General features: G+C 47.5%; 2 protein-coding genes and 1 pseudogene across 6 annotated transcripts; 2 read left to right on the forward strand and 1 right to left on the reverse strand.

Annotated features, from left to right (window-relative positions):
• LOC118833047 overlaps window positions 1-7,723 on the forward strand; it is a 25,858-nt pseudogene extending 18,135 nt beyond the window's left edge.
• Window positions 7,724-16,183: 8,460 nt separating this feature from the next.
• Window positions 16,184-25,767, reverse strand: TMEM187 (transmembrane protein 187). 3 transcript variants are annotated; one of them, XM_036740497.1, is made up of 3 exons: window positions 25,662-25,767; window positions 21,795-21,857; window positions 16,184-17,151 (listed from the first exon to the last, which is right to left on the reverse strand). In XM_036740497.1, the coding sequence occupies exon 3, from the start codon at window positions 17,149-17,151 to the stop codon at window positions 16,351-16,353; it is 801 nt and encodes a 266-aa protein (XP_036596392.1). In that variant the 5' UTR covers window positions 21,795-21,857; window positions 25,662-25,767; the 3' UTR covers window positions 16,184-16,350. The 3 variants fall into 3 exon arrangements, with proteins under 3 accessions (XP_036596392.1, XP_036596390.1, XP_036596391.1); XM_036740495.1 differs by lacking the exon at window positions 25,662-25,767 and adding an exon at window positions 23,837-23,918; XM_036740496.1 differs by lacking the exon at window positions 25,662-25,767 and adding an exon at window positions 23,505-23,566.
• Window positions 25,768-25,913: 146 nt separating this feature from the next.
• Window positions 25,914-55,394, forward strand: HCFC1 (host cell factor C1). Of its 3 annotated transcripts, none has more exons than XM_036740494.1 (26): window positions 25,914-27,256; window positions 35,038-35,186; window positions 35,512-35,672; window positions 36,371-36,579; window positions 37,446-37,530; window positions 38,606-38,712; window positions 38,901-39,080; window positions 39,196-39,558; window positions 39,963-40,123; window positions 40,605-40,802; window positions 41,299-41,523; window positions 41,819-41,923; window positions 42,609-42,828; window positions 43,247-43,389; window positions 43,542-43,680; window positions 44,244-44,464; window positions 45,046-46,768; window positions 47,149-47,312; window positions 48,366-48,918; window positions 49,499-49,834; window positions 50,382-50,497; window positions 50,584-50,718; window positions 51,144-51,329; window positions 51,938-52,235; window positions 52,867-52,930; window positions 53,128-55,394. In XM_036740494.1, exons 1-26 carry the CDS (start codon window positions 26,989-26,991, stop codon window positions 53,165-53,167), a joined length of 6,549 nt encoding a protein of 2,182 aa, XP_036596389.1. In that variant the 5' UTR covers window positions 25,914-26,988; the 3' UTR covers window positions 53,168-55,394. The 3 variants fall into 3 exon arrangements, with proteins under 3 accessions (XP_036596389.1, XP_036596387.1, XP_036596388.1); XM_036740492.1 differs by having other exon boundaries at window positions 26,923-27,256; window positions 42,609-42,957; XM_036740493.1 differs by having other exon boundaries at window positions 26,923-27,256; window positions 42,609-42,957; window positions 50,382-50,467.
• Window positions 55,395-60,948: the final 5,554 nt, after the last annotated feature.

Consider the following 60,948-nt stretch of genomic DNA (forward strand, 5'->3'; position numbering starts at 1 on the left):
TTACTGTTTGTATCTCTGAGGTTTAGCACAGTGCTTGGCACATGCTGTTACTGTTGTGGATGAGTCCTGTCCAAATCTTTGTGACCCTATTTGGGGTTTTCTTGGCAAAGATACTGGAGTAGTTTGCCATTTCCTTCTCCATCTCATTTTACAGATGAGGAAATTGAGGCAAACAGGGTTAAGTGACTTGCCCAGGGTCACACTGCTAGTTAGTGTCTGAGGTCAGATTTGAACTCAGGTCTTCCTGACTTCAGGGCTGGTGCTCTATCCACTGCACCACCTAGATGCCCACCTGGCACCTAGTAATCGCTTAGTAAGTACTTTATTTGTGAATTCATTCTTTTGGGGAATTGCTCAACAAATTGTGATACATGAATGTGATAGAGTATTATTGTGCCATATGAAATGATGTATGTGAAGAATTCAGAGAAGACCACAAAGACAAATGAACAATGATACATATGTGAAATAAGTGGACCCAGAAAAACAATACGATGATGTTTTTTAAAAAAATAATGCTATTTTATTATAATGACTAGGCATGGCTCTAGAAAAGAAGTAAGAAATACCTCCCTTCCTTCATTGCAGAGATAAGATTTGGGAATATTGTGCATATAATCAATGTCCTGGTTAATTTTGCTCAATGGATTTTTTTCTTGTTTTGAGGGGTGTTGGTCTTTATTACAAGGGATGGCTCACTAAGACTGGAGAGGGATATATTGGGGGAAAGAAAGTGATATGAAAATAAAAGGAATGAACAAAAATAAGGTAACACTAAAAAACAAATCAAGTAGAAAAAAAACTGTTTTAGGAAGATTATTTTGGCAATATTGCATGAGATGACTTGGAAGCAGAATGTTAGAAAATGCATAAAAGCTCAGATATAAAGTGATAAAAGCCTGACTGGGCTGGGGTGGTAGCAGTGAGATTGGAGGAGCAGCAGAGTGGAAGAGTGCTGAATTTGCAATTGGAAATCTTGTGTTTGAATTCTGGCCCTATAAGTACTAATCATGTGACCAGGAGAAGGTTATTTAACTCAGGTCTTATGTACCTCACTTGTGAAATGGAAATCGGAATAAATATTTCTGATTTGTTGTGAAAATTGCTGTATAAAGGGACCCAGCTAATAAGGCAAGAGACCTGCTCCCAGTTCTCTGCCCCTCCCCCCACCTCTGCCCCACCTCCACCTGCCACTTCACTGCCCCCTGCTGTACCAATGCACCCATCAGTCACGCCTACAGGGCCTGTGCCACATCCTCTTATCTTGACATCTCTGGGGTAAAAAAGACTGGTAGATTCAGACACAGCTCCTCACTTGGCATCAAGGAAGTGGGTTCTCACCATAAGCAGGTTGCTGAACAATATGATAGGCAGAGGTATGAGTAAATAGTAGCTGCTATTGGAATGGCACTACTGGTGTTCCATGAGGTAAAGTAGGAGCCACAGACTGTGGCTGTGGAAGACCAGACTGGAGCAGAGATGGACTAAAGTAGGAGTGGAGAACCAGTAGCCTCAGGGCCATACTTGAGGACCTAGAAGGGATTTGTTCTGTGAGGTTTGGATTCAGTCAAAAGGCTGCACTTGAGGATCTAGAGGGGATTTGTTCTGTGAAGTTTGGATTCAGTCAAAGGGCTGAACTTGAGGATCTAGAGGGTCACATGTGGCCTCGAGGCCACAGGTTCCCCACTCTTGGACTAGAATATAATAACTATTACAACAATAACAATTATTGATAATAACAATAATAACTAGCTTCAAGGCTTACAAAATGCTTTACACATTGTCGTCTCATTTGATCCTCACAACCACTTTGTGAGGTAGGTAAGATTTTTATCCCCATTTTGTGGATGCAGAAACTGAGGCCTAAAAAGATCAAGTGACCGACTTGGGCTCACACAGCTAGGAAGTGTCTGAGGCAACATTCGAACTCGATCTTCCTGACTCCAAGTCCGGTACTATCTAGGAGTTATCTGCATTGGGACAGGAGTTGAAGCCATGGGAGCTGGTGAGAACCCCTAGGGAGAAGAGAGGGACCAAGACATCCATGGATAAGGTATAGAATAGAGATGATGATCCAGGAAAAGATACTAAGAAGTGGTTGGGAAAATAGAACTAGAAGAGAGGTCATGGAAACTCAGGAAGGAGCGAATGTCCAGGAGGAGACAGTACGAGACAAGTGTCGGAGGCTGCTGCGAAGTCAATAAAGGATGAGGGCTGAAGGAAAGGTCATGAGATCTGGAGATCAAGAGCTCACTGGTCACCCTGGAGAGCTCCATGGCAGTGGAGACCAGAAGCCAGGCTGCAGAGGATGGAGGAATGGGAGGAAAGGAAGTGGAGGGAAGGCTAGAAGCAGCTTTTTCTAGGCTTTTAGCTGAGAAATGGAGAAGAATGGGATGTTGAAGGACTTAGGACTTACTAGGACTTAAATGTAATAGGACATAAACCATGACTACTGTGATTGGTTTCATGGTATCCATGACTGCCATGACTTTTGAGCTCACTGCTTAGAATTTTGTAACTGTGAGTGCCCTCCCTCTGAAGGATGCAGCAAATAAATCCATCTCACTTCCCAGAGAACATAGACCTGTAGATGCCCATTCATACACAGCCATAGTCATCACTGAGGCCATAGCCCCCACATCACCCTCTTTGTGTACTGGATGTTTATTCTCCCTTCTCTATAGAATCTGAGTGAGCATTCCTATGTAGCAGAATCCCAAGAAGAAATAGCTACAGTCATCTCCATGGGAGGGCCCTTGATCCTGACTTCAGAGAGAAGCCCAAGGCCATCCTCTTGGCAATGGCCATGTGAGTTAGAGGCAGAACTCATACCTGTTACCAACGACCCTAGATAAGTAGATGATTTTAATTGCTTCTTAATTTCTTTTTCTTTACCTCCTAAAACCAACTGAGAAGATTTTTCCCGTCTCCCCACTTCTAACTTCTTACTTAAGTAAGGGTTCATCTGGGTCCAAATGGTTCCATTGCATCTGGGATCATAGATGAAATCCTCCTTATTCCCCTTATAAACTGACCTTGAACCTAATCCTAGGTGCCTTATCCCTCTCAACTATTTACTGAGCTCAAAGATCCTAAAGTGTAAATCTGGAAGCAAAGGTAACAGAGAACACTTTCCTCCCTACAGAAGACCAAGCTGGAATGTAGGAAAAGGCATCGCTGACACACAGCAGAGATGGGACTTTTCCTGTACAAAAAGGGAAAGCTGGGAAGCTGTCTTGGAAAGGTGCCACCCCCCCCCCACCATCTGGATACAGATTTGGAGGCCCAGAGCACCCATCTCCAGACCTTCTGAGGCCTTGATCAGATACTCAGAATGTGTTTTGATAAATCTCCTTTGGGCACAAAAGTATTGTGCACAGACTTTCTCCTTTTCCTTTCCCTAGTTCAGATGATGAGCTGAGCTACCACTTAATCAGTCCTTTGGAGAGGCTTTTGCAGCTATATATAGGAAGCAAAATGGGTGGAAGAAACTGATTAATTCTTCTCATTGAAAAATTCTTCAAAATCACATAGAGGGTCATTATTCAAATTGCTGCAATGAGTGGCCCTATTTTATAAGATGATAGCTTGAGGGGATAATGATAGGGTCAAGAGGGAAGTTTTTTTAAGGATGAGTGAGAACTGTGCATGCCTGAAGTCTAATAATAACTGGGACAGACATGGCTCTGCTATTGCGTAGGGCTGAAGACTAGGTTGACTTCTCTATTTTAAGGTCAGTATCTATGCTTCAAAATACTTCCCAAACACAGAGCAGCTGTCAACACCCCTATTAGTTTACACACTTTGGGACAGGGCAAAGGCTAAGTTTGCCAGGTACACTCCCATCTGCACTTGTACAGCTATGCTGCCTGACTGTGCCGCACACAGAGAAAGAAAGAGGCATTTGTCTCTGACTTGTACATCTTCAGAGAGAGGAAACCCATGCTCGGAGGCCAGAAGGGATCCCTGGAGACCCTGCCTTCAGATTTCAAGATCCAGACATTGAGCACCGTTTGCTCTGCTGCCGACGTTTCCAATTGTGCCGGTCCTTTGTCCCCACTTGTCTTCCGTAGGGATTTGCCCACAAGATAAAGTTGTGCATACTTTCCTCCTTCTTTTTGCCCAGGTCTGGCCACACAGCAGATGGCACTGCCATCACTGAGTCTGTCCCTTGATCCTGACCTTTTTTTCTGGGCTGCTAGTTTGCTATAATGTTGCCCACAGCAGTACTTCTCTTTGCTTCTGATAGTTTCCATGTTTTTGAACCCCTCTGAGAATTAGACCAAAAATCTAAATTGTAAATACCAAGTGAACGAAGGGAGAAGACCAAGCCACCCAATTCTCAGCTGCCGCCTGCAGCATTCAGCCCCACAGGGAGGAACACCTTAGACAAGAGATAAGGTTTAGAGCTGAAATCAAACAACAAACACTTTTTAAAAGCCTACTTTGTGCCAGGAACTAGGGATAAAGACACAAAATGAATTCTTCATGGCCTCTCAAATTCCTTCCAGTTCCAAATTCAACAACGCAATGTCGTGTATCACTCAACAACCTCACTTTCCCAGATATCCAAGCAATTGTTGTTTATGAGATTGGCAATCCAACTCGTTACAGTGCTCCAGAACAGAGTTCTGGCTATCATTGTGGGCTGGGAGTACTTGCAAATGCTTCCGCAATTCCCTCAAACAGCCCATAATGGATGTATTTTGTACTGTATCGACAGAAAGCTCCAGAACATCTCTGTCTTGGCTACTGACCTTGCCCCCTCACCAAATAAGAACAGCTTTCTCTTCTAAGGCCAATAATAGTTCTTCATCAGGCAGGTTTTTGAAGAAGTCTTAAGGTCCTAATGGGTAGCAGCTGTTCTGGGCTAAAGAAGGATGCTTCAGAAATCACTTAGGGGGATTAAAAGCACATCCGTCGCTCCTGTGTTTGCTACATACAGAAAGGGGCTGCTTTCAAGACCATTTGGGAGAAATTGCAATGGAAGGACCTCCCAACTGGAGAATGGTCTTTGAACCCCCTTGCACTTGCTAGGGAAAAGCTCTCCAGAGCACTTCTTTATGGACTAGACCCTCAAGCATCTCTTTCCCATCCTTTATTTCTATGGTCGGCTATTTTGATGTGAATCCGTCTGTCTCTGCCACTAGGGAGTGTCTATAACTCTTTAAACTTGTGTTTTGGGAGGTTCCTACATCAGCAGAGCTATCCAGATAACTATAAAGCTAAAGATTCGGCCTATGAGAGACTGTGAGTCCTTAATGGAGGCCATCTTTAACAAGAAAAGCAAAATGTCTGGTCTCTGTAGTATGGTTTTATGTACTTTTTCCTACTTTCAAAAAAAAAAAACAACTCTGTTCTGTTTGGATGTTGGCACACATTTCTTCACTGAGAAGAGTTATCATTGGGCTTGAAAAACACAGTCATGGAGGTTTGTTAATTGAGATTCAATGTAGGAAACATAAGGGTCCACAGGCTTTGGAGTGGACGGGCACTTAGAAATCACCTAATCCAACCCTCAGTGTATGGAGGAGGAGGCTACAGTGTGGTACAATGGAAGATGTGTTGGATTTGGAGTCAGGTGATCTGGCTTTGAATCCCATCTCTGTTACTCAATACCTGAGTGGTCTTGGACAAATCCCATGACCGCTTTGGGCCCTGGTTTCCTCATCTGTAAAATGTAGCAGAAATAGGATTTAAATCCAGTTCCTCTGATTCCAGAGTAATTGGGTTCATTCCACTGGAATCCTGGAGTATAAATGCAGAGGTAGCTGTTGGGATGGACAGGCTCTTGGAACTAGTAGGAACTTTAGCAATCACCCACTCCAAGCAAATCATTTTCTAGATTGGGAATATAGCCCAAAGGGGTCACTAGGTGGTGTTGCAATGGATAGAGTGCCAGGCCTGGCGTCAGGAAGACATGAGTTCAAATGTGACCTCAAATCTGACACTTTCTAGCTGTGTGACCCTGGGCAAGTCACTTAACCTCTTTTTGCCTTAACCCACTGGAGAAGGAAACGGCAAACCATTTTTGTATCTTTACCAAGAAAACCCCATGGACAGTTTTAGTGTGATGTAGTCCATGGGGTCATGAAGAATCGGACATTACTGAATGACTTAACAACAACAACAAAATAGCCCAAAGGGAGAAAATTACTTACCCAAAGTTATACAGCTAGCAAGTAATACAGCCTGAATTTGAACCCAAGTTCTTAAAACTCCAGATCTAGTCTTCTTCATACAATGACACTCTGCCTCTTGGTTTTTGTTTTTTCAAAAAATGTGAGAAGCAGCAGAGAATATCAGCTAGTGTACTAGACATGGAAAAAGCAAGACCTAGGTTCAAATCTCCCTTGGAACACTTATTAATTCTGTGACCATGAGGAAGGCACTGAGCCTCAGTTTCCCCATTTGTAAAAAGGATGATGGTAATACCTCTAGTACCCACTCACAAGGATGCTGTGAGGCTTAAAGGAAGTAATACATGTAAATTATTTTTCAAACCTTAAAGCACTATATAAATGTCAATTATTAATATGGAGAACACTTTGCATCTTATTCTGGCTGAAATCTTGTGTTTTTACAGAATTTTCATTTGCAAATATATCCCTTCCCCCAAACAAAGCATGATCCACATCTAGCAGTATATACAATATTTTACATAAAATATATGTAGTATGTTTTACAGTATATGCAATATTGCAATACACAATATTTTACAACCCCCCCAGTTCTGCAAAAAGGGAAGGGAGGTGAATTTTCTCAACTCTAGCTCTAGCAGCTGAGTGAGGTACTGAGCTGCTGTATCTCCATTTCTGGTCCCACAGGTGCAAGTGGTCAACACTCTCCAGCACATCCAGTGTTACACTGTCCAGCATGTGGTGAAGAATGACATGCCAACCCTATGGTTTCTGCTCTTCAAAATTATCCTGGGTGGGGAAGGGCTGTGCAGTGCAACTGCCAGCCAGCCAGATGCTTCCTGCCCCTGAAGCTTGGACTGCACCCCAAGGAAGAGGGCCTTATGCCCACCCAACACTGGTGCCTGTAGGCCCTGCCTCTGGCCCTTTGTGGAGGATGGCCTTGGCCACTGTATCTTCCAAAAAGATCAGCCTAGAGGTAAGATGTAGCCCTGGCCTAACCTGGAAGAAATAACTCTATTGGCTACCATGCTGGTCTGTCAGGCTACTGTCCCCTATCACCAGGACACAACCCCCTAGTACTTCTAACCTGCAGCCACCCTGGTGTCCCTCAGGGTACACAAATTCCCAGCTCAGAGCCTCCCACTCATCTTCGTGGCCTATGATGTGTGGCCTGTAGATCCCCCACACCCATCCAGTGACATCTTCATTCTCATGATGATCATGGGCTATGCCATGGCTAGGCTTTTGTAGCTGGTTGTAGCTGTGGTCTGCTGGTGCGGGTTACAAAAGAAAGTGTATTTGGCTCAGAGAACAGACTATTCCTCCTAGTCCCAGAAAGTATATGGCTCTTGGCCTAGGGCAGAAGTATGCCTGGGTCCAAGAAACTCACCAAGATGGACTCTGGGTCCTCTGAGAAAGAGAATGATGATGGTGACTTCACTGTGTATGAGTATTCTGGCTTGGCTCCTAGGAATGCCTTGACTGGAAAGATGGAAGTGAAGAACGCAATATTTGACAACTCTGCTCTGGTGGGTCCTAGTCCCGGTGCTGCCTCTGGCCCTCAAGCCACCACTGGCTCCTGACCTGGACCTTGCCCCATATCAACTTGGGCTCTTGTGCAGGTGGGTCTCTGACTGGTTCCTGCCAGCTCTCCAGCCCACCCTCCCTCCCACTAGGGGCCGCTAGATCTCACCAGGGACCAGCCCCCTGCATTCTCCTGACCAGTGGCTCCAGCCTGGTAAGGGGAGCTCTGGAGGTGCTGGGGATGACCAGGGATAGGGGTGCATAGGACGTTTCTCCCTATTATGAAGAAAAAAATGAAAAGCCCAAAAGCTCTAAAATCCCAAGCTTTGCTGTTTACAGCTAGTTCTGGCTTCCTCTCCCTGACTATGTCTGCAGCCTGTCCATTCCTACACCTGGTTCTCACTGTGAGACCTCTTCTCTTTTCCCCTCCCTCTGCTTGTGGCCAGGATTATATCCACATTCATTTTGAAGAAAAATAAATTTTATCAAAACAATGTTTCAAACAAAAAACCAATGCATGTTCAATTTCTTTCCTTTTGGGGGTGGGGGAGGGGGTGGGGGAGGGTGGTTCTTTCTATTTCCATCGATGTGGACATTGTGGCTGCTGTTTCCCCACTTCCAGTCTCTCCTGCTTCTCTGAATTCATCCTATTCACCATCTTTTATGGCACAATTGTATTCTATAATATCCATATGCCACAGGCTGTTTAGCCATTCCTCAATCAGTTCTTCCTGTGTGCCAACCAAGTTCTGGGGACACGAAGAAAGGCAGAGACAATCCTTGTCCTCGAGGAGGTCACAATCTAACAAAAAGAGTGGCCAAGTGGGAAATGAGATGGCCACTCTCTGCTGGGAGTAATGAGGAGTACCAGAGGTGTGAGTTGCAGAGTTAATGTGATCTTGCACAGTGAGTTTCTGGAGACCAAACCAAGAAGAAGTTCAGGAGAACAGCCAGGTAAGAAATGAGACGGCCACCCTCGGTGGCACCTTCCAGAAATGGAGGCTCAAAGAGAACCTTTTGATGGGCACCCACTTTGTTTTTAGATCTTTCCTATGACCGAAAAGTGCTGATATAAATATTTTGGTGGATATGGGAACTTGCTGTATTTGGTATCCTTGGGGTGTATAACTAGCAGCTTACTAGAGCTGGAGAAAAAAAATACAAAGTCTGGTGTTTCCTATGTAACAGCACTTCTGTCAAGGACCTCTCTGCTGGGTCCTCAGAGATCATCTAGGCCAACAGTTATCAAACATTTTGGTTTCAAGACAACTTTATACAAGTAAAAATTATGGAGGATGCCCAAAGAAGGTTAATATGGGTTATATCTATCAACATTTATCATATTAGAAATTAAAACATCTTAGTGTTGTTATGAAAGAGTTTTGACCTCACAGACCCCCCTGAAAGGGTCTTGAGAAGCCCCAGGAGTCCCCAGACTATATTTTGATCTAGGCCAAACCCCTCCTTTGACAGAGGAGGAAAGTAATGTCATGTGACCTGCCCAAGGTCACATAACCTCCATTGTGATGCTAGCCCTAGAGCAAGTCTAAGGCCCACCAAAGGCGAAGTCTAGTAAGCCCACCAATCAATTGATCAATGAGGAAACAAGCATTTCTTAAATGTCTACTATGTACCTGAAGGAACTATGGTAAACTGGCCAGTATCCACCCTCAGGGAGCTTACATTCCCTGGAGGGCAACAACAAGGACATATACAAGCATATGCAAAATATATACATAAATTCAAGATAACTGGGGAAGAGGAGGAAGGCAGTAGCAGCAGGGAGACCAGGAACAAACTCAACATCCCTTTATCTTTAATATTTTCTGTTCTATACATGCCATTCCCCAATTGATAAATGGTCAAAGGCAATGAACAGGCAATTTTCAGATGAAGAAATCAAAGTTGTCTATAGTCATATGAAAAAATGCTCTAAATTACTATTGATTAAAGAAAGGCAAATTAAAACAGTTCTGAGGTACCACCTCACACCTATCAGATCGGCTAATATGACAAAAAAGGAAAATGATAAATGTTGGAAAGGATGTGGGAAAATCGGGTCACTAATACACTGTTGGTGGAGTTGTGAACTGATCCAGCCATTCTGGAGAGCAATTTGAAAGTATGGTCAAAGGGGGATAAAACTGTACATACCCTTTGATCCAGCAATACCAGTACTAGGTCTGTATCCCAAAGAGATCATAAAAATGGGAAAAGGACCCATATGTACAAAAATATTTATAGCAGCTCTTTTTGTGGTGGCAAAGAATTGGAAATTGAGGGGATGCCCATCAATTGGGGAATGGCTGAACAAGCTGTGATATATGAATGTAATGGAATACTATTGTTCTATAAGAAATGATGAGCAGGCAGATTTCAGAAAAACCTAGAAGTATGAACTGATGCTAAGTGAAGTGAGCAGAGCCAGGAGAGCATTGTACACAGCTACAGCAACATTGTGCGATGACCAACTATGAATGACTTAGCTCTTCTCAGTAATGCAATGATCCAAGACAGTTCCAAAGGACTCATGATGGAAATGCTATCCACATCCAGAGAAAGAACTTATGGACCCTGAATGCAGATCGAAACATATTATTTTCACTTTTTTTTCATGATTTTTTTCCTTTTGGTCTGTTTCTTCTTTCACAACAAGACTAATATGGAAATATTTTTCACATCATTGCACATATATAATCTCTATCAAATTGCTTACCATTTTAGGAAAATGGGAGGGGAGAGAGGGAGGGAGAAAAATTTGGAACTCAAAATTTTGTAAAAATGAATGTTACAAATTATCTTTACATATAATTGGAAAAATAAAATACTATTAAAAAAGAAAAGAAAAGAAAATTTCCCATTCTACGTGAGGGTAGAGTTGACCAAAAAACAACAAACAAAACGGTACAGAAAAGCAAAACAAAATGTTTCTAAAACCAAACAAAAACTGCCTCACTTAAATACATTTCACACGAAAGTCAAGACATCTTCAAAAACAAAGGATGACCAACAACCTCACTCTCTATGCTTCCATTCAGGAGGGGAAAACATTCAAAGGTCAGCAATAGTGTTTAATGGGGAGTTGAGAAATTCATTATCATCTTGCTGCACATCATTACCAAACAACCCTGGAAATGGCAAGTTGAGTAAGACCATGTGCCAGTGTCATTAACATATCAAAGTAAAGAGATATTTTTTCCTCATAATAATAATAGTGCTTTACAAATATCATCTCATTTTATTCTCACAACAGCCCTATGCTATTATTATTACCATTTTAAGGATGAGGAAACTAAGACTGAGGGAGGTTAAGTGATTTGCGCAGGGTCACACAGCAAGTAAGTGTGGCATTCAAACTCAGCTCTTCCTGACACCAAGTGCAATACTGTATCCACTACACCACCTAGAGGACCTCAGGTCTCAGCACTAGCACTTACTGAGAATAACATTGGTGGTTTAGCAAGGCAGGGAGGACTATTTTCTCTTCTCCTCTTCCAGATATCCCCTGATATAGTCTCTGACTTGGAGTTGAGGTCCCAGACCCCTGCCTCCCCCCTTTCTCATTCTATACATGAGGTTTGAGAATTTTCTGGCCAAAGACCATCAAAAGAATGAGGGGAGCACTGGGGATGAGGTTTGGGGAGATGGCTAGGGGCAGATGGCTCCCTGTAAGAGCACTTAGTCTTTTTCCTTGCTTCCTATTTCACTATGGTCAATAAACTACGTAACCACAGTATGTTGAGAATCTCAGTCCAGATCTAGAGTGCAGGCTCTATTTCATATATACATATATATATATATATTAGCAATCTATTTTATCAAGTTTACTTCTAGCTAGATTCTAAACCCAGCCAGCATGAGTTTTGACCACTCAGTGATACTGCTTGAAGTAAAGAGTACTTTGGCTCTGGGGAAGTAACTTAGGCATTTGTGGGCTAAACTCCCTCTGGCAGCCAGGATCCTCTGATCCTGTGATCTTTTGGAAGCCTATACCATGCATGTGCCAGAGGGGAATTGAGGCAGCAACCTAGAAAGACCTAGGGAGCCACATGTGGCCTCAAAGCCGCAGGTTCCCCAACCCAGTCCCAATGCTTTTATGAAGTCTTCTCTTACTGCCCCAGGAAGAATTGATACAGAAGAAGCAAATGGGGGGGGAGGGTGGGAAGCGCTGGAACCTTACTCTCATCTGAAAAAGATTAAAGAGGAAACAACATATATGTCTAGAAGGGTATAAAAGTTTTCTAAATTAAAAAAGAAATAAGAAGGCAAGGGGATAGGGTTGAGGGAGAGGATAAGGGAGGGACTCTTAGAGGGATGGGGAAATTAAAGAATCAGAGTGAGTGAGGAGGGATAGGATAAAAAGGTCAAGAAGGATAGCGAGGAAAAATAGGATGGAGGGAAATACACAATAAGTAATTATAACAGAATGTAAATGGGATGATTTACTCATAAAACAGAAACAGATAGTAGAATGAATTAAAAATCTGAATTCAACAACATATTGCTTTTAGGAAACACAATAAAAATGAGAGATACAAACAGAGATAAAATAAAGGGCTGGAGTAGGATTTATTATGCAAAAAAAAAGCAGGAGTAGTAATCATGATCTCAGACAAAGTTAAAGCTAAAATAGATTTAATTAAAAGAGAAAAATAGGGAAACTACATTATGTGTCACCAATGTTACTCAATATTGTTTTTGGCTATTTAAAATAACTAAATAGTATGAAATAATTGAGAATATACTGGCCAAAACAGACACAGGAACTACATGAACACAAACATAAAACACTCTTTATAAAAATAAAGTCAGATTTAAATAATTGGAGAAATATTCATTGTTCATGGGTAGGTAAAGCTAATATAATAAAAAATGACAATTTTAACTAACTAATCTATTTACTTCCAATTAAATTACTAAAAATTATTTTACTGAGTTAGAAAACAAAAAACAAAATTCATTTGGAAGAACAAAGGGTCAAGAATTTCAAAGAAACTAAGGAAAAAAATGTAAAGGAAGAAGATTCAGTAGTACCAGAACTTAAATTATATAATAAGGCAAAAGCATTGTTGAAGTATAAAATGGATAATTTCAATTATTTTAAATTAAAAATTTTCTTTTATAAATAAAACTGATGTAGCCAAGGTTAGAAGGAAAGCAGAAAAGTGGGAAAGGATTTTCATAAGCAGATAGGATATGATTGTGATGGAATTCTGCTGTGATATAAGAAATGATAAGCTGGTTGATTAAGAAAAACAAGGAAAGACTTGGACCTATGAAGGAAGATGCTATCCACCTCCAGAGAAAGAGATGACAGGTAGATATATGCATAGTATGGTCTTACATATATGTATATATGCATGTTTATACATATGTATATATAGACATTTAATTGTAGCCTTCTTTAGGGCAGGGAGGAGAGAGGGGAGGGAGGGAAAAAATAACTAAAAAGTACACAGCAGAGAACAAAAGAAAACATAGAAGAAAGCACAGAAAAGCTGGGTTGCTTTGAAAACAATGTGTAACAAATATATGGATTCTGCGATGACTAACCCTGATACACTTCGCTCCTCTCAGCAATACAAGGTGCAAAGAGAACTCCAAAGGACTCATGATGGAGAGAGTTATCTACATCCAGAGAAAGAACTATGGAGTCTGAATGCAGATTGAGGCACACTTTATGCTTGCCTTTTCTTCCCTTTTTTATCTCTTTTGTTTTTGGTTTTGTTTCTTCTTTCTCATGATTCATTCCATTGGTTATAATTCTTCTTTACAACTGGACTATTGCGTAAATAAGTTCAGTGTGAAGTTATATGTAGAAGATATATCGGATTCCATGCTGTCTTTGGGGGGGGGGGCGGAGAAGAAAATCTGGAACTCAAAATTATGTGGAACTGAGTGTTGTAAACTAAAAATAAAAAATCTCAATTATAAAAAAATAAAAATATATATACATAAAAAAGAAAACAATGTGTAAGATTTGTTACATAGGTTTACAAGAAATGGAAATTTATGGTTTTATATTAAATCCTCTCATGTTCTAATGTGTACATGGAAATGTTCTTTTTTCTCTTCTTGTTTTGTATTTAAGCTTAAAATGAATAAAAATTAAAAAAAATAAAACCCTACAGCACTTTTTATCTATATCAATGGTCTCTAAACTTTGAGGATCATATACCCCTCTTGGTAAAAAAAATTTGAGTACATTTATAAGTTAAACATACACAATAATTTATAAAATATATACAAAATTTTAAAGGATGAAATAAGTGATTTTCCTAAAATAGTTTTTAATTTATTAATTAATGATGTTCAGTTGTTTTTAGTCATGTCTGACTCTTAGGGGGCTCATTTGGGGTTTTCTTGGCACAGATACTGGAGTGGTTTGCCAGTTCTTTCTCTAACTCATTTTACAGCTTCCTGAGGAAGACAGGGTGAAGTGGCTTGCACAGGGTCACACAACTAGTAAGTGTCTGAGGCTGGATTTGAACTCAGGTCTTCTTGAATCCAGACCAGGTGCTTTATACCCTGAACCAACTAGCTGCCCCAACTTTATGTATATATCTGCTTTTTCAACTCAAAGGGACTAACTTTGTGTCCCCAGCTGCTAGAACTCATAACGTGTACTCAACCATTCAATTAAACAATAAAACAGTCAGAAACATTGCAGCATAGTGGATACTCAGAGCAAGGAAGAACTGAATTCAAATCCCACCTCTTTAGTGGGATTTGAAGCAAGTCACTTTAGTTTCTCAGTCCCTAAAGCAACACTCCATGACGAGAAGTTTCAGAGGGGTGTAGGTCTGCATTAGTGGGGGAGGGGCCAACCCTTATCTTCCAACATTCGCCAATTCCCCCTGCTGTACAAGGTCATAGCTTCCCCCTGGGTGCTTACAGCCACTTCGTAGGAGTCATTAAGAAAATACCATCCCCTCCCCCCAAGACCCACTCTGACCTGGTTACCTTTTGGCTCAGTGACAGGCAAGAGGCCTGCCCCCTCAACACCTCCCCACCCCTTTCCATTTGGGTTAGCAGGCATGGAAGGGTTGCCACAGATCCTACATCTCATTACATTATCTTTTCCCTCAAATACGGCCCTCTCCCAAAGTGCCCTAGTATTGCCCAGAGTACCATGATCCTTCAGTCATCCAGAATCACAAGCTCAGTGTTGTCCTCCCTCCCACTGCACTCATACAGTCAATTTTCAAATCTTCTCCTTTCTGCCTCCACATCTTGCATCTGTACCTTCTTCTCAGTCACCCTCATCACCTCTCACCTGGTCCATCACAGGAGTCTTCTGATTGGTGTCCTTGCCTCAAGTCTCTCCCCACTGCAATCCAACCTCCACCAAAGTGATTTTTCCTAAAGTACACTTCTCAATATGTCACCCTACTTATCTGAACTCCAGTGGCTCTGTATTGATTCTAGGATCAACTAATGTTCATCTCAGCCATTTAAAACCGCTTTCATAGTGTACATAATTATTTTACAGTAGTACAGGTACATAGTTCCTAAGTATAGACATGCTGGGGGTGCCTGCTCAAAAAGGCTTGAAGACCATTCATCTATGCAGTGGAAGGGCCATGCTAAAATGTCTCCCTCATCTAAAGCCTATTTCAGAAATATAGGAGGCAGCTAGGTGGATTCAGTGGATAGAGCGCCAACCCTGGAGTCAGGAAGATGCTAGTTCAAATCCAGCCCCAGACACTTACTAGCTGGGTGGCTCTGGGAAAGTCACTTAATCCTGTTTGCCCTAATCCACTGGAAAAGGAAGTGGCAAACCATTCTAGTATTTTTGCCAGGAAAACCCCATGGACAATATGGTCCACGGAGTCACAAAGAACCAGACACGAGTGAATCAACTGAACAATTTCAGAAATATATTTAGCATCTGCCACGTACTTCTGCACTCAAGTGGATGGAATTTCTAGTTCTAGGCAACTGGAAATTGTTAAGCATCCCATCCAAAAATCCCAAACCACAACTACCTGCTCTATCTCCCCTCCCACTTCTGCTCTTACCTCTTCCCATGATTTTTACTGCCCCATGCTGTTGATTGAGCTTTTGTTTATTCATTCATCTTTGTAGCAGTTACTGGGTCCCTATCATGTGTCCAGTACCTTCTGTGAGCAGTAGATTAAAGAATGCATAATTCTTGCCTTCCCTAATTTATGGGTAGTTTTCAAGGAAGGTATATAACAAGATGGACTAAGAACCCCCTTACATCTCACGACTCACAAAACTTCCTGAGGGCAGCAATTACTTCATTTTTAACATCTAAAAATGTGTCCTGCACATAGTTGGCCCTTAATGTTTGTTGAGTTGAATAGCTTTGCATGAGCTATATATGAATCTATATACTTCTCATATAGGCAGAAAATTGTATATTTCCAATAAATGTGAAAGTTTAGTGATTCTGCTTTGTTATTCACTTGTCAAATACAACAATAGTGTAGATCAAGAAGATCCAAATGTCATCTTGGTGTTGTCTGTGGTAAGGAAGAGTCTTCATTTTTTTTAATCAACAAATTTCATTTTAATGGCCATGAAAAACACGGACAACAGAAATAGGAAAATCAGAAAGTGAACTGAGTGTAAACATGGAATGGATGTATATACTTGGCTGGAACACTGTTTTTCAAATGCATATATTAACTAAAACACTTTAGAAGCTTTTTTAGTTCACTTAAAAATTCTTTTCCTCAGCAATGCGTCTTTGGGGACTGCTGAAGTGTGTCAAGAACAAAAACGCAAAGTGGAACTGCATGATGTCACAAACTTTAGACCAGAAGTGGCCAGTCAGTTCCTTGAAGTAAGGCCACTGAGCAAGCCAGTGGTCAGCCAGCTTAAGTACAATAAAGCCCAGGCAAAATACCAAACCTAGGCTGATGTATGTGGCAGAGATAGAATCTCCGTATTCCTGGTGCAGGGTTATGATACTCCACACAGCAGCAAAAATGTGGCATGCTAGGGCTATATCAAAACCAAGCTTGTGGAACAGGGTAAGGCCATAACTGGCTACGGATATACACTCAATACACAGGAACAACCAGGGCTTCCAACCATCCTCTAGGTAGCGGCACCAGACCACTGACCAAGCAAAAATGGGCAAGGTAAACCACTGGTCCAGAATAGCAGAGCGGTGACTCTGGGTCCAGATGCGTACCCATTGAACAGGACCATATAGCAGGGCCATGCCCGCAAAGACATCTTTCAGGTAATGGGCCTGTCTCACATCTTCAGCATTTCCCACGATTTTCCTATTTTTCAGCAGCCAGTAGCATCCCAAAAGCAGGTAACCCAGATTAATGACAGAATTGAAAGGCATGGCTAGAAAATTTGGGAAAGACTGAATTGGAACCTCTGCATAATATTCATAACCAACTTCAGTGAAGGCATTATCAAACAGCCCGGTGAAGACGATGGCAGTGCATAAACAGGCTGCAAGAAACACGTGGATCAAGGCCAGGTAACAGTTTGGCTTCATCTGAAACAACAATCAGTACAAATCCTGATTACAGAGTCAAATAGAAACCTTTGTTAATTCTTTCTGAATTGAGATAAAAGGTTTGTTATAAGGTATGTTACCCTTACAATTAAATCTTCAGGAACAAAAAGACTTTAATAAACTGAACATTCTGAGTTTTCTCATAGACAGAAGCTGTGGCAGCTGGTTGGTACCAAGAGAGAAAACTTACTCTTCTTTCTCGGGTTATTATTATTGTTGTTATTAAAGTTTAGCTATCAAAACAAGAGCAAGTGTGGGTCCACACAGTGCCTTAGTAATTCCTCACTTTTTCGTAACTGAAAGAAAAACTCAAAAGTGAAACTAAACCTCCACCAAACATTTAGGTTTCATTTGTTTTGTTTTTTCCTCTCATGATACCTACTCTTCACTTTCTTGAAGCTTTACCAGGTTCTTTCCTATGACATCTAAATGTCTCCTTTTTTGCTTCCATCAAACTCATGGTCTTATTTTCTTATCTATGGAAGACTTTAAACTTTTCTAGCTATCTGTTCTGTTGCTAAAGTAATTAGATAGATAAATAGATAGGTGGACAGATGTATGTATCTAAGTGTGTATCACTGATATTCTGGGCAAGGAAAGCCCAGACTTGTGGTCTCTTCAAGTTTCTCCCTTTAAACATGCCAGCATAAGGCAGTCCCCCATTTACAAGCCAGTTATATTTTTTATGTTGTATAAAACTTGGAATTTCTTTTCTCATGGAAACATTACAAATAGTGGTAAAGCTCCCAGGGAGGCCCACAAAAGCTTATTAACCCATAATGCAGCTGATTTACAGTAGTAGCCTAAATCCTGGGTCTTAGGAGAAAGGTGTTTTTCTTCTTTTTTCTCTTTTTTTCTCCTTCTTTTCTGATCAAGGCCATAGTGAAAATTTTTAAATATTTATACTCATGGCACCCACTCTCTTCAAACCACTATCCAATGCCATCCTAATGTCCTAAGTCCAATGTTACAGCATCCCACTCAGACCAACTTCCCTTCACAAATGACTCTAAACTTCAAGATCACTGATCCTCCTTCCCCATCCCCCATCGATATTTCCATTTCCTCAATGTGAATATATCACCTCATTAATCTTACCAGAGTCATCAGGGGTTTTTTTGAAAGATTTTTTTTTTAACCCAACTGAATATCTGGTCAGTAGAATTTCAGGCAAAAAAACCAAACAAATGAAAAAAAAATCAGGTACTGGGAGCATGATGAAAAGAGATATTCTTTTGGGGGGGCAATCGCCCTAAGCAAGTGAACCCTACCTAGGAGTTGCTCTCCAGAATCAAATCCTCTGATGTATTTCTGAAATTTAGATTACTCCTGTGGAGGCTACAGTAAAGGCATGATGACTATCAGGAGAGCTGGTTGCTTAAGCAGTTTCCTGTACGTAAAAGCAGAAACTAGACCATGTGAGAGAAGCTTAGACTTCAGTGTACATGCAGCCGAAGTATATAAAATAGAATAAAATAAATATCAAGTTACTGTCTGCCTAATGGATGAAAAGGTCTGTGTGTACCTTGGTCTCCTAACATTCTACAAAGCAAACAGACACATTATCAGGAGGACCAATAGCCATGAGCCTAGGAAGCCTCTAGACGGTCTTGCCTTTATCCTGACTTCTCAAGTATATTAAGCACAAAACCAAAGCAAGACATGCTCAAGTTTGCTTCATGACAACTGGCTGGGTTTTTTTTTCCCCTTTCCAGGCTATAAATAGTTTTGGTATTGTCACTGGAGAACAGAACAGGAAACGCAAGCCTATCTTTCCTGGACAAAAATCCTAAAAGGTAGCATCAGAAATTTCTTAATACAGAAGTGGCTTGGGCCAGGAAAAAGACAGGTAATTCATCGTTGGAAATGAAAATATTTGTTGGAATCATCTCTGGAAGACTGTCAGGACTACAATATAAAAAAGGCTCAAGTTCTGATCTCAGGGCTAAGAGAAAGCACTCTGCTGAAGCTTCACAGTTGAGGATGGCATTTCTTCCAAACAAAATACTTTGCTTATCCAGAGACCGATCATCTAGCAACTACAAGCATACAGAATATTGCACAAATGGCCTCTGCTCAGCCAAAACAATGTCACAAAGTCCAAACACGAAATCTAATATACTTTACTCAAAAGAAAGTCCCTTGGAGTTAAGATTAATAAACTGTTGATTAGATGGAGTGAAAACTAGGTACTTGCAGCTGACAAGGAGGGAAGAAAGTGAAAATTTCCCAAAATAAGCCGGGAGCCCTAACCCCCTGCAGGCCCTGTAGCTATTGGTGTTATACACTGATATCTAACAACAGCAGCAGAAAAGGTCCCAGCCTTAGAAGTCAGGATGGCTTCTCATCACGGTTCTGCCCCCAACTAGCTGTGGGATTGGGGCAAGCCACTTGGTCTTTCTGGGTATCAGTTTGCTCATCTTCTCTTTTTTATAATAGATTTTTAACAATTTATTTATTTTATCCTGAACTTAAGAAATAAAACTAGCCTTTTCATAACAAAGTGGGATAGAAAAACAGAGGATTGCACCTGAAATCGCAGATTCGTTATATACAACTTGCTATTCCTTTCGAATATATAACAGTTATCATGTGACTTCCCTCCCTTCCCCCCCAACCCAAACTTTGAGATGGCTACCATTAGACACAAATCTGTATGTGTATACACACATGTACACATACATATACATATATGTACATGCATACATATATATACATATGTATATAACACATATATATGTCAGTTGTTTTTCTAGATTCAAACAGCATCTCCCTCCACAGGATCTTTGCAGTTAGTTGGGGTATTTATAAGTCAGAATGACTTGGTTGCTCAAAGTTGTTGTTAAAACAATACTGCACGGGCAGCTAGGTGGCGCAGTGAATAGAGCACTGGCCCTGGAGTCAGGAGGATCTGAGTTCAAATTTGACCTCAGACACTTGACACACTTAGTAGCTGTATGACCTTGGGCAAGTCACCTAACCCCAATTGCCCTGCTTTCCCCGCTCAAAAAAATGTAGTAAGCTTCAAAGGAGTAAGTTCCTATTCTCCTCAAAAGAGAAATGAAGAGACAACTCATCCCTTTCTTTGCAAAAGGGGAAGGCTAAGGGTGTGGAACGTGGCATGCCATGGAATGAATTGTTCCATGTGTTGGTTAGTTTTGTTAAACTTCTATCCCTTCCTTTTTATTCTTTCTTACAAGGAATGGCTCTCTGGGATGGATATACTGGGAAATACATGTGATGTAAAAACAAAAGATATTAACAAAAAGTTAAACAAAGAACCAAAAAAAAAAGGAATTGGCTTTAGTTATCTGGGAAACTGATTTAGTAACTCATAGGACTACCTAGGATTGTCAGGCATTAAGGAGTTCTATGATAGCTTTTCCTTCTGAATCCTATTGCTTGTGCTTCTTAGGTACTTGCATATTCTGCTTTGAACTATAATAATTTGTGTATTTGCCCCTCCCCTCATAAACTCCCTGAGGGCAAGGATTGTGTCTTATTCATTTTTATATCCTCTGAAACATTTCACAAAAGAGCTTTATTCGTGTAGGTACTCAATAAGAAGCTGTCATGGTGAACTGAATGGATGAGCTATTGCTCGTAAAAGACAGCATTGGCAGAGTGGAAAGAGGGCTAGATTGGGATTCAGGAAAGACTTATCTATAAAAACATACGTACTCAGAGTATCTACCTTGTGGGGCTGTAAAGATCAAATGAGATGAAATAATAGAAAATATTTTGTCAAAGTTCAAGTACTATATAAATTTTGATTATTGTTATTATCCTATGAAAGGAGGTCATGGCTTAGTGGATAAAAGAGCTGGCCTTGGAGCCAGGAAGACCTGTGTTCCAACCCTGCCTCTGACACATACTGGCTGGGTGTCCTTGGGAAAGTCACGTCATTGATCTTAGTCTCAGTTTCCTTTAAAATGGGAATAACACCACCTACCTCATGTTTGTTGTGAACATCAAGTAAGGGAACTTACATTAAAGCACTTTGCAAAACGTAAAGTGCTGAATATATGCTAGCTTTTATCATTATTATGCATTGGTTGGTTGTTGTCCTTCATTCTCGAAGAGGACCAAAATGACATCACTGTGTTAGAGTTGAGGTACAGTGTATTTGACTGTGGCTGATCAGACCAATACAAGCTCAGAAGGCTGTACCACAGGTCAGGTACGAATAGTCCATGTGAACATTTGGGGTGGATTCTCTAAATCTGTGAATCCTGCACTTCCTTTGAGCAGTTTTATTATTATGAGAGGCAGCCAAGGATTAGTGGATAGAAAGCTGGCCTTGGAGCCAGGGGGATTTATCCCCAGTCCCACCTCTGAGACCCTGGACAAGTCACTTAACCTTTCCCTGTCTTCCAGAACTAGAAGAGAATGGAATTGAATTCACAAGAAAACTGTATTGAAACTATTTTGGCTTCAACTAAAGTTTAAAGTATTTACAAATTGGTATCTATCTTTGTGTTTTAGTAATAATATATCTTGAACATTTTGTTTTAAGGATTCAAGATTTTGCAGGGTTTCAGTCATCATTGTCATCATCAATGATTACCATTGAAGATTGTAGCTATAGAGGATAAAGAAAATTGGGCTGGGCATGTACTGACCCTATAAGTTAGTCTGTTAAATCCCTGAAGAAAGATGGTTTTCTTTTCAGTTGCCTCTTTCCCCTAAAAGAAAAAAAATCCTCATTAAAGATTGTAGTAAAATGAATTTTCTACTGTATTATTAGTTGAAATTTTTTAAACATGAGGAATCTGAGGTAGAAGCAGTTGAAGCAATCCTTTCATTAGACTTTCTTCCTCAACATATTCAGTACAAATGCCCTTTGGGATTATCGTTTTCCATTTCTGCATGGCCTTTCCTCATCCTATCCCGGGCTGGACACTTTCAATTCTTCACTAGGGTTTGAATGAGCCTTCCTTTGGTGATCTGGTTCAGTTGGGCATCAAACCATCTCAAAGAGGTTTCCTCCAATTTTCTTCAGAAAAATTATCCCAGATTCCCCAGTTAAGACATATCACCCCTTTATTTCAGGTTCTGGGATTTCATTCCATCTTCACACTCCCCTTCCTGTAGCTTTCTATGTCTAAATATATGTCATTATTTCTGGATTACCAACTCTGTTTTCTAACTTCCCAGCGGTACTTAGTCTTGTATCCTCCTCCCATTTTAGCAGATGAAGGGACCTCAACCTGAAAATCTAGTTCTTACTAAACGTACAGTCGCTAGATCTATACACACCATACAAGGTGAGGATGGCTTTAGAGGCTGAGGACCAAACCAGGCTCCTGGGACAAATGAAGTGAAACCTGAAGTTCCAGGGTGGGGAGAATGGTAAGGATAATACCGGGCTGTCCCTGAGGCCCCCAACTGTTCACTCCCCAAACCCAAGCTTGCCTGCTAGAAATGAAACTTCATGAGGTACAGCTGAGAGCTGAACTCAGCCAGGTATGTAGTCTTTTTTGCTTCCTTTGCTGCTGAAGTAATCAAATGGGGCAACCTAAGACTCTAGGTGCAAGGAGAAAAGAGAAAAGTGAGAGAAAAGTTCTGACTTGGCAAATGTTGGTTATGGCAAATTTAGGAGGCAGGGGCATAGAGCCTGGATTACTGGGTGATGGATTTAGACCTTCTCTCAGGTAATCGAGTTCAACTCCCTCATTTTCCACAAGCACCAAACAGAAATCAAAGAACTGTTTATTTGCAACGTATGGGGCATCTGTGGAAGCAGCCTCCTGCCTCCTAGGTCAGTGCTCTTTCCACTAGTGCATCCTGTCTCCAAAACCTTATTCAAATTGAGGCCACTTCTAACCGGTCTCACTAGCACAGCCCTAGCCCAGACTCGTCCACTTCTCTCATGGATCACTGGAGTCTTCGAACGACTTTCTCAGCCTTTAATCTTTGATCCATTCTTCGACCAGCAGCCAAAATGGTCTTTTCTAAGGCGAGATTTAGTGACCGTTTTACTTCGAGGCTCAAAAGACCTCGTCTCCCTACTGGCTGGCAGTCAAGCCTTTTCCCAAACCATTGCCCCGTCAGGACCTCCCGGAGTCAGCGGAGCCTCCACTGGTACCCACAGGCCGGTTCGCAATCACTTTTCTCCCGGGGACTGAGCCTCCCCCAGGCCCGGTGGACCGCACCCCCGGACCGGGGAGAGGGGTGGGGAGGAGTTACCTCAGGCGATCGGGGTGTGGGGGGTGTGTGGGGGGGAGTGGAAGGAGCTCAAGTTCACTGGATGGGGCGGGGCTAAGCCCAGAAGGGGGGCGGCTCCACCAAGGGGGCAGTGCTCGGACTCCACTTAACTGAAGGGGGCTTACGTCAGCGGGCCGGTGAGCTACTTCAAACACCCAAGTTTTTACCGAAGGACAAGGCACCTCAGTTAGTCGGCGGGCACTAGTCAATGGGGCGGAGCTTAGGTCAGGGGCGGGGCTTCCTAGGTCAGTGGGCGGGCTTCCGTTAAGCGGAGGGGGGATTACGTCAGTGGGTTAGCCGGTTGTAGCTAACTGGGGTGGGAGCCATGGTTTTTCTCTTCGCTGCGCCAGAGGACTCAGCGAGGCGACGAGGGTTAGGCCGGGAGAAGGGTGGTGTTCACTACAGCCTGGAAGGGGGGGTCCTCGAGGGCCAGGAGGCCGAGGCGGCCCAAGCTTACCTCAGCCGGGCTCCGGCTCTTTGGGCCCGCGGTGGGCGGGACCCACCTCAGTCCCGGGGAGGGGAGAGGAGGAGGAGGAGGAGGAGGCGGTGGCGGCCAAAGTACCCCCTCGGGTCCCCTTTCCCTTTCGTTTAACTTTTACACACCTGACAAAGATGAGGACAGGTCTCAGGTAGGGCAGCCCGGCAGTCCGGCGCCCGACCTGACCACCGTCCTCATCGAAAGTAATTCCAGTTTGAAGTTCGAATTCGAAAATTGTTACGTGTGAAGCCACCGTGCACGCATGCGCAGAACCCGAGTAGGGGGAGAAACACTGTTGCTAGGCAAAGTTGGCAGGGGGGAGGGTTGTTGCTAGGGGAACAGAAAATGGCGCCTGTGGCTGCAGGAGAACGGGAATTCGCTGAGGGGTTGTGAGGAGAAATTCCTGAGAATGCACCCCTCCACTCCCCAGCTCATGAAGGAGAGGGAGCAGCCCCACGGACATAGGGTAGCGTAGGAGCTAGGCTGCATCCTACTCTCTCTCTGTGCCCCTCCCTATCCGCCAACATCCGGGGCCCGCGCCGCCATTTTTGTTCCGGGGAAGGGAAGCGAGTTAGAGAAGATGGCGGCTAGCCACTTACTGCCTTCGCCCCTCCCCCTCCTTACCTCTCCCACCTCCCCGCCCCCCCGCCCCCCTCCCGGCGGCATTTAGTTGGCGTGCCGGAATTCAGCCAGTCAAGGCTGCCGCCTTCTCCCCAAGATTATACTCCTTCTTTCCCATGCCCTCGTATAGAAATAAATCTCCCTGACGTTCACTACTGGGGCTCGCAGTAAAATGGCCGATGGGCTGAGGGGGGCGGGAGAGAATGGACAGGACTCCGAGACCACCATTTTCTTCCCTAAAAGGGGAAATCCAGGGTTCCTAAGGCGTGGCGAAAAGGGAGGAGTAACGGGTGCGCAACCTTCGGCAGCCCCAATCTTTGTTGGCAGCGAAGGAAGGCGGGGGCAGGGGGGAAGGCCGGCCCTAGGGAGTGGCCAAGATGGCGGCTCCCTGTTAAGAGGCGTGAGAAGTAGCCAATAAACCGGACGCCCTTCCGGCCTCCGCCAAGTCTCCGCTTGTGGGGGACGAACTCTGTCGCCGAAATCTGGCGCAAGGACGGGCGGCGTGGCGTTCGCCTCGGCCGTCTTCAGCCGCAGTGGAGCTGAGGTGCTCCACATGGGCAGCTAGCCGCCATCTTTGTTTTGAAAAGCTAAAATGGCGGCTCCCAGGCAACTCAGGCTACATTCATATCAAATGGCAGCCCATTTCTTCGGCTCCACCCGCCCCCGATTCTGAATTTGGGTATAAAGTAATGAAGACCTTCTAACTGGGAAGGTGGTGACACGTATGTCTCAATAGCATGCCCAGCTCCATCTTGAGCAGCCTTGGCAACGGCAGCTAGGGATGCCACATCCTGGCACTTGCACCAGCGCAGCCATGTTTGTTTTCAAATGAACCCACATCACGCCCGCTTTCCTTCCCACAAACTTAACCACCCTCATCCGGGTATTTCCATCGCCGCCATGTTTGTTTTGAGGGGCGGAAAAAAAAATATGGCAGCTCCCAGCTACAAGGCATGACTCCAAATTCGCATTGCGTTTGACACTTTATTAACCCTGACCCCTTTGTTTCTAAGTCGCTTCCTCTACGCCCAGTGTCTTTGATCACATTTCATAAGCTGACTGCCCCGGTCGAAGTCTCTTGCTAAACTTTTCTACTAGTCTTCATCCGGGTACTCTAAAGAACACCCCCCCCCCCCCTCCGCCCATCGCCTTCTCTTTAGTGTTGATGGAGGAAACTACTTACTGTCGCTATGGGGGACAGGGGCGGGGCTAAAATGGCGGCTCCCAGGGAGGAGGCATGAAACGCCGCAGGATGACACGCGTTCAAAGGGGCCTTGAAGGGAAGGAGCGGATAAAACGCTGCTAGCTACGAAAAGTCCGCTGCGGAATTGCCTAAAGATTTGGGGTTGGCGGGCCCTTTAAGGGCCTTAGCAGGGAGGGAAGAACGAGGGCGGGGGGAGTGACGTTCCCCAAGCTCCGCCCTCCCGACCAGCCGCCGTCGCCATGTTTAGTTGTTGCTTCTCCACTCAAGATGGCGGCTCCCAGGGAGGAGGCATGAGCGCCCCGAGTCTACCGCTTTCTGTGCCGTACAGCTGCTACCTTCGGGCTTAACTTCAGCGCTCTGCAGGGCGCAGAGAGGGGAGCAGGGGATCCTCGCGAAGGAGGACGCGGCATTGCCGTTGTCTTTGTTTTGCTTTGCTGCTGGGGAAAGTGAGCCGGGAGGAGAGCAGGGGGAAAGGAGGAGCCGGTCCCAAGATGGCGGCTCCCAGGGCAGTGGCGGCGGCCTGAGCTGCAGGGCTGGGCTGGGCTAGGCTGGGGGTGCCGAGTGGCGGCTTCAGGCTCCGCGCGCACACGGACCAGGACGTCCGGAGAGCTCGTGGTTGCCCCAGCAGCCGCTCTCAGGCTTAGGTCAGAGCTATAGCGTAGGCGGTTGCGTCAGGGAGCCCGAAGCGGGCGCGGGGCCGGCGGCCAGGGGAACCGTCCCAAGATGGCGGCTCCCAGCAGCGCGCTCTGAGCGTCAGGACGCCCGCGGGAGCAGGGCTCGGCGCGTCCTGTCGGCTGCAGCGCCCGCCCGGGGAGCAGAGCAGCCAGTGCAGCTCAGGGGGAGGCGGGCGGGCTGCCGGGGCTCGGCCATTTCCGGCGGAGGAGGGCTCAGCCCGAGGAAGGGAGGCGAGAGCGCGGCTGCACAAGATGGCGGCTCCCAGGGCTGGCTTGTGAGGCGGAGTCGCCGGCCGGGCCACTGGCGCCTCGGAGCCGAAGCGGACGCACTCTTTGGGGGCCGGGGCTGTTGCTGCCGAGGTCTCTACTGCTGTTGCTGCCGCCACTTTTGCTGAGGGCGTTGCGACTGCTGGGAGAACGGGGAATCGGGCTTGATTACAGGGGGGTGAGTAAGATGGCGGCCTCCATAGAGGCGGCCGTTGCCGTGTGAGTGGGTTTCGCTGCACAGCCAGCGTTCCTTCTCGGAGCCCCGAGCTCCGCGGCGCCTGCCGGACTGAGACTGCTAACTTCTACATCGCCTCGGCCCGACTCGAGCACCCTCCCGTTCCCTGCTGGTGTGCCTGCCCCGGGCCATGGCTTCGGGTCTGCAGCCCGCGGCGGCATCCGCCGCCGCCGCCTCCGCCTCTGCCTCCTCCTCCTCTGCAGCCGCGGCCGCCAGCGCAGCCGCCGGTAGCTCAATGGCTCAGCTCCTGCAGCCGCGCTGGAAGCGCGTGGTGGGCTGGTCGGGACCCGTGCCGCGACCCCGACACGGCCACCGCGCCGTGGCCATTAAGGAGCTCATCGTGGTGTTTGGTGGCGGCAACGAGGGTATCGTGGACGAGTTGCACGTGTATAACACGGGTGAGTGCGCCCTGGGGCCGGGGAAGGCGCGGGGCAGCGTGGCGGGACCGGCCTGCCCGGCTGCTGCTGCCACCGCCGCCGCTGCGGATAGCCCGGCTTCCTTCCCGCTCCCGCCCCCTCCCTCCGCCTTAACCCTGTCCTTCCCCTGTAGACAAGAGAGTGCGCCTGGGCTGCGGGGAGGAGGCGGGAGAGGGAGCGGGGGCCGGGGCGGGAGCGGGACTGGTGGGGCTGATGTGTCCCGGGAGCCGTCCCGGGAGCCAGGGGTGAGCGCGGGCGGGAAAGCCGCTGCTTTTCTTTTCCCGCCTCTGAGTTCTTGCTGCTGTTGCTGGTGCTGCTGCTGCTGCTCCTACCGCCGCCGCCGCCCCCTTTTATCTCTGTCTCGTTTGCCTTGCTTATGGAACAGTGACAGCCACCCCCACCCCCCTCCCCATATTCCATGCCTGGGCCCCGGGAGCAGTGATGTTGGGCAGGTGCAGTTCTGCGGGTCTCAGCCCTGGAGGGACCGCGCAAAGCGGGAGCCTCAGCTCCCAGCTACTTTTTCAGGCTAGCTTTTCTTGCTCAGCACCACTTTTCCTGCAGTTGCTAGGACTGGCGGGCATAGCCGTTTCCTAACTGGATTTCTGTTGCTCCAAAAGGCTGAACTCGGGTTGATGGGTAAATGTTGTGAGGGTATGCATTTTGGCTCAATAGTAAAAGCCACAAAGTTCAGTAACGATGACACTAGCTGTCCTGAAAATGAGCCTCCCATCACTGTGCAAGCAAAAGCCCCTTAATAGGGAGCCTCCATTTACTTGTCAGTAAGTCAGCTCCCACAGCCCTGTCTTTGGAACCCCTTTGAGGTTTAAATAATGGCTTTCCATACTGTGGGGAAACTTACTTCTGCCATGAGGCCTCTGCATTGGGGGTGGCGCGTAATTCACGGTTATCTTTTGCTAGCTCTGCTGTGTCCAGATTAGAGCTAGAGCGTATCCTTTTAGCCCCCCTAGTTTACTCCCATACTAGGAGGGATTGACCTGTCTGGCCCAAAAGGTGAATGCTTTTCCTCCAAGCTTGGTGTGTCCTTCCAGCCACTGATTTAGTTGAAATTCACCTTCGAGAAAGGATTGCTTAGCACGGATAGCTGCAGTCCAAAGTTGGGAGTCAGGCTTTGGGAACCCTCTATTAAGAGAAGGGTTAAGCTTTGCAGAAGACAGTGGGTGGAGTTTTGTTGGGGTATACACTGAACAATGCTTTAACGACTAAGGAGAGCAAAGAAAGGGAAGGCTGGCTCCACCGTCCCTTTTTGGAAAAAGTGCTTCACGCTAATTGGTGTAGAACTAGGTTAAAATGCATAGAGAGGAATTGATCCTTTTTTTTTTTTTAAACCAACTTAGAAATAACTTTCTTCACTGTTCCTTAAGCCCATCTTGTTAACAACAAAGCCTGTAATATGCCAGGGTACAAATGGGTGGTTGGGCCTGGCAAGAGATGGGTTGGGTTTGGGCATATCTTTGTGTCTGGGTTTTAGGGGTGCTCTGAGGACAAATCCTCTCCTTCCTTGAACTACCTGATGATGCTCCGATGCCCAGCTGCCTTTGCTGCCAATGTACAATTGACTGGCAGACACTCAAATACCCTGTTACTTTGTGTGCCTGGCATCGTTGCCACAAATGCTGGCATTGGTTGGAGGGGGAGCTAAGAGGAAGAGGTTTTGTGCTAGGCTACCAAAACCGCTAAGGAGACAGCATAGTTAGAGTACCAGACTTAGGGTGACCTGGTTTCATAGCTGGCTTCTGACCTGAGGCCCTGGGCAAGCCCTCCAACCTCTGAGAACCTTAACTTTGCTCATCTGTAAAATGAATAACAGCTGTGGGGCTTACCTCCCTGAGCAGCTGTAGAGTCAAATGAGATAATTTTGAAGTTCATGTTCACTCACACACACTACTGTTCAGATTCTTCTTGCCCCATATTACAGGGCAGTTCTTTGGTTTGTACTTAGCCATTCACCCCTGCCAATGTCAGCTTTCAAGTGGAGATTGCTTAAGTTTTTGGTTCCTCATCTGCAGCATCACTGCACACTCCCTAGAGAAAGGGACCTTTGTTTCAGGGGACAAACCCAGCTGCAGTTAGAGGAAATAGTGGAGCAAAATGAGATAGGAAGAAAATCATCATCTCAAGTACCAGGCCTGTTTCAGATGATATGACTTCTGAACAATGAACAGTTCTGGAAATCCTATGCAGATGAAGTCTGGAGCAGCCTCCCTAACATCCATGTTCTCTTCCAGAAAGTCAGATGGGAACCTAAATTCAAAAGGCTTTAAAACCAGTGCTCACTCCTTTCTGGGCCTCATCAACATCCAAACACCAAGCACTTGATGGGGGTATTTTACGTTAGATGCAGTCCTTGCCCCTCCGGAAGTTCCAAAGAGAGACCCAAAATGGCCATTACTAGGCATATAAGGGCCTATAAGTTATAGGTGTGTGTTCATAACACACATAGTCTTTGGGTACTCTAGGTAGTGAGAACTTGAATGTGTTGGCTTTTGCATTTGATTGTTCTTTCCACATATATTGTCATAGAATGTTAGGCCATCTGATTTAACCCCTTCGTTTGAAAAAGGAAGAAACTGCCAGAGAAGAGAAGGCATTTACCCATTCCCATAAGGACTGCAATTCAGGGCTAGTCCTGAGGAAACTGGAGAATTAAATTAAATAAACCTACATAAATCATTGGCATTTCTATAGATTACTAAGTAAGCCCAGCAGCAAGAGACAGGGAAATTCCATTTAAAATAACTAGACAATATAAGATACTTGGGAGTCTCCCTGCCAAGACAAACCCAGGAACTGTATGAACACAATCACAAAACGCTTTTCACACAAAGTCAGATCTAAAGAATTGGAAGTTGGAGAAATAAGATGATAATAATAGTTTGTGGAGTTTTACCCATGAGGTCATAGGTACAATATCCTTACTTGATATGTGTAGAAACCAGCTATAAGGAGGCCAAAGGAAGTAACTGACACTGGTCCTAGTGTCAGAGGTGGCATTTGAACCCAGGGCTCTCATACTCAGTGCCTGGTAGTCTTTCAGCTACACACCCTGCTGCTTCTCCAGGAAAGCATTGATTTTACATATCTGAAGAGGCTTCCTTCAGCTGAGGGAGCTGGCTTCTTCTCCCACCGGGATCGTCAGGTAGCAGTGATAAGGAGTGAGCTCTCTGGCTCTGCAGGTATCTGAGCAGAAGCTGGACGATACTTTGCTGGGATATAAATTAGAAAATTGATGAATGACCTGGGAGGTTAAACTGTAGGATTTTTCAAGATCCCTGCCAAACTTAAATCTATTAATTCAATACTTCAACATGTGGTGCCTATGGGGTACCACTATTTTCAACCTAATAGGTACAGTTGAGGACTGCCTAGCTCAGTGAATTGGTTGACACTTTAAAAAAAAGTCTATGTTGAATTGGAGGTGAGTGAAACCAGCACTTGATGCTGCCATGGGTCTGATCTCAGTCTGGCTCACTTATTTTTTGCTGTTTCCTAGTCACAAATTCCACCTCTAGCTGATCATTCCAAAGTTGTGTGGAATCAGTTGAAAGCTTGGACACTATTAGAAAAAAATAACTTGAGACACGTATCCTCCTGGTGATAGGTCAGTAGCAGACACCTTGGTCAGTATGGGGAACGTAGTATATGCCCTTCTGGCCATCCTGACCTGGGGAAAACGGCTGGCCACCCCCCCCCATTTCCCCATCTATCAAATGAATAGAGTTGAACTAAATAACTAAATATCCTGAGGTTCCTTGAAGCTCTGAGACCTATATGATTGATAGCTTCCTGTCTTCATTCTGATCAGCACCAAAAAGTCAATGTTTTGGGCCTGTCTCCCAAGGGTGGGTGAAATTGCTTTGACTCAAGTTAATTTACAGATTGTTTTATACTTGCATTTATTGTTTGGCTCACCTACCTAGAATTTGCCTGGTAGCTTTAGCATTGTGGCTCTTTTGGCCCATCCCCTGGGACGGGCATGGGGGGGGGGGACGACGGGGACTGAATCCATAGAGATTTGTTCTGTGAAGTTTGGATTCAGTCAAAGGGCCACATGTGGCCTCAAGGTGGCAGGTTCCCCAGCTCTGCAGGCCTGGGAGATAAGGGGAGTGGAGGCATCTTGGGCCAAGCAGATGAAAAAAAATATTAATGTACATGTAAGCTGTAGAAAGGCTATTTCATTAATGTAAGGGGGGGGGCTGCTACCCAGCACGCAATAGGGATGTGTAAACAAGTCCAACTGAAGCTATTTGATTTGGAGGAGTTATGCTCACCCAGCTCCCTGCCTCTCCACCCCCCACCCCCCCACCTGCAAATTTGCAGTAGTTCAAGATAGCTGCAACTTTGAAAACCTAAGTGATGTCCTGGGGGCTGCCTGTTTTTAAAATAAAGTTGAAGTGTTTGTGAATACATCCTGAGACAGCCCTTCCACAGAGACTTTAAACTGGGTCCTTTCTTCAGTCAGATATTCTTTTTGTGCTTCTGTTTCCTGAATCTCATCAGAAACTTCTTCGGGAGAAAGGAGGAAGGGAAGGAGAATACCTCTCCAAACCCTATTAGAGGGATTTTTAAAAATATATATATATAATTTTCCCCCAATTACATTGTTAAAACAATTTTTAAAAAACGTTTTGAGTTCCAAAATCTTTCCCTCCCCCTTCCCTGAGATGGTAAGCAATCAGATATAGGTTATACATGTGCAATCGTGTAAAGCATTTCCATGTTAGTCATTTTGTACAAGGAGACTCGAAAAAGAATGAAAATGAAAAATAGCCTTGAATAGTCTGTATTCAAACAATATCAGTTCTTTCTCTGGAGGCAGATAGCATGCTTCATCATTAGTCCTTTAGAATTTTCTTGGATCATTGTATTGCTGAGGATAGCTTTGTCACTCACAGTTCTTCATCTTTCAGTATAGCTGTTACCATGTACAATTTTCTCCTGGTTCTGCTCACTTCACTTTGCATCATTTCGTGTAAGTCTTTCCAGGTTTTCTGAAATCTGCCTGTTTATCATTTCTTATAGTGCAATGATATTCCATCAGGATCACATACCACAATTTGTTCAGCCATTCCCCAATTGATGGGCATTCCCTCGATTTCTAATTCCTAGCCACTACAAAAAGAGCTGCTATAAATATTTTTGTACAAATAGGTCCTTTCCTCTTTTGGGGGTCGGGGGAGTTGTCTTTTAGATATGGACCTAGTTAGTGGTGGTATTGCTGGATCAAAGGATATGCACAGTTTGATTGCTTTTTGGGCATAATTCCAAATTGCTCTCCAGAATGGTTGAATCACTTCACAACTCCACCAACAGTACATTAGTGTCCCAGTTTTCCTACATCTGCTCCACTGTTTATCATTTTCCTTTTTTGTCATATTAGCCAATCTGGTAAGTGTGAGGTGGTACCTCAGAGTTGTTTTAATTTGCATTTCTATTAGAGGGATTCTAGGAGGGGGGGCAGCACTACCTAAGAAAAGGAGTTTGGCTCCACTACAGCTATGAGGGCATCTGGTAGGGACAGCACAGGTGGTAAAAGCAGAGACCTGGAGACAAGTGTGGTAACTCCTGGTGAGGCTGCTGGAATTGGGTCATGACCATGGGCTTGATCCCACTAACCCCAGTTTTCACAGCCATAGTCAGAAAAGAGCAGTTTGTATGGAGCTCAAAGAAGCAACTTCAGTCTCACTGTCTGTTTACTCTGCCTTTGAGCATGGACTTGGATGGAACATTTTATTCCTTTTGTGAAGCAGTTGACTTGTGGTTCACCCTGGCTCTTTGTACCTTTCCCCTCCTACCTCCAACTGGAAGCCATGTAAACTTGCAAAGCCATTTGGCTGGCCTGTCTAGGTGCTGGTCTCTCTAACGAGGTGGGATGATGAGGCTCCTTCATGGTCCCTGCTGATCTCACTGGTTTATGAGTACTCTGGGTGGTAGGGTGCCATGATTTAGTGCAAGGGAGGCTGTTCTGGTGGTGGTCTGGGGAGATCCCATTCGGCATTCCTTCTAACTGGATGTGACAAGGCTGGCTCCTCAGGAGGTGTGTGTGCACGTGAGTGTGTGTGCTCGCGAGCGCGAGCGGATGAGTGCTCGTGAACACATCAACACACACACACACACACACACTAAGAGGATGGGAAGTGGTTTGTGGTGTTTTGTCACCACTGAACAGTCACTCTGCTCTTGTGAGGAGGGGTTGATTAGTCCTTTACTCGGCCACAAAAAAAACAAGCTCTCTGCTTAATTTCCCCCTTTTCTTCTATTTGCTTAGTCTCCTGACTGAACCCCTGGAAAAGAAGCAGTCTGCCTCCCCTTGTGCTCAGCAGATGTGCTGGCCAATTTAAAGGGACGCCATTGACAAGTTCTGAGCATCTCTGCTTCATAACAGGGAAGAAGACTCTATAGCTTCCAAGTACAGGGGGTTTAGGCCTTGAATATTCAGTGTTCAATTAGGCAGCAAGTGTTTTTAAGTGCCTACTGTGTGCCAGGCACTGTGCTAAGCGGAGGATACAAAATAGCCTCTGCCCTTCTGGAGCTCACATTGCGGGGTGGGGAGGGGGACAGCATAGAAATATTGAAGATAGAGACAACATAGGTGGAAGACAATCACTTCTATCTTCAGAGCCTTGGAAAGGCTTCTTGGGGGGTGGTGGAGAAGGAGAGCATTGCAGACATGGGGACAGCCAGAGAAAAGGCCTGGACACGAGATGACATGCTGGGTTCAAGGAACTGCAAAGAGCCCAGTCTAACTAGTTAGAGAGGGTGTGGAGGTAAGCGGCTAGGTAATGAAGAGCTTTTAATGCTGAACAGTAGCGTTTCTATTGGTGGTGTAAAGGGAATTAGGATTCTTACATAAAAATCTAATCTATTAGTATATTCATTACATATGTCGATTATTAGGAAAATCATAGTTCCCCACCCTATTCCCTTGACAGGGGCAATAGGGTACCACTGGATCTCATCGAGCAGGGCTGGCAGAGTCCAAGCTAAGTTGAGAAAAATCACTGATTGCCAAGTGGGAGATGGATTGGCATGTGGGAAGATTTGAGGCAGGCCAGTTATCACAGTAGTCTAGGTAAGAGGAGAGGAGGGCCTGACTTAGGCTTCTGGTTGTATATGAGTGGAAAAGAGATGTGTGCAATAGAGGTCTTTAGATAGAAAGGACAATATTTGGCAACAGATTGAATGTATGGAGTGAATGGGAGAGCAGCATTGAGATGTGATGCTGAAATTTCAAGCCCGGATGGATGGTGAGGCTCCCAGGGAAACGCGTTCTGTTGGGCAAACTGTTGAACGTTATAGCAAGATAAGTAGCCTGTGGTAATCCAGTGGAGAATAGGAGAGATTCAGAGAAGATTCTCAAAATCAGGTTATATTTGTCAGTAGCTTTCTTTATATTATAAGGAACTTAACATGAAACAAAGTCATTATCAAGGCAAAACTAGCTGGGCACTGGTGGAGAGCTGGCATGGGGGATGAACTGTGTGTGTGTTGGGGGGGAGGTTCTACCACTTCAGGACTCTGAGGAGGGGGAGTCCAAGATGACTACCCAGCCACCCCACCCTGAAATCTGTAGCGTAGCAACATCTTCCTGTGTGATTTGTAAGGTCAAACAAGGGGTTAGCGGTGGAATGGTTTTAATGCCTTGGTAAATATGGGACAGAGAAGAAATGACAGCATCTTCGGCCTCTGTCCCTGGCCCAAAGTCTTTCCTGAGCAGTTTTCTGACTGTTGCTGCTTCTTTCCAGCAACCAACCAATGGTTCATCCCTGCGGTTCGAGGGGACATCCCCCCAGGCTGTGCAGCCTATGGCTTTGTGTGTGATGGGACTCGCCTGCTGGTGTTTGGTGGGATGGTGGAATATGGGAAGTACAGCAACGACCTCTACGAGTTGCAGGTAACAGCCTGGCCTTGGGATCTCTGAGCCAAATCCTCTGCCTCCAAGATTGGGAGGACGGGGAATAGGAGCTAGTATAGGTGGCAGAAGTAGGGAGGCTTGAAATATGAGGAACCAATGTTTCTCAGCTAGCTGGGCTCTCCACTACTTCCCCAGAACTGAACAGGGGCCTCCTTGAGAGGGGTGCAGGCCCCAGGATCTCCCTGCTCTGACAAGCACTTGACTTTTGGGTTTCCCTGGGGCCACACCCTCACCGTCAAGCTTCTCCTCCAGGCTCTAATGATTTCTTCAGCAGGACTTGATACCCTTTGTCCTCTGGTTACAGGCAAGCAGGTGGGAATGGAAAAGGCTTAAAGCAAAAGCCCCCAAAAATGGGCCTCCTCCATGCCCTCGACTTGGGCACAGCTTTTCTCTCGTGGGCAACAAATGCTACCTGTTTGGGGGTTTGGCTAACGACAGCGAGGATCCCAAGAACAACATTCCGAGGTGAGGCTTTTCCCTTCGGCCACAGCATCCCATGAGTCAAAGCTCCATGGTCCAAAGCTCAGGCCAGGAGCCTCAGTTGAAATGTAGTGACTAGGCTAGGATTTTTTGAGGCTCTCTCTCCTGCAGCTCCCTTGGCACAGTGTCTTTGTTCTAACACCTAAACACTCTGGCCTTTCAGAGCTTGAGAATCATGGAACAGCTGAATAATGATTCACAGCTATGAAATGAGGAGGTGGGCCAGGTCTCTGAACGTCCTTTCCAGTTCTGACCTGTATGAATTGACAATCTAGCCTGGGGAAATAGAATTTCAGGGATACACCCACTCCCCACACCCCCAAAGAGCTCTAGTTTGCCTTTATGCTTAGCCTTGGCTGCCTGCAAGTGTGGTATTTTCCAGGGCCTTAGGCCAAGGGGCCTTCCTGTCTGGAGATGTTCTTGTCTCACTCTGTACAATGCCTAGCTCTGTGTGTCGGAGGGGCAGAAAGCTACCTGGGGCTTCAGCTAACTTTGGGAAATTGATGTGGGACCCTTCCCAGGGAGAAGGTGGAAGGGGATATAGGAATGAACTTGGCCTTGTGGCTTTTGATAATTCTCCATGTAGCCAGATGTGGTCTAGAAATATCTGGCCTATAAAACCTACCGCCTACACGTAAATATCAGGGAATATTGCAACTTGATAGGACTACTCTCTTTTTTAGGTACCTGAATGACCTATACATCCTGGAGTTACGACCAGGCTCTGGCGTGGTAGCCTGGGACATCCCCATCACTTATGGGGTCCTGCCACCCCCCAGGGAGTCCCACACGGCTGTAGTCTATACAGAAAAGGACAACAAGAAATCCAAGCTGGTTATCTACGGGGGAATGAGTGGCTGCAGGCTTGGGGACCTCTGGACTTTAGATATTGGTAAGGATCTAAAGGAAAGAGTTGGCTTTTAGCTAGTGTCTAGCATTTCTGCAATGTAAGAGGCAAGACTTTGGAGAAAACAAAGGTATGTCTTTGTTCTCTTTTGCTGTCTTGGGGAGAACTTCTCTGAATGGTTGTGTGTTGTGCGGTGGCCCTCATCCAATCAGTCATCCTTAAAACAAAGATTTCCAGCACTTCCTGAGGTCAAAGAGCAAGCTTTTCCACCTGTCCATTGCATGTCTGCCTAAAGAGGCTTCTCTGATGCTGATGACTAACTTTCTCACTTTACACTGGCCTGTTGGCTTATGTGGGATCACCCTGAGATGGAGAGAGAGCATACACAGATAGGAGCCTCCCCGTGCTGTCCACCCCACCATCAGGACTGTGTTCACTTTACATACAGCTGAGCCAGGAAAGGGCTTGGAAACTGGGCTTGGGGGAGGGGGGGGTATCCTTGAGAAGAAAATACTTGGTGGGGCAAGGGGATGCCAGTCCTTCTTTTTGAAGGTCTGGGATATAAAAGAGAGAGTAAAGTAGCTTTGAGTTGCCAAAAAAAATTTTTAAAGCAGATTTCAACTTAACCCGAGAGTATTCTCAAAACTAGAACTGGCCAAGAACAGAATTTGGGTGGGTAGTAAGCTCCCCATGAATTGAAATGTTCAAGTAGAAGTGAGACAACCAGTTAGGAGTGCTATAGAAGGAGTTCTGCCATGGATGGGAGACTGGACCAGGTAATGTCTAGTGATTTTGCATTCAATGCTCTCCTCCCCACGGAGATTGTCACTCTGGGCCAGCAGGCCTCCCTGTAGATTAGGTACATATTATTAGAAGTTGGTAGAAAACTGAACTCTCTCTTGTGTGTACAGAGACCCTGACCTGGAATAAACCTACTCTCAGTGGGGTGGCTCCTCTCCCTCGGAGTCTTCATTCTGCAACCACCATAGGAAACAAGTGAGTTGATCATCTTCCACGCTGCCAAGCCCTTCCCTTTCATGCCTTGTCAGCCTGTGGCCCCTGATGGCCAAGGATGAGTGTCTTTGTTCGCTGGGCAACTTCCCAAGGCTGTTTGGCTCTGCGTTTGGGGAGTTGTAGGATGGTATCCTCATGGGGTCCCACTTCTTTCCAGAAGGGGGCATGCTTGGGCCTGGGCTTTCAGAAAAAGTGCATGCCCCACTTACTGGAATACTTAAAGTGAACTCAAAGAGATGTCATGTGCACCAGGGAATGAAAACCAACAGGCCCACTACTGGGTTATCGAGGCAGTAGTGAGGTCAGAGCCTAAGAGAAGCAGATAGCTTAGGGTAATGGCCTGCTTGCAGCAAGACCATGGACAAATACCAATGTCTCTAGACTCTGGTTCTGTTGCCCATAAAATAAAGAGGTTGGACTATTTCTCAGGTCACTTCTGGCTTTAATCTTTTATGTTCCTATAGAAAGACAAGGACAGAAGAAGAGAAGCCATACAGTGTCACATGTGGTGGGCTGGCCTTGGAGTCAGGAAGGCCTGAGTTTAGATCCCATCTCTGACACAGTCTGACTTTGTTGCCTTGGGCAAGTCACTTATTTCTTCTGTGTGCCTCACACAGTTCACTAAGACCCTAAGTTGCAGGCTACCTGCTGCCCTGCATTTGTAAGAGTTTTTCCAGAAGGGTTCCCTTTCTCAGATAGAATCACCACCCCAGATAAAAAGAAGCTTGATTCTCTCGGGAGAGGAGTGGTCAGTAGGGAGCTGTCAGGATGACCTGCCAGACTCAGTCTTGGGAAAGGCAGTACGCACCCTGGAGACCTTTGCCCGAGCCCTGAGCCCTCTGGCCAAATGGACTTGGGAATGGAAGGGATTGGCACTGTTGTCAGGAAGCTAAATGAATGAAAGCGTTCATAAGAATTCAGTGAGGAGCTTTAAAAGACTCAGACCCGGAGGTGAGGAGGAGCGGAGAACTCAGAGCACCAGGAGGCAGGCTGAAGGCTTTGCCCTGTGAGAGGCTGGCAGCCTGTCCACCTACATGTCCTATCCTCCTTCCTCCAGAATGTATGTGTTTGGTGGTTGGGTTCCTCTTGTCATGGATGACGTCAAAGTGGCCACACATGAGAAGGAGTGGAAGTGCACCAACACACTGGCCTGTCTCAACTTGGGTATGGCTCCTAGGCTGGCGGGCTCAATCCCTACCCATTGGACAGGGGGCGGTGTGGGCCCTGGGCCCAGCAGGACAGTTGGACCCTGATTTCCCCAGAACCAGTCTTGAATTCTTCTGTAGAAATTCATGAGGCTCAGAGTCTAGTGCACACTGATGGTTTCCTCATCCTTCCCTCCCCTGCCCCAGACACCATGGCATGGGAAGCTATTCTGATGGACACACTGGAGGACAACATCCCCCGGGCTCGAGCTGGGCACTGTGCTGTGGCCATTAATACCCGGCTCTATATCTGGAGTGGGCGAGATGGTTACCGAAAGGCGTGGAATAACCAAGTCTGCTGTAAGGACCTCTGGTACCTAGAGACAGGTAAGATGACTTTCTGAGGCAAGCTAGATTTGGGCAGGCCCAGGGGCATAGACGGCAGCTCCTGCTTCACCGGAAGCATTCCACTCGCTCCCTTCTGATGTATTTGCATTTACAGAAAAGCCTCCTGCCCCATCCCGGGTGCAGCTGGTCCGAGCCAACACCAACTCCCTGGAGGTGAGCTGGGGAGCAGTGCCAACAGCTGACAGCTATCTCCTGCAGCTCCAGAAGTATGACATTCCTGCTGCTGCTGCTGCTGCCACCTCACCTGCAGCCAACCCAGTTCCATCTGTGCCTATCAATCCCCCCAAGAGCCCTGCCCCAGCTGCAGCAGCCCCTGCCGTGCAGCCACTGGCCCAGGTTGGCATTACACTGCTCCCACAGGCAGCTGCAACCCCCCCAACCACCACCACCACCATCCAGGTCTTGCCGACAGTGCCTGGCAGCCCCATCCCTGTGCCCACCACAGGTCGGACTCAAGGTGAGCCATATGGCCACGTGTTGAGCTGGCCTCTGCCTGGTTGGGGAGAGCAAGGGAATGGTCTAAGGGAGACCTGACTTTGTGGACAACTGAAATTTGTATTCTACCAGAGGATGGGTCATTTAGTCAGATCTTAAACTGGGTGAGCATTGTGTGAAAGGAGGAAGCAATATAGTCTCTACCCAGATGGTGATTCCAGTCTGAGAATGGCACAAACAAAGCCAGGTACCCAACTAGGAACAGTGGCCTTGAGCTTTAGCTACCTGGGGGGGACAGTAACACTGGAGTACAGCGCGCTTGGTGGGATTAGCCTGCAGAGACTCTCGGAAGGAGCCTCTGCTCTGCAGCCATGCAGTGGGCATGCCCTCCTGAAGTCCAGCATGCCCACTCTCCTTTATTGGCAGGTGTCCCTGCTGTTCTCAAAGTGACTGGCCCCCAGGCTACAGCAGGAACTCCCCTGGTCACTGTGCGACCAGCCAGCCAACCTGGAAAAGCTCCAGTTACTGTGACTTCGCTGCCTGCTGGTGTCCGAATGGTTGTGCCGACACAGAGTGCCCAGGGGACAGTGAGTTGATGCCCAGTTGGTTTTGCCACAAAAGGATATTGGAGAGAGATGCTCTGTTGCCCTTGGAGGAGAACACAGAAAGAAGCTAAAAGCCTTTGCAGGCCTTGAGAGGAATGGCTTGTATCTGATTTGTATCCTTGAGAATACAAATAGGGAGTTTGATGATTAAAAAACCCTGTGGCCGGAAACTTGGGAATCCATACTAGTCTTTGGAATGTTACTTTGGGGTCAGGAGTTGGGGATGGCAGTCTTGATGTAGATCATTGGGTCCCTCCCCTTGCTCTCAGTTGTGTGGAGGGGAGAAAGGAGGACATTCTGGGAGGTAGCTCTTTTAGCTGAGGGTCCATTGAAATAGAGGAGAGTGTCCTCTAGCCCCTAGTCCCATGGGCCCAAAAGGCAAGGCAAGTTGGGACAGCTTGAACTCCGTACTCCAGCCCAAGCCAGGTCTTCTTTTTGCTTCTTTTGTGTTTATTTTTTTTAGGTGATTGGCAGCAACCCTCAGATGAGTGGAATGGCAGCCCTGGCAGCAGCAGCTGCAGCCACCCAGAAGATCCCTCCTTCCTCAGCTCCCACAGTACTGAGTGTCCCTGCAGGGACCACCATTGTCAAAACAGTAGCTGTGTCTCCTGGCACCACCACACTTCCAGCCACAGTCAAAGTGGCCTCCTCGCCAGTCATGGTAAGCCCTTGTCTGCCTCTGGAGGCAAGAAACCTTGTGTCTGCTCCTTCTTCTGGGTGGAAGTAAGATGTCCCAGGTATCACCATGATCCTCCAGGCTTAGGAAAAGAAAACCAGAGCCCCCAGTGTTGTTTTCCGAGTCCCGAAGGAGAACAACAGGCTTTAGTGAGCAGAAGAAAGTTTGGGACCTGAGATTGATTGGGGAGAGCTTCCAAACTGGGGATGTGGGGGTTTCTGCCACATGGAGTAGCTCAGTCCTTCCCTAGGATTCAGGGAAACCTAGACCAAACTCTTTCCCCAAACTATGGTAGCCACGACCGATACGTCTGCCTTCCTTCATTGTGTGTTCTCGCCACAAAGGCGGGAACTTTTAGGGCTCTTATAGCATAGTATCTGGAGCTCTTAGTTTTCATTTTTTTTTTTGAGCCCACTCAGGTATTATCTCTGGACACCCCTAAAATTGGTGCTTCACACTGTCTCTCTTCCCTCCACCTCAGGTGAGCAACCCAGCCACCCGGATGCTAAAGACAGCAGCAGCTCAAGTGGGCACATCAGTGTCCTCAGCTGCCAACACTCCCACCCGCCCTATCATCACTGTCCACAAGTCAGGCACTGTGACTGTGGCTCAGCAAGCCCAGGTGGTGACCACTGTGGTTGGTGGGGTCACCAAAACCATTACTCTGGTGAAAAGCCCCATCTCTGTCCCAGGCGGCAGTGCACTGGTGAGTAACAAGCTTTAGTGGGGCAGCATCCAAACCGAATTCCCAGTCAGGGGCTCGGGACCTGGGTCAGCCTGACTGTAGTTAGCTGGAACCTTAGAGGTGCATTCTGGGAAAGTCCTCACCACAACTACCATTTGGCTTCTTGCGAAGCCTCTGCCCTATTTGTTCTGACTTGTTTTTTTTTTTAAATTAGATTTTACTTTTTTAATTAACAAAAATATGTATACATAAGCCAAACAAATGCCTGAATTGGCCATGTCTAAAACCTCTATCTCATCTCCCCTTTACTTTACAGATTTCTAATCTGGGCAAAGTGATGTCAGTTGTTCAGACCAAACCGGTTCAGACCTCAGCAGTCACAGGCCAGGCTTCTACTGGCCCTGTGACTCAGATCATCCAGGTAAACGACCCAGCCTAGGGCAGCAATGGGGGAGATGGGCTGATGAGTTCATCCTTGTAACAGTAATTTTGCGAAAAGATCGCAACAAGCACCTTTCCAGATTTGTGGCACTTCCCTAGTAAGTGACTAAAAGAGAATTATCGGTGATTTCTTTTACCAGGACTGATTATCAAGATTTGATTGTTTGCTATGGGAATGGCGGTGGGGTGGGGGGAGTGGGGGGCGGGCAGGGAATATAAGGAGGCAAGTGTCTGCCCTGGAGTAGCTCAGGGGAGAGACAAGACTGATGGGGGTGTGAATGCTAAGTGCCAACATGTTTCTTCCCAAAATGCCTCAGGCCAGGCCATCAGCACGTGGCAGTAGCAGGAACAGCTAGCATTTTAGACCACGTGAAGGTTTGCCAAGCCCTTTACAAGTGTGATCTCATTTGAAGGAAGAAAAGAGGAGAGGAGTGAGTGACCTGGGCTGCTGCTGTTTACCTGCGCCTACTACAAATGTCACTCATTACATTTTTTTTCAACCAAAAGAGGTTTGGAGCTAGGGCAGGCGCACGTAAATGCATGTATGTATAGAGATTTTTTTTAAAAACCAGCAAGAAAGATTCTGATGCTCAGTTCTCCAAGGTGATAGAGCTGTCCCTCCTTCCCACTTCTCTTCCTCACCCTGCTTCTGCCCTTCTTCTCAGACCAAAGGACCCCTGCCAGCCGGTACCATTCTGAAGCTGGTAACGTCAGCAGATGGCAAACCTACCACCATCATCACCACCACCCAGGCCAGCGGGACTGGAACCAAACCCACCATCTTGGGCATCAGCAGTGTCTCCCCCAATACCACCAAACCGGGCACCACCACCATCATCAAAACCATCCCCATGTCGGCTATCATCACCCAGTCCGGAGCGACGGGTAGGGGCGTCGGGCAGGGGCCGCGCGATATGTACCCGAATACAATTACTCTCCAAAAGTCACCCGACACAACATCCTGGGTGTCCCCCAATGGGCTGAATTCTGAGTCGGGGTATAAGGTCCAGGCTGGTGAGTAACTGGATTACGAGGCTGGAGAGAGCAAATGGGGCAGTTTGCAGTTCTCTTATTTTCCCTTTTTCTTTTTTTTTTTTTCAAGCTTTAGGGGGGAGGTGGCAGGGTAGCTATGACTCTTCCTTTTAGGACACTTGGAGGGGTGGAAGGTAATAGGCTTGGGAGTAAAGCACCGGCTGAGCCACAGTTGGCTGGAGGTGGGTTTTGAGGGCAGAGTTGGCAGTTGTTGTCTTCTACCAGAGCCTGACCAGGTACCGGGCTTGCTTTTCCTCTCCCATCCTTCCAGGTGTAACCAGCAGCCCTGGTATTAAATCCCCCATCACTATCATCACCACCAAGGTCATGACATCGGGCACAGGCACACCTGCCAAAATCATCACTGCTGTCCCCAAAATTGCTACTGGACACGGGCAGCAGGGCGTAACCCAGGTAAGACATGCCTGCCGCCCCACTGGCATCATCCTAAATTCAGCTAGACTGTTGCCTTCTCCCCCACACTTTGAGAATATCTCAGAGCTTCTTCTGCCTTTCTTGGGCTGTCCTGGAGTATTTGCTCAGCCCTCTAACCTTTGGCATTACAGGTGGTGTTGAAGGGAGCCCCTGGACAGCCAGGCACCATCCTTCGAACAGTTCCCATGGGTGGGGTGCGGCTCGTCACCCCAGTCACAGTATCAGCTGTCAAGCCGACTGTCACCACCCTGGTGGTAAAGGGCACCACAGGTATATGTCTGGGAGACAGAAGGGAATCGGGTCGAGCACTTGGCCGGCCTCTGCATCCTTCTTATCTAAATCCTGCTGCCTTACCAGAGGGGAAAGGGGGAGAATGGCGTGGAGGTACTGTGCCCCCAGGTTGTCTGGCCACAGAATCAGGCATGGGACCCAGGTATCCTCCCTGGAGGGCACCATCAAGCCCATTCCGATATTGTGTCTTTACACTCAGCTCACTTTCAAGAGCTTGGGGCTTTGATTTTTCTTTGCTGTTTCATGTCCCACACTCAGTGTATTTACCATTGCAAAATTCCTCCCGCTGTCCCCGCACCCCCTCCTCCCCCCGTACTGTTTTCCCCTTTAAACTTACATTCTTGCCTGTCTCAACTCTAGGTGTCAGAAATTTTCTCCCTGGTACCTGCCATCTCAAAACCTATAGAGCTAGTCTTAGCTAAGAGAGAAAACAGGGAGCTCTTCACCTCCTGTGGGAGTGGGGAGGGGAGCGAGGCCGGTAAACTGATGGGGCTAGCTGGGAAGAAGCGGCCCCTTCTCATCTGGTTTCCCTTTCCCTCCAGGAGTCACAACCCTTGGCACTGTGACTGGTACGGTGTCTACCAGCCTTGCTGGAGCAGGTGGGCATAACACTAATGCCTCCCTAGCCACTCCTATCACCACCCTGGGCACCATTGCCACCCTTTCAAGCCAGGTGATCAATCCTACAGCCATTACTGTGTCAGCTGCCCAGACCACTCTGACAGCGGCAGGAGGGCTCACCACCCCCACCATTACCATGCAGGTAGGCCCTTCCTCCGCTGGCACTCAGCCAGACAGCTCACCACAGAACTGATCAATATGGTAGCATGATGAGCAGGCCAGGCTGGGTGGCAGGAGAGCCAAATTCTCACTGTACAACTCTGGGCAAATCCTTGGGTCTTAGCTTCCTGTAGAATTATCTCCCATCTAACCTCACATGGCAACACTGAGTAAGGTGGGGGGAGAAACCCCAGTTGCCGTGTGGATAAGACTTTGAACATTTCCCTAACAAGTTGGGTATGGTCTCCTGGATTGGGGGCGGGAAGAACACTTGACTTCTGTGTTTGTGTAAGTGACTTCCTTCATTTCTCCACTCTCCTCTCCCTCCCTGGGCAGCCCCCAACATCTTCCAGGACTTCAGAAATTGGATTCCCAAATTAGCCTGAAGGGCTGGGGTTGGCTTTCTCACTGTACCATACCCACTGCATACATCTTAGGAGACTGCCTTGGCCTCAGAGCTGAGCCAAGGTGGAGAGGATTGGGGAGGATGGGAAAGGAAGGGGACGGCGGGGAGAAGAGACTTGATGGACTGGGGGGGGGTTTCTACTTTCTGTTTTTTCCTAGCCTGTTTCTCAACCCACTCAAGTGACGTTGATTACCACACCCAGTGGAGTAGAGGCCCAGCCAGTGCATGACCTGCCTGTCTCCATCTTGGCCTCACCTACGACAGAGCAGCCCACAGCCACAGTCACAATCGCTGAATCAGGCCAGGGCGATGTGCAGCCCGGCACTGTCACATTAGTGTGCTCCAACCCCCCCTGTGAGACCCATGAGACGGGCACTACTAATACAGCCACTACAACTGTAGTAGCAAATCTTGGGGGTCTCCAGCAGCCAACCCAGGTCCAATTTGTTTGTGACAGGCAGGAGGCAGGTGCCTCACTGGTGACTTCAGCAATGGGACAGCAGAACGGCAGCGTGGTGCGGGTCTGTTCAAACCCCCCTTGTGAAATCCATGAGACAGGCACCACCAACACTCCCACTGTGGTCAGTGCCAACCTAACAGTCCCCACACTGCTAGGGGCAGGGCAGATTGTGTGCTCCAACCCCCCCTGTGAGACCCATGAGACAGGGACCACCAACACGGCCACTTCTAGTATGGCTGGGCAGCACATGTACTCCAACCCCCCTGGCCAGCCCCTGGAAACAGGTACCACCAATATAGCTGCATCGAACATGGCTGGGCAGCAAGTATGCTCCAACCCCCCGTGTGAGACCCATGAGACGGGTACCACCAACACAGCCACTACCGCCACATCCAACATGACTGGGCAGCGTGTGTGTACAAACCCCCCGTGTGAGACCCATGAGACAGGAACCACCAGCACTGCCACTACTGCCATGTCCAACATGGGCTCAGGGCAGCCAGCAACTGCCAGCCAGCAGCGTGAGACACATCACACTCACATAACCAATACCCCCACCACAGCCCTATCTAATACGGGCACTGGGGAGCCAGAGGGAGCGCAGGCTCCCGCCAAGGCCCCTTGCCAAACCCATCAGACCAGCGCAACCAGCACCACCATGACTGTGAAAGCTGCTCCCCGGGTTTGCGCCAGTCCATCCTGTGAGTCTGGTGCCACCGCCACAGGTTCTATGGGGCCATCAGCTAGTGGGGGTGGTACCAGCACAGGCTTAGGGCAACTAGCCTTCATCAGCCGGCAGTCTGAGGTACAGCATACCCACACAACAAACACCCCGACTACAGCCCGGTCCACCATGGGCGCTGGGGAGGCCAATGGGGTACAGGGGCCCACAAAGCCCTCATGCCAAACACATCAGACCAGTTCCACCAGCACCACTATGACTGTGAAAGCCACAGAGGTGCTTTGCCCGGCCGCTGCCGCCGCCTCCACCTGTTCCAACCCACCTTGTGAAACGCATGAGACTGGTACCACCAACACAGCCACTACCTCGAATGCAGGCACTCTCCAGCAGGTGTGCTCCAACCCACCCTGTGAGACCCACGAGACTGGCACCACACATACGGCCACCACTGCCACCTCCAATGTAGGCTCCAGTCAGCTTGGGCAGCAGATACCTGCTAGCCCTCATTGTGAGACTCACCAGACCACCTCCACTGGCACCACCATGACAGTCAACTTTGGTGTCCCACTCTCTGGGGCCAGCCCCTCCCAGAAGACCCTGGAGGCAGCCTTAGATTCTGCAGCAGCACCAGCCCCCTCCCCAGGGCAGAGGGTGTGTACCAACCCCCCCTGTGAAACCCATGAGACAGGCACCACACATACGGCCACCACTGTCACCTCAAACATGAGCTCAAACCAAGGTGAGTTAGAGGCAAGTGATCCTTTTGTTCAGGCCCCCAACCCTGATTCTAGAACAGGAGTCTTTGAAATGGGAACTCCCCAGGGGGAAGGAAAGTTGGATTTGCTAGGTGCTTGGCCCCCAATCACATCTTATGATACCTCTGTGATGAGTTGGGCAGGAGAAACCAGCCAAAAGTCTTAAGGTCATGTTCCTCTGGAGTGGCACTATAGGAGCTAGAACCTTACCCCTAACTCAGGTTTCTTCCATTGGGCCCCACGCCTCTTTCCCCACTTCTCCAGAATTTCAAGGGAGAGATGGAAAGTATCATTAGGCCCTTCCTTCACCAAGTGTATCCCAGCCCAGCTTCCATTCCCAACCCACCTATTTCCCTTACCACAGACCCACCGCCAGCTACAGGTAATCCAGGGGAGCCAGAGAACACCCAAGGAGAAAGCATGGCCACCACCAGCTCCAGTACCATGACCACAACAGTGTCTTCCACCCAGACCCGAGCTGTGACCACTGTGACTCAGTCCACGCCAGTTCCTGGCCCTTCAGTGCCGGTGAGAAGCCATTAGCCCTTCCTTTCCAAACCAGATGGGTTGGGGCACCTTCCTGGGCAAGGTCTTTATTCCTGGCTCCTCATGTCCAGAAAAGAGCTCTGTGGGGTGCCATGGGCCTCAGACGGGATGTTGGGGTTGGATGAAGCAGCCCAGCTGGGAAAACGAGAGGGATGACCTGAGTCCAGGCCAGCATCTGGCCTGGCTGCCCAGCATCCCCCTGCCCTTTATTGTTCCCGTCCCAAGAAACCCCTGCTGGCCATGTCCTCTTAGTTCTCCCTTGGCCACATGGATAGATGCCCTTTCCCCTTGTCCTGCACCAACCTTTGCTCCCAGCTGCACTTTTAGCAACCCCTTTGTCTTAGTTGTCTTTGCATTACCACTTAGCAAATTCTGAATCTGCCTTCTCCCCAGCCCTGTGTGGCCCCTGGGTTGTTGAGTGTTGACCCTGCACCACTGTCTCTTGTCCGCTTTGCCACTTCTCCTTCCAGTATGACGTTTCTTTTCTCCAATCCTCCATCTACCCAAGTGTGACTCTCAGTGCTCTCTCTTCCCCGGGTATAGAGGGCAGGGCGCTACACACCCATGCCAGCATTTTGGCAGGAAACAGATGGGATAGAAGAGGAGCAAGTTGGGTGGGGGGAGGGCTGCACAGCCATGCCTGCCAGGTCAAGAGGCCCGAGGGCCTAAAGCAGCAGCCATTGCTAGGCAGCAGATTTGGCTGTCTTTCCTAAGCCCACTCTCATCTCAGCAGCAGCTTTACACAAAGCCCGCTTAGTTCCAAGGAGGCAGGATTTGGAACTTCCATTTTGTAGAGGTGAAGCAGCAGAAACTCAGGTTACTATGGTTACGGAAAATTAGTTACCAGAACCTTGGAACTAGAACTTGTGTCCCCAGCCCTTTCATCCACATCATTGCAGCTTTCATGGGTACACTTCCCCACCTCTCCCCCCAATAAAAAGCACGTAATTTTAACATTTCTGAGGAGAGCCTCAGGAAATAATGGTTTGTGATTGTTGCTTCTCATCTGATTGCTACCTCCCTCCAACCTTGTAGAACATTTCAGCGATGACGGAGATGCCTCCTGATGCCATGGCTACAGAAGCGTCTGTCTCAGCCACAATAGCAGTGGCTGTGACTAGCGCAGACGCGCAGGAGGTGGCCCTCTCGGCCACAGACATTCTCCAGCCCTTAGAGGAGATCCCATCTGAGACAGAAGCTCCGCAGCACCTCTTACAGCCCCCCTCTGCTTCTGGAGGGGAGCAGGCCGAGGGCCCATCGGCCACTCACAGCCCTGACCTACAGGCAGCAGTGGACATGAGTGGGGCTGGGGCGCCCTCCCCAGGCCAGGAGGCTGCCAGTTCAGCAGTGGTGACCGCTGTCATGGTGCAGCCGCAGCCGCAGCCTGAGGTGGACCAATTGTCTCTGCCCCAAGAGCTGATGGCTGAGGCTCAGGCTGGCACCACAACCCTTATGGTTACAGGCCTTACCCCAGAGGAATTGGCAGTGACGGCGGCAGCAGAGGCTGCAGCCCAGGCAGCAGCTACTGAGGAAGCCCAGGCCCTGGCAATCCAGGCTGTGCTCCAGGCAGCCCAGCAGGCCGTGATGGGTAAGTTTCTGGCAGAGGGAATCTGAGTAGAAAGGGACTCCAGAGCCACCCATACCTGTTCGAGGATGCTGCCATCTCTGCCGACTCAGTGAGGTGGCAGTGACCTATTTCTTAAGGGGTGATGCGATGTGGCAGGTTGGTGTGGAGGCCCGAGAGGGGGCCTGCTGCAGATAGGCCACAGCTCAGAGCTACCACACGGAGATCTGAGTGACTCTAAGGCTTCAGGGGAATGAGTGGGTGGCAGGCAATAGAGGCCAAGTGTGGGCAGAGGTTTGAGGAGGAGGTAGCAGAAGAGCAGACCAAGAAGCTAGGCTACTCAGCTGAAAGCCCTACTTGGTGCTAAAGAGCAGTGAGAAATGAGGGTGGTAAGATGCAGAGGGCATGTTGGACTGTCCTCTCATCAGGTGGTGGGTGGCACTGGAATGGGGTGGTCTCCAAAAAGCCTGGCAGCTTGGCCATACTCCCCAAACCTGGGGTAGGTAAGGGACATAGGGTTCTGACTGCCACCTGGGGAGCCAGGGCTGATGTCATTCCTGAACTAGCTAGAGCTCTGATTACTGTTCCTTCGGCCATGGAGCAGGTGCCGGCGAGCCAATGGACACGTCCGATGCAGCTGCAGTGGCCCAGGCGGAGCTGGGGCACTTGACCGCCGAGGGCCAGGAGGGGCAGCCTACTTCCATCCCCATTGTGCTGACCCAGCAGGAACTGGCTGCTTTGGTGCAGCAGCAGCAACAGTTGCAGGAGGCTCAGGCCCAAGCCCAGGCTCAGGTGCACCATCACCACCACCACCTGCCCACTGAGGCTCTGGCCCCTGCTGACAGCCTCAATGACCCAGCCACGGAAAGCAATGGCCTCAGTGACCTAGCCAGTGCTGTCACCAGCACTGTGGCCCTTCTACCTTCCACAGCAACAGAGAGTAAGTGGGCGCCTTGGCCACCCGAATGGAGTGTTGGCCAGGAGTAATGTGGGGATCACTCTGGGATCCTTCCGGTGTTGGGGCCTGAATCGATCCTTAGGGAACACACAGTTCTTGTTGCCTACTGCCAAGCTCCCCCCCACCCCCTGCCATCACCTTCAGACTTAAGGTGACTTTCAGCCCTTTCCTCAGGGAGCAGACAAAGATAAGAAGCTCCTGGAGGCGGCCAACCGGCCTTAAGTGTTTGCCTCTGTGGGGTGGAGTGATTTAGAGGGAAGAGACGTGGATTCAAGACTCACACCCCAGGCTTCTCTCAAAGTCCTCTTCGCAGTGAAGTCCACTTCACAGTTCTTGGGAGAAGAAAACTCATTTAAGGAAGAAGGCAACAGCCTGAAAGCATGTGCCCTCCTGTGGCAATGGCAGGGCCCTGTTGCCTCTGGCAGTCGCCACAGGGCCAGGATAGCAGCTGTGGAAGAAGGTGCAGGGCACAGGATGTGAGAGCCAGGTCTCCTTAGGACCTCTTTCATCGGCCACTTTGTTTTCCCAGGTTTGGCTCCATCCAACACGTTTGTGGCTCCTCAGCCAGTGGTGGCTAGTCCAGCGAAACTCCAGGCAGCTGCTGCCCTGGCTGAGGTAGCTAATGGCATCGAGTCACCAGTGGGGGTGAGTTGGGTGCGATGGTCCTCAAGGGAACACAATCCCTCCAGATGTCCTGGAGATTGACTCGATCCCTTGATTGTTTTCCCTAGAAACCAGATCCCCTGCCCCCACCCATGAAAGCCACAGCGAAGAAGGAAAACCAGTGGTTTGATGTCGGGGTCATCAAAGGCACCAACATGATGGTGATGCACTATTTCCTGCCTCCAGATGATGCCCCGAGTGATGTGAGTGCCCCCAGGAGTGTTTGCCCCCTAAGCTCAAACCTGGGGGCCTGGATGTGGCACAGAGGCCCCCACCCCCCCAGGTTCACTAGTAACTGAGTTCTTTCCTGTTTCACTGTCACCTCTTGCTAATGAATAACTCAATGGAGTCAGATGCCTTTCATCTATTCGTTAGGTACAATGGTAGGACCAGAGAAAAGGTTCGGCTTTTAGGTGCTGAGACAATTGGAGGAGAGAGTCATTCCCTTAATTAAAGCAACAGCTTGTAGGTCCTTTTGTATTGACTTAAATTATCAGCTTCTCTCCTCTCCCCTACACCCTGCCTGCCTGCCCTCCCCCCCAAGCTCACTGAAAAGTCCTTGGTGGGAAGCCAGACAGGTAGCTTCAGCTGACTAACAGTTAGCTATATTTTCCCTTCCTTTACCCAGGATGACTCAGGCACTATCCCTGACTACAACCAGCTAAAGAAGCAAGAGCTCCAGCCAGGCACAGCCTACAAGTTCCGTGTCGCAGGTATCAATGCCTGTGGCCGGGGGCCCTTCAGTGAGATCTCAGCCTTTAAGACTTGTCTGCCTGGCTTTCCTGGGGCTCCCTGTGCCATTAAAATCAGTAAAGTAAGTATTAACCTGAGTCTGGACATACCTTATGGGGCCCCTTCTTTACCTGTCAGGTTTGTCCCCAGCCTCTCTCTTTGTGGAGTCCTCTTTACAAAGTACCAGAGACAGCTGGGAAGGCTTATGGTGAATGGAAATGGGTAGTGTTCATTTGGGAAGGTTCTGAGCTAGGAGTTGGTTCCCAGGTGGAGGGGTAGGGTGAACACAGGAAACATATTTGTCTGCCTGGAATGTGGCCATAGGAAGTCTGAGAAGCAGTGTGGTGTGCGAGCCCTAGACCTCAGACATAGTCCTGGTGGCATTACTGCTCCTACTAATTTAGTTGCATGACCTCAAGCAAGCCTCTGTTTCCCTACTTATAAAGTGAGGTTGAACTAAATCACTGATATCTGTTCTATGAGTGTCTTGCTGTGATCTAGCAGGAGATGGAGTAGGGGAGCATGTAGCTGTGTTTCAGGGTCTCAACCTATGTTAAATTTTGGATCTTTGGTTGCCACTTGTTCCCCATTCTGTAGTAAAGCATTTGCATAGTCGCATCTCAGGCTGACAATGGTAGCCTTAGGTCTTTGGTTTTTTACTTCTCTCTCTCTTTCCTCTGCACCCCAAAGAGTCCAGATGGTGCACACCTCACCTGGGAGCCACCTTCAGTGACCTCAGGCAAGATCATTGAGTACTCAGTATACCTAGCCATCCAGAGCTCCCAAGCAGGTGAACCGAAAAGCTCAGCCCCAGCCCAGCTGGCCTTCATGCGGGTCTACTGTGGGCCTAACCCGTCCTGCCTGGTGCAGTCCTCCAGCCTCTCCAATGCCCACATTGACTATACCACCAAGCCCGCCATCATCTTCCGCATTGCTGCCCGCAATGAAAAGGGTTACGGCCCTGCCACACAAGTCAGGTGGTTGCAAGGTAGGCACTGTCCATGGGAGGGGAATTGGGGACTTTTGGGTAGGATTTGAAGAACACCTCTGGCAATAGGTTGGGCCTCTGTCAGGCAAAAAGGTTTGTGCTCTATAGGTCATCTATTAGACCATGGTGCTTTGCCTCCCCTTCATGGCGGAGGTGGGGAGTTTCAGAACCCTATCCTGAGGTTTGGAGAGACAAAGAAGATCTAATCCTTTGCCTTGAGGAGCTCATAGTCTCATGGAGAAGACATTTGAGGAAGGGAGGGGACAGATAGAAGGACAGTAGGGGAGGGAAGCAGCAAGGGCCCCATTAAGGATGGGGCTGAGAAGATTAGTGATTTTTTTTTTTTAAAGATAATGTGTGTGTATATATGTGTGTTGATCCAAGGTGATTCACAACTTGAGTCCTGAGTGGAGAGCCTGAAGAAGGGGCCCTGTGCTCTGATGAGGGAGTTGGGATGCCAGCATGTGGCATTTTAGGTGCAAATGAAAATTGTGGAATTAAACAGGTCTGCAAAGGACACAGCTGTCAAACTTGTCTCTGCCTTGAGGTCCGTTCTCCCCATGTGTCCACGTTGCCTTGCTTCACCATTCCTATTCACTTCTTTCTTTCCATCCTGTATCTTCTGTTGTAGAATCTAGCAAAGACAGCTCCAGCTCAAAGCCTGCCAGCAAGCGGCCCTTGTCCTCGCCAGAAATGTAAGCGGGGCCTCCTGACTATGGCTCATGAAGGCTTGGGGGGAAGTGGGGTGGATAGTGGGGGGCAGATCTTAGCTCCAGTGGGAGGTAGGGAGGATGCCCGACACTGTCCATAGGAAGCTTCCTGCCACTGAGGTCTTGAAAATCTGAGAAAAACACTGGGAGCCTGTCCTGACTCTTCTTTCCCCTTTCCCAAGGAAATCTGCTCCAAAGAAATCCAAGGCAGATGGCCAGTGAACGGCCCCTTCTCCCAGATGCCCGCCCCTCTCCCCGGCCCCCTGCTCTGCTTCAGAGATGCCGCCTGCTGCGCCTTGTGCAACTTGTCCCTCCCCAGCCCCCCTACCCGGCACCTTTGGAGCCTCCCTCTGCCCAGTTTTCTTGCTCTCCGTTTTTGTTTTTGTTTTTTAAGGGGTGGGGAGGACAAGTTATTATGAAGAAAGCACATTTTAATGTTGAGTTGGGAAGGGAGAAAGGTTAGCTTGACAAAGAGGAGGAGAGGCCTTCACACCCTGGCCCCCCCGTGCTGAATTTTGCATGCAGTCCCAAGCCTCAGAGACAGTAGGTGGCCCCTTGGGCCTCCCCCAGGAGGTAGCGAGGGGCGGGGAAGAGGACAAGGGGCCCATTGGCAGTCTCCCTCTGCCCGTGGATGCTCTCAACAGCAGCAATCCTATGTAGGTTTTATGCTTGCTCCATATTCATAACCTTTGAAAGAGAAACTTAAAATTCCTTTTTAAAACAAAACATTTCTTCATTCTTGGTTTCCCTGGGGTTGCAGAGGAGACAGGTATGGGAATGGAGGAGGAGAATTTGAGCCACAAGAAAAGCAAAAGAAACCAATAAAGGGCACATAGCCTTCTTCTTTGTCTTCCTCCTCTCCATCCCTCCCTCCAAAGACTGCCCTGAGGCCAGTCAGGGCTAGGCCAACCTCACGGACATCTTTTGTCTTTTTATTCTTTTAGTTTGGAGCCACCCAAGTTCCTTAAACGCACCTCACCCCTGTTCCCTCCAAGCCTGTGATTCCCCAGGACCCTGGCATCACAATCTGCCCCCTTTCCCCTGCACAGAGCAGGGGGCAGCATGGGGGGCACGGCTTGGTCTCGAAGCTGCTTTGTAATGCCACACGAGGGTGAGGGAGCCCCAGACGAATTAGGGTCAGGGGAAGGGAGGAACTGGCATCATTTTTTTAAGTAAAAAATTGAAGAAATGAAGCTCATTTTTATTACAATCTTATAGTATGTGGGGCTTTTTTCCCTTTGGGGGGGGGGTGTCTTTTAGCAATGTACAAAACGGATTACTTTTTTTTTCTGGTTTAGTGTCAGTCTTGGCAGGGATGTCCTGGGGAGGCTAAACTGGCCAGGATGAGGAGAGGATGGCACCCCTGGGTAGTGTCAGCAGAGACAAGAGACTTTAGATACTTTGGTTTCTCTTGACTGCAAACACATTGCATGTTGCTGGTCCCTTAACTTTCTGCTGGTCCAGTTCCCCTGAAGGAGGAGGGTATGTCAGGTTAATTGGGAGGAAGGAGGTGATAGCAACACGGTAAACGCAGGCCCCCTAGTCACCAGGCAAGTTGGGCTAAATCAGGCTGGTTTTCAGGAAAGGTAACGTTGGAACATGCCGCCTCCCCTAGCACCCCCAATCCCTTTGTTCAACTCCCTCCAGACCCTGCCCTGACCAGCTAGGGCCAGTCCCAAAAGGAAGTGTTTCTTGCGCAGATGGGGTCAGAGTAGACAGCTGCCCCTTCCCCCTCCCCCAAACTTTTGAATTTTGGGACAGGGGAATTGAAAGGGAAGAGTGGAAACTTGCATTGGAAGAGGTTGGAGTTTGGTGATTGGAGGGGGGTGGGGTGCTCTTTCTCAAAGCCAGCAGCTCTGGCCTACAGATTCCATGAATTTGTAGGCCTTGCTCTCCAGCTTCACCCACCTGCTCTCCTGAAGCATAGAGCCAGTGAGTCGGGAGCTAAACTCAGTGTAATAAGGCAGGGTGGCGGGGGGGAGCCAAGCTCCCCAGTGCCCAAAATCTGCGTTGGCAAAATGAGCACTTTGCAAAATGCTGTACAAACAATTTCCAAACAAGCAGCCAGCCTTGAGGACCTGGCTAGGGTCTCTCAGTTTTTGGGCCAGCCTGGAGAGGTAGCGACCGCTCTCCTTTTCCCCACTCACCCCACTCTTCACCCCTCTGCTGTCGGACCCTCCAAAACTGCAGGGCCTCTCTTCTTTTGTATTATAGTATATTTCACTGTGGACAACTTTACTGTTTAGTCTCTTAGATTCCATTCGCCTGGTCCTGCCATCTGTTTTTCTTCATCTTCTACCACCCACCCCCTTTAATTTCTCGCTTTTTTTTTTAAGAACAGCTGTTCTTTCTTCCATTGTAGAGCCCCCCTCCCCCTGTGACTCAATATTACCCTAGTGCTATGTTGTTTGTGCTATTTTGAACAATAAAATACGTTTTTTTGAAATAACCATGTGGTTGTCTTCTCCCCCACCCACAATCCTGGAACTCTCCAAAGAGCATCCCCAAAGGCCCAGAGGTGGAAAACACATGTTCCCTTGCTCTCTACCTCTGCTCTCCAAATGGAAAGTACAGTGCTTTGTTTGGGTTACTTGAGGCATGGGGCCCAGCTTAGAGGGAGTTTCTAGCCTTCCTTTAGAGTGAAGCTTGCTACCCAGGAAGACTAGCTTCAAGTCCCACTTCTAACCAGCTGTTTGGCTTTGGACAGGTCACTTTCTGGATCTTAGATACCCCATCTGCACAAAGGTGGAGATGACAGAGATGACTTTTAAGGTCATTTAAGAGGCCACCTTAGCTTATATCTCGAAGAAGTAATGTGTTAAAATAATCTGTTGGCTCTGAGCTCCCCTAGTATAACGTGGAACTGAGCACAGGGACCAGGAAGAAAAGGGCGGAGGAAAGGTCCTGGGTGTGGGACGGAATGTCCCAGGGTGTCTGGGTGTGATGTAACTAGCTGCTTTGCTCCTTAAGACTTCCCCTGCTCAGTTCCCTCTTTGCATTCTTTGCTCTGGGGTAGAGGGAACCAGGACAGGGATCTAGCAACATTTGGGGATGAAAATGAGCTAGACTCTGGGGTTCCCTTCTCTTCTTGTTTATGTCACCTGCTGTTCCCCAGTTTGCCAATTTGATCAGAGAATGCTAGAGGCAGAAGAAACCAATCAGAGTCTAATCTCATCTTTCCCCAGCTAGAAAAAGCAAATTTTGTTAGTTAAAAAGTGGTGGTCTCATACCAAGTTGATTTTAGAGCTAGGAAGTCCCTTTTGTTGCTAAAGGCCAGCTGGTTCCAGAGGAATCTGAATTGGGTTTTGAGCTATCCTGAGGACTCAGGATACTTCGCTCTAACAGATCAACCCCCAGGGCAGGATTTCACTTTGCCCCTTCTGAAGCTGGGATCCCTCTCTGGCTTCTGCCTTCCCTTGCCCTCTCCACCCCCACCCCCCTTGCCTCTTTCTGAGGCCCAGGTGAGGAAATCCTTCCTCCATCACATGGGCTTCCAGTCCTCTCCCTTCTCTGCAGCACTTGTCACCCAGCACTGTCTTGTTTCTCTTAGTGGACAGACCCAAGGATTTCTCTTATGTGCCTGTCTTCCTGACCCCACCACTAAGCACTGGGCTGGATACCCCAGAGATGCTCGATAATGTCACCCAAGAAGGCCCTTCCTCTCTGGGCTAATACAGTGAGAAGGTTGGGCCTGATACCTGGCTTCGGAGATACCTTGCAGCTCTTCTCCCAGGAGCCTATGCTCAGCACTGTTGGGGAAATAGAAGGGGGGAAGCCCTGGCCCCTAGAGAGCTGTCAGTCTTGCTGCTAAAATGGAATTCACTCCAAAAATAGGGCAGTGTGTGCTTTGAGTCAAGCCTGTCTACAGGGGCTCAAAGGAGAGAACAAGTGAGTTGTTGGGAAGGCTTCACAGCAAAAAGCACTTAGAGTGGGACAGGTAGGGACTAATAAAGGATTGGGGATGGGGAGCAACTGAGAGCAAAGGCAGGAATAAGGGAGATATGAGTGGCTTCAGGAGAAGGTATGTGAAAGGGAACAAGTGAAATGGAAAGGTGAATTGGAACCAAGTCATCATGGAGAACCTTTAGTGCCATGCTAGAGTGGTTTGGACTTTATCCTGTAGGCAGCTGCAGGAGCCATGGAAACCTGAGCAAGGGGGGTATGATCAAATCTGTGCTTCAGAAAGATGGAGAGGTGGATAAAAGAGAAAGGATGGCCTATCCCAGTCTCTGGGCCCCGGGGCCACATGTCCTCTCCTCCACCCCCACCTCCATGGGCACAGTGCCAGCTGCGTGCTGTTCCCCTTGCCTCTCCTTCCTCGAGGCTGTGTGCACCACAGCCTGCAAGACCGGCGTTCTGTAGATTGATTTCCCTGGGCATGGGCAGTGGTGAACCTGATTCCTTGCCCCCCCCAGGAAGAGACCAGACAGCTCATTATAGGTCAAAGAGGGGGAAGGCTCCTTACACAAAAGCATTGGAGAAAGGGCCCTTTCTCCCTCAGCCTGGGCCAAGAAGGTTAGTTGCCTAGGTAAATCTCTCCATCCCAACCTTTTGAGAATAAGGGGTTCCCTTGCCCACTACGCTGGTGACTCTCCCATTAGGAGTAATATGGGCTGCTCTCCTGAGGGAGTGCTCTCCTGAGCTCTTTGATTGCGATGCTTCTTTTTTTAATTGTTATTATTTTAAACATTTTTAAAATTTTTGTTTCCAACATTCACTTTTATAAGATTTTGATTTGCAATTTCCCCCCCTTCCTCCCCTCCCCCCTCCCCAAGACAGCATGTAATCTGATATAGGCTGTACATGTACAATCATATTAAACAGAGAGAAAATAGTGTGCTTTGATCTGCATTCAGACTCCATAGTTTTTTCTCTGGATATGGACAGCATTTTCCATCATGACACTTTTGGAATTGTCTTGGATCATTGTATTGCTGAGAAGGGCTAAGTCTATCAAAGTCAGTCATTGCGCACTGTGGTTGTTACTGTGTACAATGTTCTCCTGGTTCTGCTCCCCTCACACTGCATCAGTCATATAAGTCTTTCCAGGTTTTTCTGAAATCTGCCCACTCATCATTTCTTATAGCACAATAGTATTCCATTACCTTCGTACACCACAACTTGTTCAGCTATTGCCCAATTGATGGGCATCCCCTCTATTTCCAGTTCTTTGTCACCACAAAAAGAGCTGCTATAAATATTTTTGTACATGTGAGTCTTTTTCCTTTTTTATGATCTCTTTGGGATACAAACCGAGTAGTGGTATTGCTGGATCATAGTTTTATAGCCCTTTTGGGCATAGTTCCAAATGACTCTCCGGAACGGTTGGATCAGTTCACAACACCACCAACAATGCATTAGTGTTCCAATTTTCCCACACCTCCAACATTTATCATTTTCCTGTTTTGTCATGTTAGCCAATCTGATAGGTGTGAGGTGGTAGATGGGGGGTGCTTCTTGATCACAAGTGAATGAATGAATGAAAAAGTATTTACTAGGCAGTTACTATGTATGAAGCATTAAGGATACAAATAGAAAATTAAGATAGTTATGGGATCAAAGCAGAGACAATTAACAGGTTGCATCTTTGAAAGGCCTAATGGCTACTAGATCAGGCTGAAAGAGGGCCAGCAGGGGAGGGGGAGGGATGTCCATAGGCTGCTGTTCCAGGAATTCTGGGCTTACCTGCTCTATGGAGTCCACCAAGACTCTGCTCAGTCAGCTAGGTGACACAGTGGATAGAGTTCCAGGTCTGGAGTCAGAAAGGCTCAATTTTGTGAGTTCAAACCTGGCCCCACATACTTACTAGTTGTGTGACCCTGGGCAAGTCACTTCACTCTGTTTGCCCCAGTCTCTAAACTGTAAAATGAGCTAAAGAGGGAAGTGGCAAGCCACTTCAGTATCTTTGCCAAGAAAAACCAAGTGGGGTCACAGAGTTGAGACATGATTGAACAAAAACGAGAAGCCTTTGTTCATCTCCATTAAATCTACAAGATTTATTCTGTCTCTGGAGAGGTTGGACACAAAGATAATGGTGAGTGTTGATTAGAGTTTGAGTTATGAATGGACATGAAGCATAAACCAGCACCCCCACCTGCCAGCCAAGCAAGTTGGTCTTGTTCCCAAGCAGTAGGAATGGAAAGTGCTCTTGGGCGGTGTTGGGGGCGGGGGTGGGAATGACCCACAGTAAGAAGGTCTTACTTCAGGTTTCCAGCACAGGGAACCCATAGGAGCTCTGGTAGAATTCTACAAGCACAGAGTAGAACCATTCTCGACCTGCTATATCCCAGACTGAAGCAGGGCAGAGAAGGAGATCCCGGAGTTATAACTCCATCCTTTCTGTTCTCAATCCCTCATCCCACAGGTCGGTTGTTATCCTTCGTTCCTGAAGAGGACCAAAATGACATCACTATGTTGGAGTTGAGGTACAGTGTGTCCAATTGTGGCTGATCAGACCAATATGAGCTCGGAAGGTTCTACCCCAGGTTGGGCACAAATAATCCTTGTGAACATTTGGGGTGGATTCTCTAAACACGCATCTCGTGTTTCTTTTGAGCTACTTCAATTCTACTTTGCTCATAGGGCACAACACCTTTTCTGATGAGGGCACACCATGCTGGGCAGTCCTGTGTCAATATCTACCATTCACACAATCAATTCCAAAGTTCTTCAGAGAGGTCTTGAGAGTGTCCCTGTGTCGCTTCTTCTGACCACCATGTGAATGCTTGCCCTGTGTGAGTTCTCCATAAAATAGTCTTTTTGGCAAGCGTACATTTTGCATTTGAACAACGTGGGCAGTCCATCGTAGTTGCGCTTTCTGAAGCAGAGTTTGAATGCTTGGCAGTTTAGCTCGAGTAAGGATCTCAGTGTCTGGTACCTTATCCTGCCAGATGATCTTCAGAATCTTCCTAAGACAATTCAAATGGAAGCAATTCAGTTTCCAGCATGGCGCTGGTAGACTGTCCAGGTTTCACAGGCATACAGCAATGAGGTCAGCACCACAGCTCTGTAGACCTTCAGTTTGGTGATCAGTCTAATACCTCTTCTCTCCCACACTTTCCTTCAGAGTCTCCCAAACACTGAGCTAGAGGTCTAACAATGCATGAGTCAACCTCATTATCAATGTGTACGTCCCTGGAAAATACACTACCAAGGTAAGTGAATTTATCCACAGCATTCAAAACTTCTCCATTTGCTGTAACCAATGGTTCCACGTATGTATGGTGTGGTGGTGGCTGATGGAGCACTTGTGTTTTCTTGGTGTTAATTGTTAGGCCAAAATTAGCACAAGCAGCAGAGAACTGATCCATACTTTGTTGCATCTCAGCTTCAGAGGCCGCACTGAGTGCACGATCATCTGCAAACAGAAAATCACGCACCAGTACTCCCTCCACTTTGGTCTTGGCTTGTAGCCTTTTCAAGTTGAAGAATTTACCATCAATGGTAGCTGACCTTGATGCTGTGTTCATCTTCATTGAAAGCATTTGGCAACATGGCTGAAAACATCATGCTAAAAAGCATGGGAGCAAGCACAGCCTTGTTTCACTCCATTCGTGACTGGGAAGGCACTAGAGCATTGTCCATTATCTAGACCCCGGGCAAGCATGCTGTCATGAAATTGGAATACAAAGCTGGTGAACTTCTCCGGGCAACCAAATTTTGACATAATTTTCCGTAAGCCCTCACGACTGATAGTATCAAAGGCCTTGGTCAGATCTACAAACATTGTGTATAGATCTCTGTTCTGCTCCTGGCATTTTTCCTGGAGTTGTTGGGCAGTAAACACCATATCGACTCTTCCTTGGCCCTTTCTGAACCCACAATGGCTCTCAAGTGGATGACCATCTTTGAGATGAAGGATTAGCCTATTAAGGAGGATTCTGGCAAGAATCTTGCCAGCAATGACTAAGAAAGAACAATCTCTTTCCTTTACCTTTATAGAGATGGATAATGGAAGCATTCTTGAACTCCTGGGGGATAACCTCCTCTTGTCGTATAACCTG

Source organism: Trichosurus vulpecula, assembly GCF_011100635.1.
Source record: "Trichosurus vulpecula isolate mTriVul1 chromosome X unlocalized genomic scaffold, mTriVul1.pri SUPER_X_unloc_1, whole genome shotgun sequence".
Lineage (NCBI taxonomy): Eukaryota > Metazoa > Chordata > Mammalia > Diprotodontia > Phalangeridae > Trichosurus > Trichosurus vulpecula.

Coding starts and splice junctions, on each gene's coding strand:
- HCFC1 (XM_036740492.1), top strand. CDS start 26,989: ATGGCTTCGGGTCTGCAGCCCGCGGCGGCATCCGCCGCCGCCGCCTCC. Junction 35,187..35,511: donor ACGACCTCTACGAGTTGCAG/GTAACAGCCTGG, acceptor CTCTGGTTACAG/GCAAGCAGGTGGGAATGGAA. Junction 39,081..39,195: donor CCTCTGGTACCTAGAGACAG/GTAAGATGACTT, acceptor TTGCATTTACAG/AAAAGCCTCCTGCCCCATCC.
- TMEM187 (XM_036740497.1), bottom strand. CDS start 17,151: ATGAAGCCAAACTGTTACCTGGCCTTGATCCACGTGTTTCTTGCAGCC.